This window comes from Budorcas taxicolor, chromosome 19 (genome assembly GCF_023091745.1).
Source record: "Budorcas taxicolor isolate Tak-1 chromosome 19, Takin1.1, whole genome shotgun sequence".
NCBI classification, from domain to species: Eukaryota; Metazoa; Chordata; class Mammalia; order Artiodactyla; family Bovidae; genus Budorcas; species Budorcas taxicolor.
Window position 1 is genome coordinate 32543431 of NC_068928.1, and position 72089 is coordinate 32615519.

At 42.8% G+C, this 72089-nt stretch overlaps 1 protein-coding gene across 1 annotated transcript; it reads right to left on the bottom strand.

The window, feature by feature from the left end:
• Nucleotides 1-19849: 19849 nt before the first annotated feature.
• Nucleotides 19850-44994, bottom strand: TEKT3 (tektin 3). Its single transcript, XM_052658755.1, has 7 exons — nucleotides 44416-44994; nucleotides 40949-41032; nucleotides 35679-35749; nucleotides 31444-31587; nucleotides 29590-29812; nucleotides 27330-27484; nucleotides 19850-20066 (listed from the first exon to the last, which is right to left on the bottom strand). The coding sequence occupies exons 1-7, from the start codon at nucleotides 44992-44994 to the stop codon at nucleotides 19850-19852; spliced, it is 1473 nt and encodes a 490-aa protein (XP_052514715.1).
• Nucleotides 44995-72089: the final 27095 nt, after the last annotated feature.

Genomic DNA, 72089 nt, shown 5'->3' on the forward strand with positions numbered 1-72089 from the left:
TGAACACCCAAATTCCTACCACTTAGAATCTATAATTGCTACCTTTTAACAGCATTTGCTCTATCATATATGTATCCATCTATCAACCCATTTTACTTTTTATTCATTTAAAAGTTAGTTGCAGATGTCAGGTTATTCACTCTTAAGTAATATGACATGAAAACCATTAAATAAAGTGCAATACATGCTGAACATTTTTAAGGTAAGATTTACATATAGTAAAATGTGCATATATCAAGGGCACCACTGATGGAATTTGATGACTGTCTCCACCTGAGTAATACAGCACATTATTGTCAACCCAGAAAATTCCATCAAGCGACTTTCCAGTCAATTCCCAGTCCCCAAGGGCAACCACTGTTGACAACTATTATTTTTGGAACTATTATTCCAAAACAAAACTAAAATAAAATAAAACTATCATTCCAGCTATTATTCTGAATTTCAGTGAGGGAAGCAAAGCTAGAAAAATTGAACATTTTGCTCATAGAATTGAAGTCAAAAAGCCTGGATCTTTCTAACTCCAGAGACCATGTTCTCATCCTGGCTTTGTCCCAAAGCTTCAGCTGAGTGTCTCTAGTGAGGTGGCACTGCCCACCAAGGCCTCTGTGGGACACGCTGATGATTTCTTGAGAGAAAAGTCCACTAGAGGATTTCTTGATGGATATGAGCATCTAGAAGAATTTCAAAAGTTCTGAGAAGTCCTGCAACAAAAAAACATCAAAACAGAACAAAATAGAAACCTGGTTATAGCCTGCTTATTGTTGTTGTTTAGTCACTAAGTCTGACTATTTGCAATCCCATGGACTGTAGCCCGCTGGGTTCCTCTGTCCACTGGCATCTCCAGGTAAGAATAGCAGGGTGGGTGGCCATTTCCTTCTCCAGGGGATCTTCCTGACCTGAGGATCTAACCCACGTCTCCTGTGTTAGCAGGTGGATTCTTCACCACTGAGCCACCGGGAAGCCCATTTATTAGCTGACTTAAACCCTTTTCTCCTATAACAAAACATGCTGTGGTGGTGCTTTGAAATATTCCCCAACACCATCTGAACTCAGTGACAGGTGGGCTGCAGTTTGTAGTGTCTCTACCAGGCATGTTCTGTCCTGCCTTCTGACCCCTGCCCTGCCCCTTCTCCCTGCCTGGAATTCTCTCAGCCTCCATCTCCACTCTGACTTATGCTGGTCCTCCAGTTCTCAGTCTATTACTTTTTGGAAAGTTCCCAAATGCCCTGAAAGGACCGGTTAGGCATGTACCCCCTGTGTTGCAATGGTCCCCCCTGCCAACATCCCCGCAAATAGCACTCCTCTCTGTTGCCTTGGAGATGTCTTTTTATTTGTGTCTTTTTTTACTTATATGTTCTCTGTTTGCTAAATATCCACAGACCCTATGACCACCCAGACACATTTATTTGCTCTTATCTTCTCATTCCATACCTGGGTTAGAAGGAACTGTATCAAGCTGGAAAGTCTCTGGGTCCATAATAATTCCCCAGTTCCCCCTTCAGGGCAGCCAAGAGCTTTGGACAGCCCTCTCCAGGGAGGAAGAAGCCTCAAGTGCTTAGAAAAGACCTTTATCCACTGACCAAACAATGCCCAGCTGTTCCCAGAGGCCAGATCTGTCCTCGAACCTCTCCATTTCCATTTCAGTAGACACCTGGAAGCAGGTGAAAGGACTGTTTAAAGGACCATTGTTTCCTTGCTCTTCTGGTCCCCCAACATCTCCTTCAGGAAAACAATGTATAACATGGGGAGACTGTGTCTTTAAACCAGGCTATAAAACCTACTTAACAGAGAATATAGTTGAAATTCCCTCATGTGGAGGAAACAGGCTTTTGTGCATCAGCCAGGAATGAAACTGTCACTTAAAACTGATTCTATGAGGGAAGATATTTCAAGGACAAACAACCAGCTTATGAACTTTTCTTGCCATGATCACTTTGGGTTGTTTCTGGTCAGAGGGTAAATCCCTACCACCGTCCTTGGCCAGAAACAGAAGCCCCTTTGTTTGGTTTTTGCCCAGTATTTTCCAAACAGGCAAGGGTCTTTCTGAACTTTTGATCTTAGTCACGTGGTCAGTGCATGACTTATCTTCCAAGAATCTGCTCCAAGTCACTCCCTTCAAGAAGCTTCTAACACTTCCTGTCTACCATCACACATTTCATATAGAATAGAGCCTTTCTATTCATGAGGAATACATTCTGAGCATGGGAAAGAACCTATTTTAGTTAACGAGCACCAAAATGCCCACCAGGCTCCTCTGTCCATGGAATTCTCCAGGCAGGAATACTGGAGTGTGGGTAGCCATTTCCTTCTCCAAGGAATCTTCCTGACCCAAGGATCAAACCCACATCTCTTGCATTGCTGGCAGATTCTTTACCTTCAAGCCACCAGGGAAGCCCCAAAATGCCAGTTAGTGTTCACAAAAATAGTTGCTTCCCATTTGGAATTGAATGCTCTTTAGAAGAAGTATGCTACCAAAGACCCAAGCACACAGAGGGCAACCTACAGTCCATCAGTATCAATGGTTACTGTCAACAGTCATGTCCTTAGAGGTCTTTCATTTCTCCTCTTCTCCAGCATCGCCGCTAGAAACTGGATTTTTCTTAAGGTTGTTTCTCACTACACTGAGATAGATTCTTATCAGTCACACTGTGAAGGTAACTATGCCAGTCACCACCACACCCCTCCCTCCAACAAAGTGTCAACTGGTGGTGGAAAGTCAGCTGGTCTCATTAGTTTGGTGACTTGTTCCTGCCCATACATTTCACACTGTGCCCTCAGCCACCCAGGTCACACTGCACCCAAGCAAAATTAAAGTCATTGCATGTATAAATAAACTGGTACATCCAGAGAATGGAATATTATTGAACACACACAATGAGCTATCCAACCTTGAAATGACATGGAGGAGGGTAGCTCAGTTGGTAAAAAATCCACCTGCAATGCAGGAGACCCCAGTTCAATTCTCAGGTCAGGAAGATCCCTTGGAAGAGAGCATGACAACCCACTCTGGTATTCTTGCTTGGAGAATCCCCATGGACAGAGGAGCCTGGTGGGCTACAGTCCATGGGGTTGCAAAGAGTTGGACATGACTGAGCAACTAAGCACAGCAAACTTAAATGCACATGATTAAGTAAAAGAAGCCAATCTGAAAAGTCTGCCTACTGTATGACTCTGACTCCACGACTTTCTATGAAAGGCAAAACCTTGGAGACAGTCAAAAGATCAGCTGTCAGTACTTTGGGGAGCGGTTAGGAATGAATAGTTAATAGCAGTTAGGGCTTCCCATGTGACTCAGACAGTAAAGAATCTGCTTGCAATGCAAGAGACCCAGGTTCAACCCCTAGGTCAGGAAAATCCCCTAGAGAAAGGAATGGCTACCCACTCCAGTATTCTTACTTGGAGAATTCCATGGAGAGAGGAGCCTGGCAGGCTACAGTCCACAAGGCCCCAAACAGTCACTCAGATTGAGTGACTAACATGGACACTAGGAATGAATAAACAAAGTAAAGAAGGTTTCTAGGGCAGTGAAAATATTCTGTATGGTATTGTAATGATGGGTACATGTCATTATACCTTTGTCCAAACCCATACAATGTACAACACCAAATGAATGCTAAAGTAAACTGTGGACTTTGGATGACTATGACGAGTCCTTGTAGATTCATCAACTGTAATAAACATACCATCTGGTGGGGGACATTGATACTGGGGAGGCTGTGTATGTGGGGAGGCGGGTAGAAGCTATATGGGAAATTCCTCTACCTTTTTCTCAATTTTCCTGTAAACTTAAAATTTGTCTTTAAAAATAGTCATTAAACTTAGCTTCACAGTGATAACAGAACAGACTCTGTATGATTTCAATACCTTTAGATCATGAAATTTTTGCACCTTGTTTTATATCTTTGGGTATGTTTCAACATCTCCTAGTTTATAGTCTATGGGAATACGATTAGTATCTTACTGTTGTATGAAAATTGCATAAATCTTAATTATTTTGAATTGGCTTATGGTGCTGTCCAAGTCTAGTATATCCTTTTCTGTATATTCATTCTATTAATTTTTGAGCATTTGATATTAAACTCCAACCAAAAATCTCAAGTTATCTACTTAAAAAATAATTGTAATATGTAGTGGAACTATATATGACTTTGTTCTGTATTTTCCAAGTCTGCTGTAAAGGTGTTATGACACTTTCACAATTTAAATAATAAAAAAGAAAGGGAAAAAAATAGTCATTAAAAAAAATCACTGGATGGCACAGGCCTGTGTCCTTGCTCAGATACTGCTGACACCATGAATACCAAGTCCAGCTGTTGAGAATCTAATTACACTTTATTGCATTTCTTTCTTTTTTTAATTTCCTTATTGATGTTCTCCTTCTAGGCTCTAGTCTTGGAAGGCTGAGACTTGTCTTACCACTCTTCCATTCCTATGGCTAATTTCGTCCCTGGCATAACATAGGCACTTTATTAATATCTGTTGCATGTATGAATGAAGGGGTTGTTGAAAAAACATACAAATCTCCAAACCTCTGTGTTTCACTAGAAATCTGCACATGAAGGTGGGGATCCCCTGTTTATATGCACCACACTTTGACTGTTAAATATTGCTTTGAGTTGCTGTACAACTCATTTATTTATGTTACTTCAAACATTTAAAATTTCCAGCCTCATGGCTCATCAACTATCCTTTCTGTTGCTTGGACTTCGATATGGGTTTAAGGAAAATAGACTTTGGAACAGTAGAATCATAGGATGTCTCAAGAATGCTGGGGCAGTGATGAATGTGTTCTTGGTCTTTATCACTTCAGCATTTATCACCTTTCTCATCATTTTCTGTTTCTTCTTGAAGGCTAATGTGTGCAGGGACTTTGAGAGCTTCCCCACCACAAAGCAGGAACCCTCTTTGCTTTTTAATCTGACTAAAAACCTAGAGCATGTATATAAAGACACACTATTTTTTTTTTTTTTTTGGCCACTCCTTCCAACATGTAAGATCTTAGTTACCCAACCAGGGATTGAACCCGTGCCTCATGCACTGGGATCATGGACTCTTAATCCCTGGGCCACCAAGAAGTCCCAAGACACACTATTATTATCATTGCGCTTAGTCGCTCAGTCGTGTCCAACTCTTTTCAACCCCACAGACTGTAGCCTGCCAAGCTCCTCTGTCCATGGGGATTCTCCAGGCAAGAATACTGGAGCAGGTTGACAAGCCCTCCTCCAGGGGATCTTCCTAACCCAGGAATAGAACCCAGGTCTCCTGAATTGCAGACAAATTCTTAACCATCTGAGCCACCAGGGAATTATTTTATTATTTCCATTTTAAACATGAGGAAATTGGAGTTTTGAGTATAAAGAAACGTCCAAGTCCATTAGAATTGGACTCTCCTGCCACCAGCTCCATCTCAAGCGTCAACTTTCTCCTGGTTCACTTTATCTCCAAGGATAAACACTTCATGGCACTTGGTCTCTCTAACAGTGGATCTGATAACCCTTGACGAGCCGCTGCCTGGAACAGGCTCAGGATTTTATGTGAACTATTTGGAGGCCTCTGATGGAAGGCTGTGTGGTATGAACATTCAGTCATGTTCAAAACATCTGAGGGACTGAGCTATGTTTATCCAGACCTGGCAGTTCTTGTGTTCAGAACTATTTTCCTGGAGCACACTGGAGGGGCTCGCCTTTGCCAGAGAATGTTCCTATAAGGTTTCTCTCGAGTGAAAGGAGAGCATCGTCCCTGCTCTGAGGCCCTCCTAGGGGTGTGGGAACATAGTTTTCATCAGATGCTTAGAGACACCTTGTTCAGTACATGGCCCTCCCAGCGCACATGTGGAAAAGCCACAGCCATACAGATTCACAGCACGTCCACACCGGCTTGCAGACAAGCCCAGGGGTTGTGATGCTGGGTTCTACCGCTCTTTTCTTGACCATAAACTCCAGCCATAGGCCACTTGTGGTCTGAGACCTAACCCAGCTCTCAGCATGTGTGACCACATGACTTCTGAACAAAATGATGGGCTGTGTGGGTGGGGATCCAGCTCTGGACCCTAGGATGCAGGAGGCATCAATTCTTTTCTGAATGGGATGAGCCATTAGTGACCTTAAAAAGCAAGCCATTTCTTACAAGCTGGATGACCTAGTTTTACCTTAGTGTGTGAGTCTGGTTCCTTTTTGCTGTGTTGCAAACTTTATGAATAGTCAAAGCCAGTCTTTATCCAGTAGCCATGTATGGATGTGAGGGTTGGACCCTAAAAAAGGCTGAGCACCAAAGAACTGATGCTTTCTAATTGTGATGCTGAAGAAGACTCTTGAGAGTCTCTTGGATGCAAGGAGATCAAGACTCTCAATTCTAAAGGAAATCAACCCTTAGTGTTCATTGAAAGGACTGATGCTGAAGCTCCAATACTTTGGCCACCTGATGAAAAGAGCCGGCTTATCTGAAAAGACCCTGATGATGGGAAAGATTGAGGGCAGGAGGAGAAGGGGGTGACAGAGGATGAGATGGTTGGATGGCATCACCAACTCAACGGACATGAATTTGAGCAAACTCTGGGAGATAGTGGAGGACAGAGGAGTCTGACATGCTGCAGTCCATGGAGTCACAAAGAGTCAGACACAACTTGGCAACTGGACAACAATAAACTTTACAGAAACTTGCCTTAAATGTTTGCTCTCAGCTGTGTTCTTAGACATCAAAAGAAGTCACTTTCCACCCATTGTGTATCATTTGCCAGGATGGCCCTAACAAAGTACCCCAGAGAAGACAGCCACCTTCTTCCCGTGTCTTCACCTGGTCTGTCTTCTATGTGTGTCAATATCTAGGGTGTCCTCCTCTTATAAGGACCCTAGTCATACTTGATTAAGGCTCACCTATACAGCCTCGTGGTAACTTACCTCTATAAGAATCCTGTCTCTTTATACATCTCATTCTGAGGTCCTGGGGTTAAGACTTGAACATGGGAATTTTAGACAACACACTTCAGCCCATAACACATCCCTACACAGAACAGTGTTGGAGGGCTTGGTAATTAATGAGCAATTCTTCAAAGGGAAGAAAAATTTTAGAGGAGAGAATTGGAGCTTCACTCCTAAACTCCCTTCCCCCCAAAGGAAGAGACTTGGGGTTTCTGGGTTCCTTCCTTTTTTTTTTCGGGGTGACACACATATTCAAACCACAGAAGCCAATGAACGCTAGTGCCTAAGACAAGGAACATCTTTCTCTACTTTTTCATGCTTTGGTTCACAAAAGAATGGACTTTCTCTCTCCTCCTTATAGACAACTTTTAAAGGGAACCTGGCTGACTTTTCTCTACCACTTCCCAGGGTCCTTCCCCCAGGTAAGAATGGGATCACTGACCCATCGAACATGAAATTCATTCATGGCACTGGGGTCACTGGGTTCAGATCACTGCTCATGGGCCCACACTGTGGTATTTTCAGGAGATTATATGTAAGGCCAGCTAGTTATCCTTACTCCTGGGTGAGAGACAGTAGCTGAGGGACTTCCCTGTGGTGGTCCAGTGGTTAAGAACAGACCTTCCAGTGCAGAGGTCATGGATTCAATACCTGGCCAGGGAACTAAGATCCCACATACCTAGGGGGCAACTAAGCCCACACACTGCAACTACTGAGCCCATGTGTCCCAGCGAAAGATCCCATGTGCTGCAACTAAGACCCAAAGCAGCCAAATAAACAAATAAATAAAATAGCATGGGGCAGGGGAGGGGAAAGTCAGTAGCTGATTCAGGAATTTTTGAAGCCGTGCCACTCTCTCTCTCCATTGCCATCTTAGAATGTGGTCCCAGATTTCAATTCTGGCATAAAAGCCAGGAAGTGAGAGACCCCTGTCTTTGATCCCAAGCTCGAGAACCCTCTTCTAATTACCCACACTTTGCATTGGGATATTGGGCTCTGAACTGGTGTACTCAATATGCCATTAAAAAGGGAAGCATACAAATGAAAATGTTTCTCTGTTGTTTAGTGAGACCTGTGTATATAACCAAATAGCAGGAGGAGAGAATGTCCCTCCCAACCTCTTTTCATACCATGATAATTAGAATGTTAAAAGGAGGATTAATTAAAATAATTGGGGTATCTCTTGCAATAAAGGCCAAAAAAAAAAAACAAAACCCATAAGTTGGTTGGAGGTATTGAGAAGGACATTGTCTGATAAAATGGGGGGATCATATTCTCTGAGGAACCACAAGCTTTGAACTTCTCAGATCGTTCTCATTTCCTGAAAATAAAGACAGAAAGTTTTCTACATTATCTGTCTCTAGGGGTACTGAGTGTTGCTTATACTACTTCCACAAGTCAACTTTTACTAAATATATATATCCATCCTGTTCAAGTACATCTACCTAATTCATTTAAGAACTTCGTTTTATTTTCTCTTTAAATTTTTTTTCAAAAATTTGTCTTTTTTTTTGTTGTTGTTATCACTCTGCTGTTTTAAATCCTCAGTTCACAGAAAAGAATCAACAGCTCCAAAGTGGTTTGTTAAGAATAAGAGTATATTGAAAATAGTAATGTAAATACTAGAGCTCAAAATAGCATCATAAATATAAATAGGAAAGAGGATTCCAGTCTAGTTCAACTATAGACTATTAATCTGCATGTGCCAGAGCTGTGATAGGAAAACAGATTTCCTACAAACAACTCCCACTGGAGGGTTGAATGAAAAGTCTGACAAGTGAATTTTTAAACTGGATTTCACTGGATGAAGGAATTTCTTTCTATTTCTGCATTGATTTGTCCTGTTCAGAAACGTCATTAAATAGGAGTATGAAGATTTTTCATCATTTTCCACCAGTGACCTCTTTAATAAACTCATTGGGCAATTTTTTTCTAGAACGACCACAAAATACTGCTTTCCAGTCTTCAGTGGAATCTTTTTCTCTATGAAGTCTAAAACTTCAAAGCCAACATTCAAAGCCTTCTCCAAAGCATCAACAGGTTGGAGTCAAAATATTTTCCCAAAGTTTACAAAACCAGTTTCATAGCCTTTGACACATTTGTGCTCAGAGAGTAAGTCAAATGAGCATGTGGAAATCATTAGGACATTCACGACCCATTTCTAGTTCTCTGCCTCCTGCGTGCCTGACAGCACTGCATCTCCCAGCTGCCTTTGAAGTCAGGCTTCAGTCTGGAAAAAAGGGTGGATAAGCAATTTTCAGAGTTCTCTCTAGCCTGCTGCCAGGACTTGTCCATGTTCCAGCAGTGGCTGTTCCACCACCCTGGATCTCAGAGTACGGATGATGTACAGCAGTCTTCAACTGCCTCTTGCCGGTCACAGACTTTGCTGAGTGAGATCAGGGGCCCACTTGTTACTGCAGCATAACTTAGCTCAACCTGACTGATGTGTAGTGATGGGATTTATTCATCAGCGGACACCAGGAGGATGATGCCCTGTATTAATAACATCTAATGTGAAAGAGCAACATCATGAAGGCTGGTGGTAAGGCTTGTGTTTGTTTTTGGTTTGTGGTTGGATAAAACCCTGGTGTACCAACTTTTGAACTCACTTGAAATACGAGTGACCTATCTTCAAGGAAGAAGAAGCTGACGACTTTTTCTGTTGGAAACTTATAGTACAGAAGAGGTATTTATTTTAGTGAGCAATTATTGTGTGAGTCATAGTGAGGACTGGAAAATGTGCGTTGGGAACACTAGCTAAGTAGGTATGGCGGGAGGAGGAGCTGGTGAAAATAAATGTCAGGATTACCAGTGTGTGTGTTAATCATGACGCAGTAAAGCAGGGAAGACGCTCAAACTGGAAATTTAAATCAAGCGGTGTCCATTCAGCATAGGCCTTTTGACACATGGTGTGAAAGTATCAGCAGGAGGTATAAGATTTTATTCTCTACAATAGACTGTACTGAATAAAAGGCACTCGAATGAGTATTTGAATTTAGGAATGAGCATTTGGATTTTTAAAAAACATTATTTCGTGGCACTGATAATATCTCTTAAGGCCATCTCAGTGATGTCCAGGGCTTTGTACTATATATTTGGAAATTCATGAGGATTTTTCAGGAGATGGACAATTGGTATAAATGAGTAAGTGAGTGATAGTCGCTTAGTCAGGTCCAACTCTTTGCAATCCCAGGGACTACAGCCAGCCAGTCTCCTTTGTCCATGGAATTCTCCAGGCAAGAATACTGGAGTAGGTTGCCATTTCCTTCTCCTGGTATAAATGACTTAATAAAAGAATTTGACTCTTTCCCAATACCTGTTGATTTTTTTTCCATTATCAGAAGAAGAGAGAGATGACATTGTTGGGTAGACAACGTCTTAAAACTGCAACCAAAATGATGTCACAGAATTTGAAAAATTCAAAAACTCAATTCAACCAAAAAGTGCATGAGGAAATGTTCACTGATCCTTCCCAGCTTTTGACTTTCACTTTTATTGTTCTCCTGGATGTTTGAATAGATACAGAGAGTGTATACTTTCATGATACTTAAAAATCTATAGTCATCTAGAATTTATACTAGTTTATCTTACTAAATTACAATCTAAATTAATTTTTTTGGCAAATTGCTATTTATTGAATGATCCATCCTCCCTCCTACTATTATAGAGCACTGATTTTATTAGATCCACATATATAAGGGCATGATTTTTGACTCTGTCTCAGTGATCTGTCTGCCTATCTTAGCTTTAATTACTATAATTTTAAAATGCCACTTCTATAATAATAAGCAAGAATAGCTGAAAGATTTTTAAGGACATTTAGAGAAGTCTTACCTTACAGTAACTTTAAAATTGTTATCAAGTAAGTCATCTCTTTAGAAGATAATATATGCAATCTGACTCCTCCAGTGTGTTTGATTTCTTCCTCTCTTCATTGGCTTCTTTCTCTATACTTGCAAACGTGAACAACATTTTCTTATCTTGAAGAAACTTGCACTATCTTGTGTTTTTCTGGATGTTGCATTCCTGCTTTGTCCCCAGCACCTCTGGACATCTTCTGGGTGTGGGAGAAAGGAGCCCTTAATGGGATAAAACCTCAACACGTGGTTTTCCTAGAAGCTCTCCCATCTTTCCATTCTACCACAAGTGTATCCTTCCTTCTTCCTCAGGACCTTCCACTGAAAAGTTCATCAGAAGCTTCTCTGGCCTCTTGCTGCCAATAGCTCAAATCAAAATCTCTCAGCCTGGCACTCAGGACCACCAGAGGAAGGGCACAAACTTACTTTGCAGCATCCATACCCACTGCCACCCTAGTTAACATTTGGGCTAAAAGGGTCTGGGTTTCAGTAGCTGTGTGATCTGGGGCCCTTAGCCTCACTCCCTACAAACCCTGAAGTCCACCAGGGAGTGGCTTAGCCAGTGGGATTTTGAGTGTGTCAGGCAGTGAGGAACCTGCGGGATTCGGAGCCCCGTCTTGGGCACACATGCAGAACACAGCCCATCTCGTACAGCGGTAGTGGCAACACCTCTAGACTCCTGGAGGTAAACACTGGGACCCTTCCTTTTTCTTCTGTATTCTTAGAGGTCACCAAGTGGTTCTCTTTCTCATTGCTCACCCTTTTTTGACCCAGTGAAACTATTTTATTTCTTGGCATCCCCACAATTACCCTTAATAGGTGCTCTATAAATCTTTGCAAATAAATAGAGACCACATGGTCACAACACAGAGGAAAGATCCCTGAGAGTCAGAAGGTCTGAGCTTCATCTGGATTTGTCCTCTTCCAACCCTGTGGCACTGAACCACTAAATAGGTTTCCTGAGTTCCAGTGCCCTAAATTTTCATTTCAAGTGGTGTTAATTTTCTGTGTTTAGGGGTCACGTGTGGCTAGTGGCTACTCTTTTGGACAGAGAAGACATAGGACATTTCCATCATTGCAGAAACCTCTCCTGGACGGTGCTGAGAGTTAATGCAGCACAAGAAGATGCTGTGGCTGGCAGACATGTCATAAGGTAATCTTTATGGGAAATGTCTGGAATAGAAGCTTCACGGACAGCAGAAACACGGCTGCATTGAATGGAAGAGATGGTCAGTTGTCTGTGAGAGGCACTCCAGGGCTTCAGAGGAATTACATTAGTGGAGATTCAGACAAGCAACTGAGAAACCTCACCGGAACCATCTGGGAGTCATCTGAGCTCACTGAATCATAGGGAGGAAGAGGGGAAAGTGGCCCCACCTCATGTGAGAGTCTGCAGCATTAAACTCAAGCTACAGGGCAGCTCCCCCAAAGTATTGTGAGGCTTCAAATGGGAAGGTGTTCAGATCTTTAAGCTTCTTAATCGATTTAAGAAATTGAGCATGATGAACGCAAGGAAGTAATTACTGGCCTTAAACAGAAATGTTTTGGTGAAGTAACAGAAATGGAAGCCTGATCGCAGGAGGCAGAGTGAATGGACACAGCCTATCATGAAAAGACTCTTCACAAATGCAATGAATTCTCTGGCTGCAATATCTAATCTCAGAACCAAGGTCCTAAGCCTGCATTCTAGCTGTAACAACTACTGGGGGAAAAAAATCCTAAAAGATGCCTAAAAATAAAAATCGAATTGATAGAAAGAAGGCCAACATCTTCAGAAGCATAACATCTTACATTCTGAAGCACTGTGCTTCAGGATACGAAGAACAGAAAAGTTGGAAGGAAGTTCTGGGAAGAAATCAGATTTATTCCTCTTATAATCTGAAACATAATAACAGTACCTTTTATTTGTATGGTACTTTAGAGTTCAAAAATGGCTTTTAATACATCTTTCTCTGAGTTAAAAAAAAAAAAAGAAAAAGAAATTGAGCTTGAGTTGAAGAGGCAAAAACATGGTGTTTAGCCCAGAGAAAAGAAGACTGGGAGGACACATATAAGAGGTGATACCTTTCCCATCTCAGAAATGTCCTGTTAACCTGTTAACCCTCTGTTCAATTCTCAGGATCCTCTTCAAAAGAGTCCTATAATGTGTTACTTTTAAGAACACCCCTTGGCCAGGTTTTGTTGTACCAGATATACTATAAGTTTCTAAATGGCAGTAACCATGACACCACTCCCCTCCAGTCTTCACATCACAACCAGAGCATCCTTCAGGAATTGAGACAATGACCCTCCTTGAGTCACACCCTCCAATGGCTACACATCACAAGTAGGATCAAGATCAGACTCCCACAGCCAGGACCACCTATGAAAATGCAGGGCTCCTTGTTCAAAAATTATTAAGAATTTCAAGATGGTAACAGCAGAGCACTGGCCCAAGCATGAGCTCCCCTGAGTCCAGGGCCTCAAGTGGCTGTGCAGGTCTCATGCCCATGAAGCCAGCCCTGCCCATTTCTAACTCCCTTATGTTAGTGTTGCCACTCAGTCATGTCTGACTCTGTGACCCCATGGACTATAGCCCACCAGGCTCCTCTGTCCCTGGGATTCTCTCGGCAAGAATACTGGAGTGGGTTGCCATGCCCTTCTCCAGGGCTTCTTCCTGATCCAGGGATCAAACCCGGGTCTCCTGCATTGCAGGAAGATTGTTTACTGTCTGAGTCACCACAGAAGCCCTGTAATGTCCAGGGTCTTTGAAAATGCACTTCTCTGTACCACTGTGGGCTCTTCCACCCCCAGCACATTACACATTGATTCTGTCCCTTTCAGATAGTTGCTTAAATGTCAGAATTTCAAGACAGCCTCCCAAGGTTCAATCCCTCTCATAAATTGTCATAATTAGCTTAGTTCTTCGTTAAGAACTAAGGGTTCTTAATTCTTAAATTTGATTGAGTTGCCTGTCAATTTCACTGGGCTGTCACCTCCATGAGGGCAAAGACCATGTCAGTCTTGTTCACTCTTATTTCCAGAGCTCAATAAGCACAAACACATGGAAGGAACTCAGTAGAAATCTATTGATTCAGTGAATGAATAAAGAATGAATTGCAAATAACCCACATATTTTCTTTCTTTCTTTTTTTTTTGCAGGTGCAATGTGCCACTTACTGAGAGATCTGCAGCTTCACTATCGAACTTTCACTATTGATTTCTAACATAATTCCACAGTGATAAGAGAACAGACTCTATGTTTTCAATACCTTTAGACTATGAAGTTTTTGCACCTTGTTTCTCTTCTTGAACAGTAAACACATCTCAAAACTTCTCTATGAAGGTAATTACTCATCTGACCAACCAGAACTCAAATGACTCTTGAAATTCTCCCAAGGTAGCTCTGCATCAGTAGGTTTGAGGTTTTTGTTGACTCCTCATTTCTAAATTTCATAATTAAGAGCCCTTTCTACATTCCCTAACACTGCTATTCCACACTGCTTAGTACCCATTTTATTAATACATTCCTGTGTATCCTCAGCTCCTTGCAAACAAAGAAAAATGTGTCCTTAGCTAAGGGTCTTAAAATCCTCAAGATAAGATGAACAGAAACCAAACCAAGGTGAGAAAGGGAGGGACCTACTTTTAAATTCTCTTTCCTGTCTAGAGGAAGTTAGCTATTTCTGTTGCTATAACTCCAGCTCAGAAGACAGTCCAAAATGCACACATACGGGAAAGAACCTATTTTAGTTAACTAGCACTAAAATGCCGGTAAGTGTCACAAAACACAATCGTTTTCCATTTGCAACTGAACACTCTTGAGGAAAAACATGCTGTCAAAGACACAGGCACATGGAGGGCAGTTCTACAGTCCATCAGTATCAATGGCTATTGCCAACAAGATGCTAGAAGAGCTTGATTCCTAGAACTGAGTACCTTCTGTTAAGCTGTTTGAGATTTTTTTTCTTCTATCTGCAAAACAGTATACACTCAGATATGGTCCTTAAATTCTATTTAAAGATATACTCAAAGAAGTTTAGATCTAGGACTTTGCAATACTTCAGCAAAATTAATTCATTGATATTGATGAGATTGATTGCTCAAAATATTATATCCTCATGAATATCTGTTGGGAAAAATAATATGTCAGTCTTAAAATAATTTTCTTTAAAACACCACAAGCTTTGATAATGTCTAATTTATTCTAAACAGTCAGAGTTCCCTCCTCACTCTGCCATGGTGTCCCTGGAGCTGCTTTTTGGTCTTGATGAGCTCTTTAGGAACTCTTTGCTAAAAGGAAAGAGTTGGCAGCAGAAAGGGTCTTCTGTTAGCTTCCAGCAAAATGAGTAAACAGCAGGGTCCCCAGGGAACCAGCCATCAGTCACAAAACAGAACCCTTCTGATGCCGGAAGAGAAAGATCTGGGCTGAGGGAGAAGTCAGAACTGGTAGAGCAGTGGCTGCAGAATCTGTGCTGCCACTTCTTCATCCTGGGCTCTTGCAGGTTAGACTCCCCTTCCGACGTCTAGATTCTTACCTGTGTGAACACACACGTGGCCCCAGAATCCTTCTCAACATTCTGAGTAAGCACAACTATGGTCTAGAGCTGGTCTTCCAGACCAGATAGACTTCCCACCCTTGGAGAAGAGATGAAGTATTGTCTCTTTTCCTCATGAATGAATGCATGAAGGTATAGGGTTCAGGAAATACCATCGTGGCACCCTGCCTAGAACGCTGGTGTGGGTAATCTTGACAACGGTGGGTCCAGCACCACTGGGACCAGCTGAAGGGCCAGGGCTAGAGGAGTGGACACCAACAAGGTCAAAGGGGACACATCAATGAGAACCATTCCACCTCCTCCTGCACTGGGTCAGCCCTGCACACAAAAGGAAGGACTCCAGCCCCGTTTTCAGGGCAAAACAAAAATTACAACTGAGCACCAGACCCCACATCAGCTATTTACAGCATGAACTCAAGACTCAAAAATGCCTGGCGAGGTGTTTATGACAACACTCTCCAGGGACGTAAAAGGAAATTACTAAAATTATAGGTGACTTGGCTATTTAGGGGCAGTTACACACATTTCTAAATTGGAATGATGCTTGGCTGGGTGGAAGCCTTCAACATTCCACAGCCCTTCTTAAAGCCACATAATATTAAAGACAGTTTGAGCCTGAGTACACGAGGCCAGATCACGTGTTATTTGCAGACCTGGGATTCTTACACAAGATCACGCTCTGTGAGTCTTGGCTGTTCATGGGTCCTTGTGTTTGAATATTTGCCCTGGTGAAGTAGTTGTGACATTTAGACCAGAAACCAAATGTTTATTTGTGGAATTTTGCCTTGCCCACACTTTACCAAAATAACAAGAAAACTAGCCTTTTCCTATGTCTGAACTGCGTCTTCTTCCCATCACATTCTTGTAATCCTGGGAACATATGTTTAAGTAAAAGGACTCCACATTCACACATTCCTCAAAAAAATACAACAAATTATAATTCATGGAAAAAGTAGGCAAGACTTTTCCTGAAACATACAAGAAATGAGACATGTGGAATTTATGTTTTTTCTCACCATTGTCTAAAAATGATGACCACCAACACTTGATTGCTCTAATTGCTAAGTGTTTGGTGGCACTTATATATCTTTGTTTCCATTAGAAGCAAAAGGAGAATGACGAAACCTACAATTTGATGTCTAAAATGATATACTGGGACTACGAAAATAACACTAGCACAACCTTATCATGTTTATGTCAATTCTACTAGCATTTTGAGATGTTTTGTGAGGTTGACTAAACCAAGAATTGCTGGGAAAAAAACTTTAGGAAACAGAGAGAGAGAGAGAGAGGAATAGACTTGGGGTTATTAGACAGCGGTTAGGACAGAGCAAAAAGAACTCAGGCAGAAAAAGATGCTATTGAGAGAGAGAGAGAGGTAAGCATGCAAGATGCAAGTAGTGAGAAACAGGAGAGAAGAGGCTTCCTTCCCCCACCCCCACCCCCAGTAATTTCATCTTTCCATTTTAGAGTTTCGAGAACAACGGATTCAAAGCTAGCATGCTCTCTACATCATCTCAAATTGAATTCCAGATGGTTAAGTGAAACTTAAGAAGTCACGAACTGAATTAGAAGAAATTATAAGTAAATAATCCTGTGGTGAGAAAGAGCTTTCCTGGTGTAATTCCAAAGAAATAAATCATAATGGAGACATCTACACAGTTCACCCTCTGAACATTAAACACTATAAGCAAAATGTAAACACAAGTGGCATATAAAGAATATATGTTCTGTGTATGTATGGCTGAGTCTCTTTGCTGTTCACCTGAAACTACCACAACATTGTTAATCACCTATATTCCAATACAAAATTAAAAGTTTACAGTTTTTTTTAAAAAGACTATATATTCTTGGGAATTCTCTGCTGGTCCAGTGATTAGGACTCAGCGTTTTCACTACCTGTGACCCAGGTTCTAAGATCCTACAAACCGCGGAGCAAGTGCAGCCAAAAAAAAAAGAATATATGTTCAGTACGTAGGATGAAAATGTGTGTCACATGATATACAGGGAACTCTTAAAAACAAATGAAGAAAAGATAAATCCTTGGGGGAAACAGGCAAGTAACAAGAACAAGCAATTGACCAAAAAAAGTCAAGGACCCAGTAAACAATGTCCTACCTCATGATTTTCCAAGGATGAGATGTGAAAGCAATAGGACCACTTTTCTGTGATGGGAAAGACACAGAAAGTCAGGCCCTCTCACGGGCTGGTGGTAGGGATGCTAAGTAACACATTCTCTCAGGAACGCCATTTGACAAAATTCCGTAAAAGCCTTTCCCAATGTGCGCCTGAGTTCTGATGTAACAATTAAATATCTAGGAACTTATCTTCAGGAAAAGATTAAAGATGTTTGCATCTTTGCAGACATTTCACTAACAAGATTCAGTCATGGCTACATTTTTATAAAGAAAAGTTCCTTTTATAAAGACGAATTTCCTGGAGGTCCAGTGGTTTAGGACTCCATGCTTTCACTGCCAAGGGCACAGGTTCAATCCCATTCCTAGTCAGGGAACTAAGATCCCACAAGCTGCACAGTGGAATGAAAAGAGAAAAAAAAATATTTATCAAAAAATAAATTAAAAAAGAAGAGTCAGCCACAATAAAAATATCCAATAATGGGGGATGGGACATAAAGCATTCTGAAAACTCAAGACAATGGAATATTAAAAAGCCATCAAAATGATGCTGTGGAAAGGGATTAAATGACATGGAAAGAGTATACATTTTCAAGTGGAAAAAGCATAAATGAGTTGAGGTGAGCAAGGCTCTGGGGATGCAGTCAGTCACAAAAGTTTCAGCTTTATAAGGGCTCCTTTATTTGGAATTCCATCTCTGAATGGAAAATGTGCACAAAATCACAGAAATAAAATATATGTATATTGAAGCATCTAGTTAGTTTAGAAGTAATTGGAGATTTTTATTTTCCTCTTTTGCTCATTTGTATTTTCTCTTTTTTATCAAAGTATAGTTGACTTACAGAATTATATTAGATTCAGGTGTATGACAGTGATTCAATACTTTTACAGATTATAATCCCTTTAAAGTTACTACAACATAAAGGCTGTATTTCCCTATGCTTATGTATTTTATACATAAAAGTTTGTACCTCTTAATCCCCTACCCTTCTCTTGCTCCTCCCCCTGCCTTTGCCCACTTGTAACCACTAGTTTATTCTCTGAGTCTGTTTCTGTTTTATTAATTTCATTGTTTGTCTTATTTTTCAGATTCCACATATAAGTGATAACATAGTGAAATAAATCAGCCATAGAAAGGTAAATATTGTTATCCCTTGTCTGTATTTTCTGACATTTCCACAAGTGGTATTTATTGTTTTTACAGACACTGAGCCAAGGTTTTAAAAAATGATGCTGTGTATTAACAGCTAATGACAGAAACCCATTTGAATAAGAAAATGAGATTACCAATCAGCAGCATCATCCAAAATGTTATTAATCATGTATTTAAATATAAGCATTACATATTATACATATTTGTAAATAAACATTGCATATTACCTATATATGCAAATAAATTTTATATGTACATATATTATAATAGAAAAAGGACTGGAAACATGTACCATAAAATGCTAAGAACCTTCAGTGATTATTTCTGGGTGTTGTGAAAATAAGCAATTTTCAGGGGTTCTGTGTGTGTGTTTCCCCTATTTTCCACAATAGTTGTTCAGCAAATGTTTTTCATTTGTAATAAACAAAAAGTTTTTTAAAAATATACACAACCCCTGAGATAAGGTGGGACCTCCTACAATGGAAGTGATGTCCCATTTACTGGTTCATCCAGCATCAGCACCTTTTGGTCATCTTTTTTGGACCCTCTGCACTCACAGGTGAGGTGAACACGTCCTGCTGATTCATTGCAGCACGTTTGGCGTTTCTCCCCTCTTGGTTTCCACGGCCATCTCTCTAATTCAAGACTCTCCTTCCCCAGTCATGGCTTTCACAAGGACACGTCCTCACCCAGAGATGTCCACTGTTCCCCCAACCAACATGGAATTGAAACCCTCCCCCAACATTTCCAGGCCTCTCACCCATCCTATTTCTTCATACACACCCTCCATTAGGAATCACAGCCAAACTGTCTCCTTACTATTGTCCAAACGCACTCTGTTTTTCCAGCTTCCTTTTTGCTCCAAGAACCCGGAAAATCACCTTCCCAGAAACCTTTCTCCTTCTCTCAAAACCCACCTGCCAGGACAGGATCTCTGTCCCCAGGGCCTCAGAGTAAATACACTTCTCCTTTCCAGCCCATTCATGTTACACAGAATAACAGGAATAATAGAAACAAATGTTCTTACCTAGTCTGTTACATTGTATTTCTCTAGCCCAGAAGCCTAGTAAATCATAGAGGATGAAGGTTTGGATGCAAAGAAAGGGTTCTCCAAGACAGGACCCCAGTACGTGTCTATAAATACGATCCTTTAATAAGTGAACAGATCATCCCTTGCTTAAGTGCGGGCGCAGGGCCCTGGTCCCGCCTGGTGCCGGGAGCGCCACGTCTGGTCCGGGGAGAGCGCCTAGCAGAAGCCCACCAGGCGCAGGGTGCTGGGGAAGCTTCTGCGCATGCTCATGCACTTGTCCTGGTCGATGTACAGGGAATTGGCCTTGACTGCCAGGTCATGCTCCAGCGTGGCCTTAGTGTGGGCCAGCGACTGCAGCGTGTCCTCCGCGTCCCTCAGGCGCTGCTGCAGGGTCTGGATGGTGTCGTCCACCTCGTACACCTCGTTCACCAGCCTGAGTGGGGAAGAGGCGCCCGTTAGGTTAGCAGAGGTCAGGCCGGTCATTGCTCCACCTGGGGCGCGTGTGCTTACTGCATTCCCACCAGTCACCCCAACCTCAGAACTACTTCACTTCGCACGGGAAACAGTATCGGTGTGCAGTTGCATGAGACCAGGAGCATTCCTGTGGTCCATGCTGTTGCTGCTGCTGCTGCTAAGTCGCTTCAGTCGTGTCCGACTCTGTACGACCCCATAGACGGCAGCCCATCAGGCTCCCCCCGTCCCTGGGATTCTCCAGGCAAGAGTACTGGAGTGGGTTGCCATTTCCTTCTCCAATGCATGAAAGTGAAAAGTGAAAGTGAAGTCGCATAACCAGATCCAAAAGGCTGGGGGACACCATCAAGTTTTCATGTTCGCATTGGTCATACACACACACTACTATATTTTTTTTTAAAGGCCAACTTTTAAACATTTGAATTTCTTTTAAATAATAAAGATTTGGGGAAATCGAAACAGCTTAATTTTCATACATTGACATAAAAATGGTTTGCACAGTTAGGAAGAGGGGGACACCCAATTGTATTTAGTGGCTAGAATTCAGTCCAATCTGTTAACTATGGGGGAGGGGTTAGTTAATGGGGCACTTCTCCAACTGTGATGCCCCTCCCCCCACCAATGCCCCAGAGTTCCAGAGTAAACACCGAAATGTCAAAAACCCAAGAGAACATGGAAACGACAGTGCATGAAATCAGCTACACGAGCCACGAAACAAGTTGCAGTTCTGCTTGTGCTGCTGATGAAAAACATGAAACATTCTCCTTAAGACTGAAAGGAAAAAAGGCATGATTTTATATTAAAAACAAAAAACTAGCATCTCCCTTTCAAATTATTTTAATCCATATTGTTTTCATTTTCATTTCTTTAATTATCAGTGAACCTTTCTTCAATGTCTATTGGGCATTTGCAATTCTGCAAAAACAATTTGGCAAATGTTTTCCCTAATTCGTTTTTGACTTTTAATCAGCTTATGATATTTTTGTTAAAAGTTAAGATTTCAATTTTAAGTAAGCTGTCTTTCTTTGTCTTTGTGATTTCTTCTATTGTGTTTATATTTAGAAGCCTTTTCTCTCCCCAAAGAACAATTAAGCAAGGACTCCTTTACAGTCTGATCTGGCCAATAATATCCAAAGGATATGACCACATGGTCAATCAAGAGAAAGAATATGAAACAGGTTACAAAATGACAATAATAATGATAATTTATTGACTGCATGCACGCTCAGTCACTCAATTGTGTCTGACTCTGTGACTCCATGAACTGAGCCCACCAGGCTCCTCTGTCCATGGAATTTTTCAGGCAAGAATACTGGAGTGGGTTGCCATTTCCTCCTCCAGGGGATCTTCCCAACCCAGGGATCAAACCCAAGTCTCTTGTGTCTCCTGAATTGGCAGACGGATTCTTTACCACTGAGCCACCTGGGAAGCCAGTGAAAACACCAACTCCAAATTCATCAAATTTTGACCAGCGATTGAAAGCTAAAGTTTTCCTTATTTGGAGGTTCATTTTATCAGGAGACTGGAGTTTATGAAATTAACTAAAATGTACCATAATCTAAAGAGAAGAGTGACAGTGAACAAATAGGGATGGGGACATCTCTGGAGCTAGAAAATTATCTCATGATCACAGAAAAATATTTAGGCCACGTTTAAATCATTATACCAAGGCTCCACAGAACTTTGCAACTGAAAAATAAATGTGACAGGTCATCAAGCCAAGCTTCCTTGTTTTATAGTTGAAGAAACTAAACCCCAGGGACTGATGAACTGCCCTCCCTGCAGGCACACATTCATGTTTATACACCGCATGGTCATCCAGGAAGATGGAAGGAAATCAGGGGCCTTGACAACCATAATAAAGAACTGGGTCCCATTTCCTGCCTGACCCACTCAGCATCCAGAAGCCCAGAGCAGGGAAGTTGGCCTCTGCACTCTCTCTTACTCATGAATTTGAACAAAGTGAAGAGTTTGACATCGAAGGATAAAGGAATGATTTCTTCATTGTGTTAACTTGTGTTGAATAATATTATGTGAGAACAAGAAGAAATAACATCAATGTCTGATGATAACAGACACCACAGCTGGATGATGGGGTACTACACAGCCATACCTTTTATAAAAGAATTTGTTCTTGCCTTGGGATTCCCTGGTGGCTCAGTGGGTAAAAAATCAGATTGTAATGCAGGAGACCTGCGTTCTACCCCTGGGTCGGGAAGATTCCCTGGAGGAGGGCATGGCAACCCTTGTCTAGAAACCTGTGGACAGAGGAGACTGTCGGGCTACAGTCCATGGGGTCCCAAAGAGTGGGACAAACCTGAAGTGACTGAGCATGCGTGCATATGGGGAGAGAGACTCAGAATATAACGTTGGTTGAAAACATTAACCTATTTGGAAGCCTCCTGCAGCCAGCCCAAGGTTGGGGGGCACTGCAAAGCACCCCCAAAAGGCTCATGGAGGCAACGACAAGCTCATGTGCACACCCACACCATGACTTCATCTCAGAACCTGACCTGTTTTCTTATGTTGCAGTGGGGGAGGGGAGGAATTAAACTTTTGTGCCAAAGTTTCCTTTGGTCTAAAATCAGTAAACGCAGCATCTGAGAACGGAGCTAAAAGCATTTGTTGTTGTTAAGGTCAAGTTGGATTCTAAAAGTTAAGTTTCTTTTTTGAAGATCCCAGGGTTTACGATACCACTAGCAAAGAAACAGGTCTTCAGAGAGACTGTTGGATAGGGCTGGTGGCAGGATTTACGAGGGCCCGTTGTTTATAATCACACCGGCCTGCTTCTCGTCTCACATCCTTCACTGAACTGTTCTCACTGCTTCAAAAGGAACTCTGAACCCGAAGGTAGGGATGGAGCAGGATTATATGAGTCTTTACTCCTCCAAGCCAAATATGTTAGTCTAGTGGGAAATTTATCTGTGAGAGATCTTCTGAAGAAAGACACATTAAAATATCAATTTCTTAAAAGGAATACAATTTCTTAAAAAGATACTTAGAATGCAGGCAGCTAGCATCCTTGTTTTCCTATTGCTGTGTGAAGGCAGCACAAGGTATTACGCCTCCCTCAACTTGCGCCATTACAAATACATTTTTCCTCCTCTTTCAAGGCCACGTTCCCCTCTCAGTTTCCTTATTTTTTTGGCAGATGGCAGAGAGCCATTCCGCTGGAAACACTTCTTCTGGGGGAAATCACAGAACTGAAAAACAGTTTGCATTCAAATACAAATAAAACTACCATCGTTTGAAAAAAAAAACAACAAGATGAAGTACAGCAGAGCCTGGTCTGGCCTGCCACCAAGGATGCCAAGAATGTTTAGAATTGCTCTTGAAAGAACCCATTTAGAAAAACTTCAAATGCAAAGCAAAGTCTTGAAATGAAAACAGCATTTCTTCTCTGTCCCCACTCCCCTGAGTTCACGGTTCTTATGTTTTCTTCACCCAGACAGCCAAAGGCTGCTTTCAGAATGCTCGAAGAGAGAGAAAAATAATCCCCTCCCTCAATAATCATCCTCAATTCCACAGTTGTTCCTCTAGGACCATATTTTTGGCAACGATATTTTAACAAGAAATCTTTATGGAAACAAAAGCAGGTTTTGTCCTGAAGTTGGTAAAGGAGCAGAGGAAATAGACACACGGCACGGTCGCCAGGAAGTAAAGGAAAAAAAACAAAAAAAGCAAATTCTGTTCAGCCAGGAAGGGGGAGAAAAGAGGAAAATGCACTCAGCATCTTAGAAGTGGCTGTAAACACCGTACTGTCTGATAACTGCAAAGTCAAATTTGACCATGACCCAAAACCCTTCCAGAAAGCAACCCTGTGCTGGTCTGATGGCAGCCTGGACAATTTCTCTCTCCCTGCCTCTACTTTCGATGACTTTGCAGAAATTGTCGGAGCATGAAACTGCAGCTCAGCTTTTCCTAATAATATTTGCATAAAACCACTATTCATGATCTAATCTAACTGGCCAAATGGGTGTGACCCCACTCACTACCAGGTTCCTGTAATAAACAGACACTTCTGACTGGCTGCCTCCGGAGTAGAGACCCACTTATCCTCCGAGATGGGCTGTGTGTGAGTAGCGGTTCTGCAGAACCCACTTGGAGAAAGGGGGCCTGGGTGGGTGGCCTCCTCCAAGGGATTGCCGGACGACAGCTCCACTGAGAGAAACTCAGCTGCCGCGGGAGATGAAAGCCAGTGGCATGTGGTCTGGAGCCTGTCTCTCAGTATCCAACACAGACAACATGCGTGCTGCCCGTGGAGGGGGCTCTGCAGCGATGCTTCCTCTGTGAGCCTCAGGTTCATCTTCTTCTCCGAGAGCCAGATATAGCCAGTGCTCGGCTAAGCCATCCCACGGTGCATCCAGAAGCCAGAGGAGGTCAGGCCCAGGACTGGGGGTGCCAGGGGCCCCACCCAGTGAAAGAGAAGCAGAAGTAAATCGCCAGGTTGGCTGAACAGAGCTCAGGAGCAGACAGGCAAGGATTCTAAGTATCCTTCCAGCAGGTGCCAGCCAGGCCACATCACTCAGCTCACGTCTGCCTCAGTTTCCCTATGTATAAGGTGAAGATCACGCAGGAGGTAAAGTGCGCGGGACAGCGCCCAGCACAGAATAAGATCAATAAATGACAATGGCCCTGCTGATTGTCGGGCTTCCCTGGTGGCTCACACAGTAAAGTACCTGCCTGCAATGCAGGAGACCCGGGTTCAATCCCTGGGTCAAGAAGATCCCCTGGAGAAAGAAATGGCAACTCACTCAAGTATTCTTGTCTGGAGAATTCCATGGACAGAGGAGCCTTGTGGGCTACAGTCCAGGGGGTTGCAAAAAGTCGCACTTGACTGGGTGATTAACCCTTTCATGGTGATTGTCAGCATCACCACCTTCATCATCTTCATCATTTCCAGCCTCACAAAGACTCCCCCCACCACCACCATTGGACATATGTATACCTACGGCTGATTCACACTGATGTTTGACAGAAAACAACAAAATTCTATAAAGCAATTATCCTTCAATTAAAAAATAAATTTAAAAAGACCCGCCCCCTTTCCTTCCCTCCGGGGAACACAGAGCCTCAGCCCCTTGCTTGTTCCCTGGGTAAGAGCTCAGAGTCCTTTCGTCCCTAGATAGAAGGGAACTCTATCATGGAACAGGGCAGACGACAAGGCCAGTGGCCTATCCCCTCTGCACAAGTTCAAGTGCTGCCCCATCTCTCCTCCAGTTGCTATAAATTTGACTTGCTTCTACGCAAATTGTTTCAAGACCTAAGCAGAGCCATGATGAAGTCCAGAAAGAGGCAGACTGGCTGGTACTGAGAAATTAGAAATGAAGCCAGAATGTGGGTGAGGGTGGCCAAGTCCACATGAGGCCATCTAAAAGGAATCTTCCAGGTTAAAATGATAAGAATAAAATACACCTAGTGTCCGGGCACATGTGGGAGATGTTTGATGAAGGCCAGCTGCTTTCAATTTCTACTGAGAACAAGAACAAACTGAAATGAGCCGAGATGAGCTGTTGGGGTTTAGGGAATCCTAAGGATGCTCTGCGGAGAAGGCGATGTCTTGCCTGGAAAATCCTATGGATGGAAAAGCCTATGGGTGGAAAAGCCTGGTAGGCTGCAGTCCATGGGGTCACAAAGAGTTGGACACGACTGAGCGATTCACTTTCACTTTTCATTTTCATGCACTGGAGAAGGAAATGGCAACCCACTCCAGTATTCTTGCCTGGAGAATCCCAGGGACGGCAGAGCCTGGTGGGCTGCCATCTATGGGGTTGCACAGAGTTGGACACGACTGAGGCAACTTAGCAGCAGCAGCAGCAAGGATGCTCTGACAGAGAAGGCAGTGGTGACCCACTCCAGTACTCTTGCCTGGAAAATCCCATGGGTGGAGGAGCCTGGTAGGCTGCAGTCCATGGGATCGCTAAGAGTCGGACACGACTGAGCGACTTCACTTTCACCCTTCACTTTCGTGCATTGGAGAAGGACATGGCAACCCACTCCAGTGTTCTTGCCTCGAGAATCCCAGGGACAGAGGAGCCTGGTGGGCTGCCGTCTATGGGGTCGCACAGAGTCAGACACGACTGAAGCGACTTAGCAGCAGCAGCAGCAAGGATGCTCTAAAGGACCAGAGCAGGTATTAGCTGCCCAAAGAGGTGAAAGAGGGCAGCGGTGAGAGCTGACAGATGGAGCCTGGGGAGCTGGTGCCCAAAGTCCCTTTTCTGATGAGTTTGGGGGACTGAGAAGCTCACAGTGGCCAACCTCTGAGCTACTTCCAAGACAGGAATCTGGAAACCCCAGAGACTCCAGGGAGGTGTAAAGGAACCCAGTGCCTCCTCCATCTGCTGAAGGAGGCTAAATGTTTGTTAACACTTTTCTCGTATGTAGTGTTGATGTCATTTCCTTTTTTCTCTAAACTTGGTAAAATATACATAACACAGAACTTACCATCCCAGCTCTTAAGTTCGTGGCATTAGTACCATCACAATCTTGTGCATCCATCACCATCTTCTACACCTGGAGAACTTATCATCCCAAGCTGCAAATACTAACACCATTACTGACACTTTAAAGAAGGCTCCTGTCAAAGCTATGGTCTTTCAAGTAATCATGTATGGGTATGAGTTGGACCATAAAGAGGGCTAGACACTGAAGAATGGATGCTTTTGAATTGTGGTATTGTAGAGGACTCTTGAGAGTCCCTTGGACTGCAAAGAGATCAAATCAGTCAATCCTAAGGGAAATCAACCTTGAATACTCATTGGAAGGACTGATACTGAAGCTGAACCTCCAACATTTTGGCCACCTGATGTAAACAGCCGACTCACTGGAAAATATCCTGATGCTGGGAAACACTGAAGGCAAAAGGAGAAGAGAGTGGCAGAGGACGAGCTGGTTGGATAGCATCACCAATTCAATGGACATGAACTTGAAACCTCCAGAAGATGGTGAGGGACAGGGATGCTGGCCATGCTGCAGTTCATGGGGTCACAGAAAGTCGGACACGATTTAGTGACTGAACGACAATGACAACAAAAAAGGCTGCAGCACCAAGACCATCACTAGTTTCCCCCACATCCCCGAGCTGGCAGACACGCCTTTGAAAGGAGCTCAGAGCTGCAGGCAGGCTGGGGGCTTCCCCAGAGGAGCCCAAGCAGACCCAGGAGGCACCACCCCCTCATCACCATGACCCCAGCCTGGTCCTCCCCACCTCTTGCCACCCACTCACCGCAGCTGAGCCATGTCTCTGCACAGTTCTATGTTTGGTCTCCTGGTCCGCTCGTCCAGACGGGTCTGAGCCACCTTCAGGAAGGCAGACTTCTCCACGATGGCCTTCTTGATGGATTCGATACTCATCTCTGTCTGGAAAATCTCCTGCAGGGTCTGTACCAGGGGAAGCAAATGCCCGAGGCTTTGGTGCTGAGCCACCAACAACCTGCTTCCCACCCTGTGCATCTGGGACCCAGACTCGTCCTCTGCTGGGAACAGGGGTTCTCTGGGGGCCTCCTCCTTTCAGCGCCATCTGAGACCTGTGGTGGGAAGTAAGACACCTGCTCGCACCCTCCGGAGAGCATCCTCCAGACGTGGCGTGTGAACACTGACACCACAGAAATGGGCAAATGCTGCAAACTCGAGCTCGCTGTCCTCCTTTCCCCAGATCACCGGCTGTTAGACATTGACTAGTGCACATCTGTACATGACCCAGAGAAAAGCGGGGCCAGGAACTTTGAGGGCACCCACTTCCCTCCCAAGTTTGTGTGCCCTTAAGTCTTTATCTTCCTGCTGTCTCTTCTCACTAATCTTAAAGAGGTTTTCCTGCCAGTGGAGGATTTGCCTTGAAGCAAGTCAAGGTCAAGCTCTGGGGTGTCTCCATGGAAGGGAGAAGCACTGGCGGTCTGGTAAGCCTGAATTTATATTCATTTTGCCTTAGAAAAGGTTGCCCCAGTTACATAAACCTGAATCCCTCCCACCCTGGGAAGCCCTTGAACAGGTAACGAAGTGAAAATGAGGTCATTAGGGTTGGTCCTAATCTAGTCCGACTGGTGTCCTTATAAAAAGAAGAGCCTGAGACAGACACGCATGCAGGGGAGACCACGTGATGATCCTGGAGAGGGTGCCCATCTACAAGTCTAGGAAAGAGGACTTAGAAGAAACCAACCCTACTGATGACTTGACCTCAGACTTCAGCCTCCCAGACTGAGAAAATAAATGTCTGTTGTTTAAGCCGCCCTGTCTGAGTGCTCTGTTAAGGGAGTCTGAGCAAACTTAATACAGCGGTAAATAAAAATTTGTTGAACAAAGGGACTCCATCATGTCACTTTCTAAAACATCTTTGGATGGTCTCTCACTGGCCAGGGGACCCTGCCTTTAGATGACCTCTCATTCCCCTTTAGATGCCCAGGGAATCGTAACCCTTCCCATCAATGAGATCCACGGTCTGGCTCCACCTAGCTTTCCAAGCTTCTCTTTCAGGACACACACTGTCCATGCCAGCCAGACCAGGCTCTTTACAGACCTGACTCAACCCCTGATCTTCCCCCTCTCGAGGCTTTGTTCATGATGCCGCCCCACCCAAATGTTCGCTTCTTCCTCCAAACCCCAAAAACAATTTCTTTATTGGCTATTTGGCAACCACAACTTGTAATTTTCTATTGTTTTTAATTGTGTGTGAGCTTTTCAAGTGATACACACCTCTCTACAAATATAAGCTTCCTAGAACAAAAACCTTTCACCCATCTCTCTGCCCTTCACCAAAGTAGAAACTGTCTGGCCCAAATGTTTGTGGCCCAAAGAATTCACCATGAGAAGGGAAGGTGAATTCTTACAGCCTGGGAAGAATGGTGCCCTCAATCAAATAGTACCTCCTTAGAGAAACACACGCGACAGTGTAAGGTTCTTAAAAAGAGAAACAGAAAACTCTATGCAGCATAATCCACAGAAATAATAAGAGCTCCAAGCCCGATACTAAGTAATACAAGAGCTCCTTTTTTATCTTGAAACCCACGAATTCTGCCTAAATCCTTCATTTTATTGTCCTTATAAAACAAAAGCACTTTAAAAAGTTCAATATCAGAAACATCTTGAACCACCTAATAGTTTCCTGTGTTTGGTTTTATATTCCAGAAAAAAAAAGGGGGCTGCAATAATTTAACAGAAAACATCCCTACCATATGTTCTAATAATTAATTCACTTTCTAGTTACATACAGTAATTCATTAAACTTTAATAATATTTTTGTAACTGGTAAATAATAGGAGCCTTTCTCAATATAGTGCATTCTTTGTGTTCCCCAAACCAGCGGATTCCAATTTCATGCTGACACCTGGCTACCTGGCTAACATAAATGGTGTGCTTCCTACTGGTTCTCATTTTCTTTAGTCTGTATGGCCAGAAGTTGTGTGCCGTATGGTGGAGATCTGTGGTCCCAGGGCCCCTGCCCTATCTTCACCAGATCAGCCGTGGGGCCCAATCCCCAGTGCCGGGCTTACCTTTGCCAGGTGAGTCTGAATCTTATTTTTTGCATCCGCGGTTTCAGCAATGCGGTTGGTGAAAGCCAAGTTCGCCTTGTTGAACTGATTCCACATCTCATTGGCCGTCACCACCAGGACGTTTTGGATGTCGTCTCTCAGTTTCGCAGAGGCGGCTCGCTCACTCTGGGAGCGAAGAATGTTGTCGTCGGTAAATTTGGCCCAGGACTCGGGCACTGAGACCCTGAAGAGAAAGGAAACAGATCCAGACAACGGAAACAATGATGAATCAGCCTAGACGGTCTGCAGGCAACCGTCCATCCGGCGAAGGAAAAAAAATAAAAGCCAAAACCAAATCGCTTGATTCTGGTTTTATTGCATGAAGTGTAAACATCAGAGCAAAGCGCCTTTTAAACCTGTCTTAACTGCTCCTTGTTTCACTGCTTACTCTGGAAAGCCACAGTATATACTAAGTTCACTACCAATGTAGGGGGAGAAAGGATTGCTGAAGGGTGTGAGTATGTCCATTCATTAGAAAAGTGTCTCACCAGCCCCATAAGTGTTACGAAAAACTATTCAACCTAAGGACTAATCAAAGAAGTACTACTGAAAACAGCTTACTAATAACCCTTTGTCAGAACAGCAAAGAGCTAAGAGAGCGATTATTTTGCAGTGAGCATGTTTAGAAACAGATTCGCTCATATCCTGCAGGTATATGCTTAAGCCGCTCAGTTGTGTCAGACTCTTTGCAACGCCATGGACTGTAGCCCGCCAGGCTCCTCTGTCCTATTTCCCAGGCAAGAATACTTGAGTGGGTTTGCCATTTCTCCTCCAGAGGATCTGCCTGACTCAGGGGTTGATCCTGCATCTCCTGCACTGGCAGGCATTCTTTACTGTCTAAGCCACCAGGGAAGCCCTATCCTGCAGGTAGGAATGTTGAATTGCTACAGGCCTGGTGGAGAGCAATGTGAACTGAGTCTCTCAAATGTCATAACCCAGAAATTCCACTTCTAATTGACAATGTAACATTACCTCAGTTTCCAATGTGCAATATAATGATTTGATTTATGGATATATTGCAAAATGCCCACCACAGTAAGTCTAACTAACATCCAGCATCACACAGTTACAATTCTTTTACTTAGGATGAGAATTTTTAAGATCTCTTCCTGGTGGCTCAGACAGAAAAGAATCTGCCTGCAATGCAGGAGACCCAGGTTCAATCCATGGATCAGGAAGATCCCCTGAAGGAGGGCATGGCAACCCACTCCAGTATTCTTGCCTGGAGAATTCCATGGACAGAGGTGCCTGGCAGGCTACAGTCCATGGGGTCACAAGAGTCAGATAGAACTGAGTGATTGAGCACACACACAAAGAAAGGTAACACAGGGTTATCAAGAGGCAGAGAGACAGGTCCTCTCATAGAGAAAAGACCACCCATCCCAGATCACATCCAGGGGCCTGGCAAAGAAACCACGGACAGGGCAAGTCTAACAAAGAGTGGAAATAAATTATTCAACGTTCAGCTGTTTTTCAGCTTGTATTCCTATCACCCCACCCCCCATTCAGGGCATCTAATATACTGGTAACATTTTATTTTCTTTATGCTTAATTGTGTTGTCTAGCTTTTCTGCCTCAAGCAGGTGCTGTTTTCATAGTTAGGATTATAAACAACAAATAATTCTTTTACAAAAGATCACAGGATACAAGTGACCACAGCACACGTGAGCTTACTGAAGACCTGTCCATAGCAGGTGAGTCCTACCTTTCTGCGTCTTCCCATGACTTCCAACTTACCTGTACGCTGCATCCTTCAGAAGGCAGAGAGAATGAATTCAGGGGCGCGGAAGCCACAGGCAGCCTGCGCCTACTTACGTGGCATCCACCCTCTCCACTCCACGGAAGTAGCTGACGCCGTCCGACGTGTTTCGCAGATGGTGGCATTTATCGTCGATCCTGTAAGCCGACTGCTTGTCACTCAGGTCCTTCTCCAGCTCGTGCTGGGCAGCTCTGTTGGCTCTAAAAGGCAGAATGAGACAGAGCTTCAGGCTTAGGAAACAAGTTCACACAAGGAAGTGTGACTGCCCTTCTGGGTGGGGAACCACCCCTACCCGCTCCCTACCCCCATCCCCACACCCACTCCCTCCCATGACCTCCCATGAAAGTCTGCTCCTTCACACAGTGTCCAACTTCTCCATGAAAAGGAGCTTCCCCTGCAACCCAGACGTCCATCTATCCAATGGATAGAGTTGTGGTACATGTATGTGGTGGAATATGACTCCATGAAAAGGAATGAATTTGAGTCAGTTAAACTGAGGTGGATGAACCCAAAGTCTGTTATGCAGAGTGAAGTAAGTCAGAGAGAGAAAAACAAATATTGTATATTAAGGCATATATATGGAATCTAGAAAAAATGGTACCAATGAACCTATTTGCAGGGCAGGAATAGAGATACAGATGTACAGAACAGACCTGTGGACAAAGCAAGAGGAGGAGAGAGGATGGGACGAATTGAAAGAGCAGCATCAAAACGTTCATTACCATATGTCAAATAGCTAGCTAGAGGGAAGCTGCTGCACAGGACAGGGAGCTCTGTGACAACCTAGAGAGGTGGGAATGGCTGGGAGGTGGGAGGGAGGTTCAAGAGAGAGGGGATGTATGTATACCTATGGCTGATTCACATTACTGTATGGCAGAAACCAACACAACACTGTAAAGAAATTATCCTCCAATTAAAAAAAAAAGGAGCTTCCCCTGGAGATGTCCATACATATGAGTGATGAGAACGCTGTCCAGACTTTCCCTGCTATGGGCAGAAGATGTGTGGACACACAGAACTGGGTATCTGCAGCCCCTCAGGCTGGCCCCCATCTTCCTAACACACAAACCGCCCCAGACAGGACACTGGGTTGGAGCAATCTGTCCACATCTGTGCTTCCCTTGCCTTCTTCCTTTTCCTCTTCTACATCCTAACCCCTTTCCCTTCTATTCCCAGAGAGCAATCCCCTGTGAAGTTATTAGGAATTCAGAGTCAGCCTCCTTCCATCTGTAAATGACCTCAGTTTGTGGTCACCCCAGGTCTGAGAGGTTTGCCAGGAGATAGAAACCAAGAGTCAAAATGAACCTCCCTGGCAGGAGCCAGTGTGCAGAAAGAGACCAGGAATTGCAGTACCCGTGCTCGTGCCCCAGCGGCCATCCTCCTGGGAAGGAGGAGCCCTTGGGGAGCTCTGAGATGCTATAATCACAGCGTGCCTACTCAGCACGCAGGAAGCAAAATGGACAAAGCAAAGGGCTCCTCCCTAGAGGAGCATACACCCTACTTCAAGGCAACAGGCAGTCCCCATAAGGAATAGGCAAATCCTGCGGCTTGTTAGCAGAACAATTCAGAAAACAAAGCAGGCAAAGGGGGCCAGGAATGTGAGTGATGATTTTAAACAGGATAGTCAGGGTAGGACTCCTAGAGGAGGTGGTGCTTGACCCAAGACTTGCAGAGGGAGAACCAGACCAGACAAAGCCTTACTGGCCATTGGAGGGAGTCAGGTTTTTCTCTTAGATGGAATGAGAGACCACTGACTTGCATTCTTACAGGACCATTCTGATGTGGGGTTGACAACAGACTTTAGGGGACAGAGAGGTCCCACTAGCAGACACGTGCAGTTACCCAGGTGAGACACAGTGGCAGCTTAGACCAACAGGGCGGGGCTAAAGGAGGTGAGAAAAGGCTTAGATTCTGGAGATGCTTTAAAGATAAAACCAGGGGAATCTCCTAGGAGATCAGACATCGGTGAAACAATAAAATGAAACCTGATGTTGAGTTACTGGAATAGCAGGAAGCCATCAGTGGAGGTGGGCGAAATTGAGAGCGGGCGGGGGAGAAGAACACAGAAGGTCTTGCTTAATGTCTGAGTGTCTATTCAGCATCCAAGTGGAGATACAGAGTGGGTTGTTGGAACTGGGGAGAAAGTTCTGGGCTAGAGTAAAAATTGAGGAGGCAATCACATAAATCACATATAGACAGCACCTGAAAGAAGCAAAGAACTGCATGATCCTAGTCATTTCTGAATTCTGGTCTCAGCACAGAAAAGCCACCCAGGAAAACCTGCGTGGGACTGAACCAGTTGATTTCTAACCTGGCCTGTGGCTTTGGGTACTTCACCGGACCTGTCAGAGCTCTTAATTTTGTGGTCTGTAAAGTAGAAATGAGGGTAGCAGCATGCAGGTCGTCTGCATTTTGTGAGTTCTAAGTCAGTGCATCCGTGGACACAGGATGAGAGAAGAGGGAGCTGCCTTCCTGCTGCTTCCCGAGTCCAGTCTCTCGCCTCAGGCTACTGGGATGAATCTCTGGGACTCGAAGACCTTCCTCATCTGTCGTCTGGGACCAAGCTGCTCCACAGGCTTCCTCTCTCGGGCTGACGCTCTTGACCTCCTCTGACCTGACTTCAGAACCTCCTTAGGAAGGTCTTCTCTCCATCCACCACGCCAGCACCCAAGACAGGAGAGATCTATGCTGCCATGTTGGTTCCTAATGAGACTCCATTCTCAGCTGAGATCCTCACTGGTCTCATTGTTTCTTCCTTCATTATTCCTCCGAAGACAAGTAGAGCTGAAACCCCTCTCCCATTGCCTCTACTAGACCAAGTCCAGTAACCATGTTAGGGATTCCAGCCCCCATCTCCTAGATGGAGAAACCATCCCAGGAAATTAGGTGGTCATTTTGGCCACTGTGTATTAAAGAGCCGAGGATATGGAAGATGGGTGGCAGATTTTAGACTATGGAAAACAATGAAGATTAGGAACTGGGCCAGAAGAAAACAGAACAATCATTGGAAACACACTGAACTGATTCTGCAATTCCCAAGGAGCAGGAACCAGAAATTAATATCACAGCTGCTGCGTCTTGCATTTATAGCTTAAGTGAACTGTCCACTTACTTAACCAAGCCATGGGCAGTCAGCCATCCACAACCAGTCCTTAGCTATTTCTGAATTTAAAAAGCCCTTTCAATCACAGCTTGAGAGACACCTTAGCCATCTGAACCTGACTGACCTTCACAGCATCCATCCTGAAGGTCAGCAGACTGAGAAAAACCACCACTTTCAGAGCACCTGTTCCCTTGGCTACATCACACATTACTGCTGACAACATCAGTACAGGCAGAAGCATCGTTCCCTTTGTGTGACATACTCCACAATACTTCTTTCCCTGGCCATCACCAAATGCATGTTGATCTTTCTAGTCCTTTTAGCTGGTACTTTTTCTATGCTGACAGTTGTTATCATGGCTTTGAACCCTCCTTTGACTATTCTTTGCCCTCAACCTCCACTATAAATATTAAGTACCCTAGTATCTACTATAGAGTCAGACAGAGGAGCCTGGTGGGCTACAGTCCATGCGGTTGCAAAGAGTTGGACCCGACTGAGCGACTGAACTGAACTGAACTACCTACTATTGCCAAGAGAAGAATAATTTGTATTTGGTGAGAGAGGAGGATGGGTGAATGATTGCAATGCCACGGATGTAGTGAATGCAGAGATGTCATCACAGCACCAACAACTATCTACCAGGGTTGCCAGGAGACCACAGAAGGCTGAGTTTTTAGGAGGAGCAGAGTAAATATAAAAGTGAAAGTGAACGTAGTTCTCAGTCGGGTCTGACTGTGTGTGACCCCATGGACTATAGCCTGCCAGGCTCCTCCATCCATGGAATTCTCCAGGCAAGAATACTCGAGTGGGTAGCCAGTGCCTTCTCCAGGGGTAAATATAAAAGTGTCACAATTCATCACTTTTCCAGCTGTTGATCTGAACATGTACAAGTCAATCTCTTATCAAAAAATAAAGTCTTTTGAGTTAAAAGAAACCTTGGTCATACCTCAATTTAGGACAAAAATCCTTTCTAAACCATTGCAAAAAAATATTTCTTAAAATAAAAATGTGAAGTAAATATCCCAAGTATTCATCTTAACCTCTAAATAAAAACATACATGTGCATATGGATGTGTGTCCATGTATAACAAATCCTTACATAAGAAGTTAAGAGAAACCTGATTGGGAGGCATGGAAATATAGCTTCATGATAGATTTTTAGTTGTATAGAGAAGTTAAAGTTCTTACGCCAGTTGGGCAATGGCCTTGTCCAAATACAGCTTCATCCTTTCTTGACAACACAGAATAATATCAACTTCCTACTCAATTGAAAGAAAAGGAACATTAATGTTTTGATTATTGAACATAATGTTCAAAGTCAACAATGTAACAAAACAGCAATGAGGAAAACCCTGTTACTGGGAGAATTGTGACATAAAATAAGAAAATAATTTGATACCCCCTTATTTACCTATATGCCCCTATGACATTTCTGTCTCAATAGTAGACTGAAATTCATCCTTTACAGGGCTATAGGGAAATTATATTATGGAACAAGTTGGGACATGGGTAAAATTTTAGGAGTTTTATCTTTTATTGCTGATCTTTAATTAAATCAATGGATCAATTAATCAAATTCTGGTGATGCACAGGTTGAATTCAATGCATGGCTTCTTCTGTACTAAGTACTCTTCCAAGAAAAGCAAATCTGGGAGGGAAAAGGATAGCCTAAAAGGCAGTTCTCTCTGAAAGTGCATGTGACTTTCAAATAACCCAGTTTTATGTTCCAGACAGAGCCCAACCTCCACCCTGGGAGGCCAGCCCTCCCCTCATCCAGCCTCTTGCCCTCAGCCCAGCTCCTATACTGGTATAAAAAGCTGCACTATCCACACCATCTGCTTGGCCACACACGTGGTACTTTGATGCTGCTAGAATGTATACACTGTTGACATATGTTGTAGCAGAGATTGTTTCAATATTTACTTCCCTTTGAATTTCATATTCACATATCAGAACCCTAAATAGCACCAAGAAGATGTTTTTTTTTCAAGAAGACATTTAAGAAGTGCACATAAGCACTGTTGCCAGTTTTTCAAGTGAAAAATGATCATACCATCCTATTGAACAATGAACTCCTGAACACTCTCCTGTGACATAAAACAATACTGTGATAAACAACCTCAAAAATATTTAGACACCACTAATGAGGATGCCTTTTTTCAAGGTTTTGACAAGTGCAGCCAAGCTGCCCTTCAGAAAAGTTATCCCCAGTTATTAATCTAACAATGAATGAAGGTGAATTTCCTCACCTCGCACACCCAGGGGACACTATGATTGCTCTCAATCTTTGCCAACATGCAAGCCCCCACATAAAAGCACACTTGTCCAGATTTGCATTTTAATATTATGACTATGTATTTGTTCATGATTTGACTTTCTTCTTTTGTGAACCACCTGTTCATGTGCTTGTACACCTTTTCTGTTATGTTTTTCTTATTTATAAATATTCTTATATTTAGAATTCAATCTTTTCCCATTATATGTCATAAGTATAACATATGTGTCATAAAATATTTTTTTACCAGTTTGGTTCTTGCCTTTGTATTTTGCGTGTGGTGTTTTTGATACAGACATTTATGATTTCTATGGTGTTAAACTCTTAAAAGTTCCCCCTTTGGGTTTCTGCTTTCATTAATTTGATTTTAAAGTCCTCTTCTCTTCAATGTTAATTATTACTCAACCGTATAATCCTCTTATTCTTTCATTGCTTAATTGAACATAAAAATATTATGCCTAGAGCTTATTTCAGTGATAAGCCTCCTGCCTGATCCTCTGATACTCTGAATGATTGGAGTAAATGAAAACCTAAATTCCCACAACATGTGACCAAGTTCCCCCACTCTTACAGGCAGCAAGGATTTCTCACGTGTTCTCATCGTAGGTTGTGCGTGTCTTTGATTTTTAGTACTATTCAGGCTTCATCTTTCTCTCTGGCTTGGTGTGTGTGTGTATAGCTAGTTCACAGAGGTGTTGACAAAGGATGCATGGAATACTGCTTAGAAAACACCACTTAAAACCCCAAATCTCAGTGAGCTTTTATGCTATGTGTACACAATGCACACAGAGGGAATTCCTGGAACTTCAAGCGGAAAAAAAACTACATTTAATGAGACACTTGCTATGAGATCCTTCAGCAGTATTTTTCACATCTGAATTTAAATAATGTCATATGGTGAACGTCATGGTTGAAGGTAGAAGGCTTCGTGGGGATAGGGAATGCCTGAAACCAAAGACTTTTGGAACCTGTTCCCCAATGCTAACGCCTACTAATCCATACTCATACATGGGCCTCCAGGAAATGCTCCCAATGGAAGCAAATGCAGGTCGAATGCCTTATCCCCTCAACTGCCCATGAAAAGAACGTTTACAGAAGATGGTGGACACAGACAGAGGGCAGAAGTATGAGAAGAGCCCAAATGTAATAGCTACCAGATCAATAGCTACCGCCCAACACCCAGGGAAGCAGAGATCATGGCAGGAAACCCAAGAACAGCATACTAGGAGCCTGGCAAGTGGGCCCACTCCCTCTGGATCCTGAACTTGGGGAGGAACAATAAACCCCATGAATAAAAGGGTCACGGTGACTGCTCTGCATTTCTCAGAGTCTCAGTGATCAGAGTGAATATGTTGTGGCTTAAGATGGAAAGAGAACAAGAAGATGCATCCAGGCATTTGAAGAATCTCAAACAAATCCTACTTTGAGCAGGTGAAACCTTTGCGAGGCATCTCGTTATGGTTCTCCTCTTGGGAGCTATATAGTCTTGGGATGGGGCGAGGGGTTGGGGGATAGAATAGAGACTTCACAGCCTTTGGCTTCCCCTCACCTCAAGCAAAACCCCGCCTTGCTGCCTCACACTCCTGGGTCTTGGGTGGGATAGTGGTGAAAGACATTTTGGCATCAGTTAGCCCAGCTCCAAGGCTGGTTTGCAGATGCTGGGACCAAAGGCAAGTTATAAACTAAGGGAGATAACACTTACCTCTCTAGGCTGCAGGGTAGATAATTACATGCCTTGCAGGTGAAAAGTTCTCAATAAGGCGTGGACCTTACAACATGACATGGGTCATAGAGCATGATTTAGAACTTGATCCTCACGCACAATGTGGGCTCCGCCCTATTCTCAGCTGAGGGACATCGGCCAGGTCACAAGAACCCTGAATGCTGACCCCACGTGTGGCCGTATGCTGACTCAGCTACACCCTGAACTGTGGACATACAGTCATTTCTGGGACCTCACTGTTAAACCCAGACCCTGCTTCTAGCGGAATGTCACTCTGTGTATCCACGTTAACTGAGCCTTTTTAAGTTTGGGGAAAGTAGGTCATCTAACACACTCTTAACAGACAGAAGAGGTTACTAAAATCAAACTTTAAAAATCAAACTGTAAGTCCAATTGTATCTGGAATCTGGATGATGGCAAATGTCACCTATAGGAGAGGACACTCCATTTCTTTGTGGGGTTGGTTTTGTTTTGGGTTTTATTTTTGTTGTTGGGGGTTTTGTTTTGTGGAATCTTAGTTCCCCAATCAGGAATCAAACCCATGCCCCCTGCAGTGGAAGTATGGAGTCCTAACCACTGGACCACCACGGTTTCTATATACAGTGTTTTGTAATGATGATACTCTCAAATTCTCACGTATCCTTGAGTTTGGGGTGCAGAAGGTGTTTCCTTAGAGATCTGCATTCTCAGTATTTGCTCCTCCATCACTTGAAGTTGACCCATCACCTGGTTAGTTGTGAGGAGGCTGTAGTCCCCCAACCTATTTAGAGGCGGAAATCCTAGATAGGGAAGGCATGTCTTGCTACTGGCGGTGAGAACCCAGCCAGACATTCTTTCCATGCTGGCATCAAGGTTCTGTTCAAAACTGTCTCAGAGCAGAATCCTCCTGGGACACAGTCACAGAACCAGTAACAGGCCCCTCAATAGGAAGGGAAGGCAGAAGGCATCAGGGTCCAAGAACAGTTCATTTTCAGGCTTCATGAATGGGAATGAAAAAATGAGTTATCCACGGACATATGTTTGGCACTTGGGAATGCAGAATGAATGCTTAATAGAGTATACAAGCTGAAAAACAGAAACGGGGAAGAGTACCAGGTACATAAGAGCTGAAACGTTTCAGGAATGGCACAGACCTTGTGAGAGAGAGCCTAGGAGGTAAGGTCAGAGAATGGAGAACAAAACCATCTTTAGTTGGTGGAAGGTGGAAGAGAGCCTAATGGGAGGACCAGCACCATACATCAGATATAACTATAAGCTTCTGGATGGCAATTTCGCTGCATGTCAAAAGCTCTACAAATGCATGTACCCTTTGATAAATCAATTAGATTTTCAAAAATGTATTCTAAGGAAATAATCAGAAATACATACAGTTATTAATACCGTGCCTGTATGAGGGCAAGGGCCACTTGGAAATCTCTGCACCTTTCCTTCTATTTGGCTGTGAACCTAAAAATGCTCTAAAACATTGTCTTAAAAAGTAGCACTGCCTTTCCAAATCTACATTTAAGAATAAACACCATTGAGCGTGTATCCCACCAAATAAAGCACTGTTCAAATTCATAGATATAGTATAATTCTAATCTTGAAGATGTTTGTCTTCAGATTGGATGTCATCTATCTATGTGTGATTAAGAAAAAAACCAAAACACTCTAAAATGAATAGTTATTCCTAACTGAACTTTGAGTGATTATCTTTTCTTTTTTATCTTCTTTATCTATGTTTATATGTATTGCATTTTTCAAATTCCCTCAGGAAATATCTATTACTTTTATAACCTCCCCAAAATATATCTTTATAGAAAAATAACACACTCCTACTATATAGCACAGGGAACTATATTCAATATCTTGTAAAAAAAATAATAGAAAAGAATATGAAAATGAATATATACATGTGTATATTTTATACACACACACACACTCAAATATGAATCACTCTGCTGTATACCAGAAGCTAACAAAGTGAAAGTTGCTTAGTCGTATCCGACTCTTTGCAACCCCATGGACTATATAGTACATGGAATTCTCCAGGCCAGAAATACTGGAGTGGGTAGCCTTCCCCTCCTCCAGGGCATCTTCCCAACCCAGAGACTGAACCCAGGTCTCCCGCATTGCAGGCAGATTCTTTACCAGCTGAGCCACAAGGGAAGCATAAGAATACTGGAATGGGTAGCCTATCCCTTCTCCAGGGGATCTTCTCAACCCAGGAGGCTAACCAGGGTCCTGTGCATTGCAGGTGGATTCTTCACCAACTGAGTTATCAAGGAAGCCCATTGTAAATCAACTACATTTCAATAAAAAAAATTAAATGTATTTTTTTCTAAATGCTATAAATATCTGATACTACAACTCCCTACTTATGTGTCTTTATATAACATCATTTTTGTTTCTATACATTAAATGGTAAATGCACATTTGCAACTAAGTTTCTTGTTATTGAAGGATTTGCCCCATATTTACCGTCAGCAGCTCTTTTTCCACTTCATCATGAACTAGATCAATTCCCATTCTCTTCTCTCGATGAAACAGACATTCTCGGGCTACCTACAGACACAGAAATAATGGGAAACACTAATACAAACGGACTAAAATCAGTGACTAGCACCTCTAATAACCTTTACTGACAAGTCAATAAAGACTCCCAATACCAACTTTTCAAGCCATTTTGTTGGAAACCAAACAAGAAACTCACTGTGACAACTAAATGAATCCCTACTGCTAGTGAAAAGGTAAAGAGTTTGAAAAATTACTGATTTGGAAAGTTGACAAAATGAAGCAGATGGTGTCCTACTTAATCCCCACAGATCATATGAGAAAATTATTTGGCATTAATTCCTTCTAGAGAATAGTTCCTTCTAGTTATAGTTCACTATAACCCAAATCATAGTCTTCAAAATATTATTTCTAAATATTTTCTACTGAGAAGTGAGAGGAATAAACAAGTGATTATTTAAAGACACCAAAACATTTGTGTAGCCAAAAATCCAGGTGGTTATTAAGTACCATTTATTGCTTTCCTAATTATAAAAATAATACAAATCCTTAATCATTAAATTTAAAACAAGAGGGAAGTTGAAAATTTTATTCATACTCTTATCACCATTGTGTTTGTTTTTAACAAAACAGAAGTTATAATGCCCTCATAATTTTACATTTTAGGATTGATATTAAATAGTAGACCTGAAATAGTCTTTGAGACAAAGTATGTTAATGACTTCAATAGAAAATAGCTTAGGTAGCCAACAACTAAATTATGTATGAAAGAATATTATGTGTTAAAATACTGTTTTTCAAAGAGTATTTCATGATGTGGGATGACTGTATAGTGTTAAAATTTTTTAAAGCATAAAACATAATAGTATGTACACCATGCTAAGTCACTTCAGTCATGCCCAACTCTGTGCGACCCCATAGACAGCAGCCCACCAGGCTCCCCTGTCCCTGGGATTCTCCAGGCAAGAACACTGGAGTGGGTTGCCATTTCCTTCTCCAATGGATGAAAGAGAAAAGTGAAAGTGAAGTCACTCAGTCTGGATATAATATCATTGAACAAAATCTTGGAGTGAATCTCTAATTTTTTAATAGCACAATGTATACTTACTAGAAGATTAATTAATGGGTTGAAGGAAACTCTTATTTCAATGTGTATTACAAAATTGCTTTCCAGCAAGTTTCTACTCATCCGTAGTCTACTAACAATATACAGAGTATCTGTCTTCTGCATTTTTGCTGACCCTATACATTATCAGTTTTCATTTCTGCAAATTTGAATGAGCCTAAGAAGTTTACTTCATGCCTTAGCTTGCATTTGTTTCAGCTTGCATGTTTATCATTGAGTTTTAATATTTTTTCTTACATACAGTGGACCATCGGTACCTCCTCTTTTGAGATGTATCTGTCATGTGACTAATTCTCATTTTAATTAGGGTCTTCTGCTACTGTGCTGGTTGTAAATGTGTAAACACACAAGATTTCTGGACCAAAAAAACTGCAGAAAAGAAATTTAAATTATACCCATCTTATGGGAATCAGTCATCACCGAAAGGAATGGTAAGGGAAGAAATTTAATCTCCTCTGGAATTAAGTAAAAGTGGCTACCATTTTAAGGGTTCATTAAAGTGAGAGTGGCGAGGGATGTAAAACAGACCAGAAATCCTCAAAATGATCCAGAGCTCAGAGAAAGTACGGAAGGACTTCTGATCCCCAAAAAACAATTCAGGATAAGTTCATTTAAAACAATCTCATTAATGTCCTATAGACCTTTCTCAGCGTTTCTGCGGTTCTGTGTATTTGTGTGCACTTGTGTTCAGTGGGGAGGAGGCACAATGAGAAGTTACAGTGTGGGGGCAGGTCTCCAGCAAACGCTCCAACCCACTAGACTTCCAGCTCCTCAACACTCTAATCTCTTCTACTACAGATGCCATAAAATAAGACCTACTGGAAATGCTTATCACTTGGAAAATGAGTTACACAAACATGGAGTAAAATGGTGTTAGCCACACACATACAACTTCTCAAATAATTTGCCATTTGCACATCTTCAAAGACAGAATGTTTTCTGTCAATGGTAGTGGATAGAATGGGGTCAGGGTAAGTGGCAGGGGGTTGTGGGGGGGGGGGGAGGGGAGCAACATACACTCAGAGAGTTAGTGGCAACTGGATCTCCACTCAGAAGCCTAATCAGAGGCCAGTAGCCAGATGAAAGGCTGCCTCCAAGACCACAACTGGCTCAACCTTCATCCCATTTCTCTATTTAATCAAACTCATTCCATCTCCTAAGATCATCTCATTTGATCATTTCACTGTGCCCCAAAGTGGAACCACCACATGCACACAGAAGGCGTTTCATGACATAGAATAAAAGAACAGCTTATCTTTTTCCTTTCAAACAACATTTACGTTACACCAGGGACAGCAATGACCAAGCAGCCTATTTAAGAGATGGGAAAATGGCATTTTCACCATAAAATACTGTGTGTCCTAAGAATGTCGCTTTTTCATACTGTTCATGGGGTTCTCACGGCAAGAATACTGAAGTGGTTTGCCATTCCCTTCTCCAGTGGACCACGTTCTGTCAGAACTCTCCACCATGAATGGTGGGAGAGCTGGACTACATGTATGTATGGATGGATGTGAGATACAGTAATGTATGGATGGGAGAGTTGGACTATAAACAAAGCTGAGCACCAAAGAATTGACGCTTTGAAACTGTGGTGTTTGAGAAGACTCTTGAGAGTCCCTTGGATGGCAAGGAGATCAAACCAGTCCATCTTAAAGGAAATCAGTCCTGAGTATTCATTGGAAGGACTGATGCTGAAGCTGAAACTCCAATACTTTGGCCACCTGTTGCGAAGAACTGACTCATTGGAAAAGACCCTGATGCTGGAAAGATTGAAGCGGGGAGGAGAAGAGGATGACAGAGGATGAGATGGTTGGATGGCATCACCGACTCGGTGGACTTGTGTTTGAACAAGCTCCAGGAGTTGGTGATAGACAGGGAAGCCTACCATGCTGCAGTCCACGTGGTCACAAAGAGCTGGACACAACTGAGCGACTGAACTGAAGAATGTTGCTTTAATTAGCCTATGTGCAGAATTTTCTCCTTTTTTTTTTTTTTTTTGGCTGTGCCACTGGGCCTGCAGGAGATCTTTGTTCTCCAACCATGGATTTTACCAGTGACCTCAGCAGTGAAAACACAGAGTCCTAACTACTGGACCACCAGAGAATTCCCAAATTCTTTCTACTTAAATGGCTGTTCTGAAAAATGTGTGAAAAATAGCAGTGGTTTTATCATCAATGAAACCTGTTACAGATATATTGATAGGGGCTTGGCACCTACAGGTTAAGTGGAATATACTGCAATAGATAAATGATCTTGACAATTCAATGACTGGGTTATAATCCTGTTAATAAAGTCTTATATTTACCTGAAGAGGGGCTTCTGTCTCCATCAAAGCCCTCTCCAATCTTTTCTTAATGTCAGTTAGTTCATTTGTCTCTCCAATCATTGCATCCAACTCATGAATGATTTCAGATTTCCAAAACCCTATGTCGTTGACTCGTTCTCCCAAATTTTGGGTGGAGTCTGCCTGGGTTTTTCTTGTTTGCTGGTATTTGTCCTGAATCAAGCGAGATGTGTCCACCCTTAGCCTCTCTGAATTGTGTCGGGAAGTGTTGGACTCTTGAAAGTTGGTTAGGTTGGACCTGTACCAATCATCAGGCGTATACCTGGTGAAGAGGGTGGTTCTGTTGGAAACAAAAGGTAGCATGGTGCTCTCGGACACCCTCTGAGATCTGGTGCAGTACGGGTCCAAGGTTGGCCAGTTGGAGGCTGCTTTGTAGTATGTGCTTGGTCTCCAAGGCAGGCTCAGGCTATGGGTCAAATTGTAGTGGGGGAAGCGATCCCTGTAGCTTGAAGCCATGGTACTGACGGCTGGTAGGAAGTTGGCTGGTGTTGGTCTAGGGTGGGCATAAGTTGCCGTTAAGGTAGAACCTAGAAGCTCCATGATGCTCAAACACTATTTGTAAATCTCTCCTGTTTAAAAGAGGTCAGGGGGAAGGCAAAAATAGATAGTCACATAAACTAACCTAGGCAAAAACTTACACATAAAAGGTCACATCTGGCTTAATATACATAGCAGTGATAACGCATTAGATATTCCTTTTAATTTGATGTCCACCTTCACTAGTGATAACATACCCCAATTTTTTTTGATCTCTGTATCTCTAGACTGTATTCAAATCACATTTTTTATAGACTGGCCATTTGAGTTTTTGAAATATTTGTTTTAATTATGAGAAGTAACATTGTCTTGTAACAAGTTCAAATCAAGAGCCTGAACCATGCTTTTTAACAGGTTGGGTTCAAATCTTGGCTGAGCTCTTTACTAGCTGTGACACGTTGTACAAATGATTTAACCTCTCAGTGCCTCATCTCTAAACTGGAAATAATAATAGCAATCACTACTTTGGATTGCTATAAGCAATATTAGCAGCAAGGGGTTACTTAGTATTCCCCTGCCCCAGGCCCCATCGAGCTTTCTAAATAAACATGCAATCAGAGTAGCAATGGCAAGTATGCAAACACAGTTCAAGGAAGTACCCTGATACCCTTTTCCTGGCAACTTACCACCGCCAACATACACAGACATGTAACTCAGCCCCTGCAGGGCTATGAGGATTGAGGAGGACGAGGCTGAGTGTTTGGAATACTTAGCACAGTTCCGGGCACAAAGTAAATGCTCAATAAATGTTAACTTTAAAAATTACTAGTGTAGAGGAATAAACAAAGTAAAAGATGAATATCCATTCTTTCCCATCAAAAAACTACTCCTCAGAAGTATACATTTTGAATAGTTCATTAATAGTTTTATCTTTCCAGATTTCTTTTCTTATACTAACACATAGACTATTTTAAAATCTATATACATTTCCCTAACAGACATACGCATAGGGCTTTTTAATACAAAAACTGAATTATCGTAATCATTATATGTATCATTCCAATAACATGCATTTTTAAAAATAAACGTATTTTGGATCTCTCTCCTTATTAAAACATATAGATGCACTTCATCCTTTTGGGGGGCTTCCCAGGGGGTACCAGTGGTAAAGAACCCATCTGCCAATGCAGGAGATGTAAGAGACACAGGTTCGATCCTTAGATTGAAAAGATCCCCTGGAGGAGGGCATGGCAGTGCACTCCAGTATTCTTGCCTGGAGGATCCCATGGTCAGAGGAACCTGGAGGGCTACAGTCCATAGGGTCGCAAAGAGTAGGACACAACTGAAGCGACTTAGCACAACCTTTTTACCAGCTGAAAAGTAGTCTATTGTCTAGAATTTGAGGTCACTGTCAGTCCACAAAGCCAAGGATGCCATAGATTATGACATACATTTCAGCATCTAAATGTTATTCTACTCGGGGGTTAACGTCTATGGACTCATTTACTGAAAATAAAAAATAATATCAGATCCGATTTTGTAGTCTGCTCAAAAAAAAAAAAAACAAACAAAACAAAAACAAGTTCAACAATTCTTTAAATAGCTGTTTTGACACCATTGGTACCCAAACCACAAAATGATCTATTTGTCGAACTGTAGCTAAATCAAAATCCACTGAGACCACATGTGATGAAACAGCTGCCTGCCGCCACAGGTGGTGTCCCCCACGACACTAGCTTCCTACTTCTCCCCTCCCTCAGCCCCCAAATGCCTTATACTGGCCAAGCTTAGGTTACAACAGAAAAAACAAAAGCCTTAACAACCACTTTCCATTGTGAATCTCTGAAACCCACTGCTTTTTGAAAAAGCAAATTCAAAGTAACTTGAGACCGTAGGGTCCTTATGGCTACCTTTAGTTTCAACCTCTTTCTCCAGTCCCATATAGAAATAAATTGGTCAGTTTTCTTTGAGCCAGAAGCTTCAAGCAAGACTAGACTACTCTTGATTGGCTTTTTTTAATTACTGACAACAATGAATCTGAAAGTTAATGTCACACTTGGTTCTTCAACCATGGAATTCCAGGTGTAGAATTACTATATGTATTTAATCAACACCTATGATGTTGCATCTTCAGGCATTCCAATCCATGTTTGTCAAATATTGAACCATGAGTCATCCACTCCAAAGGGTGATATGTAAAAGGCTGAGGTTCACAAGCCAGAAAAGACCTATGAATCAAGAAAATCCATATGGCTTATAAAAGCATCCAGTAATATTTTTAAATTAGAGATGGGATATAATTTAAAACCTGGAATCTGAAGTATGAACTCAGTTGTTTAAAAAGTTCCCAGATATAGAGCTCCTCACATATGGCAGTAAGTATCACAGGAGAGACAATATTCTCTATCCCATACTCCAATATTCTATATTCTAACTCCAGTAGGCCATTTTATCAGTCATGACTGGGCCCAATTGCTCAGTCGTGTCTGACTTTTTGTGACCCCATGAACTGTGGCCTGACAGGCTCCTCTGCCCACGGAATTTTCCAGGCAAGAATACTGGTGTGGGTTGCTATTTCCTATTCCAGGGAATTCCTGACTCCAGGGCTCAAACCCATGACTCTTGTGTCTCCCACATTGACAGGTGGATTCTTTACCACTCTACCACCTGGGAAACCCTATAAGTCATTTGCTGCTGCTGCTGCTGCTAAGTCGCTTCAGTTGTGTCTGACTCTGTGCAACCCCACAGAGGGCAGCCCGCCAGGCTCCCCGTCCCTGGGATTCTCCAGGCAAGAATACTGAAGTGAGTTGCCATTTCCTTCTCCAATGCATGGAAGTGAAAAGTAAAAGTGAAGTTGCTCAGTCGTGTCGGACTCTTAGCAACCCCATGGACTGCAGCCCACCAGGCTCCTCCATCCATGGGATTTTCCAGGCAAGAATACTGGAGTGGGGTGCCATTGCCTTCTCCGAAAAGAGGATTACTCAGTCTTAAAAAGGAATAAAGTATGATCCATGCAATGACATGCATGAACCTTTAAAACATTATGCTTATTGTAAGAAGCCAGACACAAACAAACAAACAAACACCACATACTGTATGATTCCATTTATATCAAATGCCCAGAATAGACAAACCTATTGAAACAGAAAGTATAGGTTAGTTTTTGCCAGGGGACTGGGAAGAGAGATTCAAATAGGGAGTGACTGTTAAACAGATACAGGTTTTTTGTAAGGTGATAAAAATGTTCAGGAATTAGATAGTTGCAACAGCTATATAATCTTATGAATATACTAATAAAACCCATGAAATTGTACACTTTAAAAGAATCAATTTTATGGTATGTGAATCTCAATTTTAAAATGCAAAAAAATAAAGTTAAAAAGATCTTTCCCCATTTCCGTGCATTAATATCATACATGAATCCACATACCTTGCCAATAGTTTCAGTGTGGTGGTGTGTACATATCTGAAGTCTGCTAACCCAATGTTGTCGCAAGACAACAGCATGGTAATTTTTTTCCCCACACTGGCCAAGAAAATTAAGAATGTCATGGCCCCTAAAATACTTAACTCAAAATAGATTTCTGCCTTCAACCAGGATAGAGCAATAAAAAGTAGACTTAGCCTCTTCCAACTAAAAAACCAGACAAAATATATGCAGCAACTGTTTTCAGGCAGCATAGGACTCCAATCCCTGAGAGAAGAGAAACAAATACGGTGAGCCCTCTGATCACCTGGAGGCAATTTCCAGACCATGGGGAAAACAGATGAAAACCAAACACAGCCTGGAAGTTCTGACCTCAATTTGTGAGTTTAGGAAGAGGTCAGAATTTGGAAAAGTCTGAGACAGCTGGAAGTTGTGATGCAGGATTCTGGAATAAAATGATTTATGCAGAAACAGAGCTCCATAAATCTATGTAGGGTCCACTTGAGTCTTTGTTGAGTAATAGACTGTACAGACATCAAGAGACATTCCACAGACCTTAGCAAAGAACGATGGCAGTGTTGTTAGCTGAACAATTCCTAGAGCCAGAGAAAGCACAGAGACATTTTGAACCCAGACCAGCTGGAGTAGAGACCTATTAGTAATCACCTGGAGCATTCGGTGGAGACCCCAGAGAGGTCACACATTAGAATGGGACTGACCTAGCTCTAGAATGAAGGTACTAAAGACTCTAGCAAAGCTTGAATACAGTCCTCAAAGAACTGAAGCTAACCCACAAGTAAAGTGCCTGACAACAACAAGATGCTGAAACATAATATCACAATGTCCAGCACCCAATCAAAAACATCCAGACATGCCAAGAAGCAGAAAAATGTGACCCATAAATAGGAGAAAAATCAGTCAACAGAAGCAGGCATGAGAATGGAGGAGATGTGATGGAGATAGAAAACTATGCACGAGTTTTTAAAGAAAGACGAGAAGGTAATAGAGATATGGAAGACTTAAAACAGAACCAAATGAAACTTTAAGGATAATGTGAAACAGACCACCAGTCCAGGTTTGACGTGTGAGACAGGGTGCTCAGGGCTGGTGCACTGGGATGACCCAGAGGGATGGGATGGGGAGGGAGGTGGGGGGGGGGGGGGTGTTCAGGATGGGGAACACATGTCCACCTGTGGCTGATTCATGTCAATGTATGACAAAAACCACTACAATACTGTAAAGTAATTAGCATCCAATTAAAGTAAATAAAATTTTAAAAAAAGAAACTTTAAGGATAAAACATACAATATATATTTTTACAATTTCACTGGATTGGGTTAATTGAAGAACAGACACCAGAGAAGCAAAGATTAGTGAGCTTAAATCTAACCAAATCAAATCACAGAGTTTTTTAATTAACTAAAAAAAATGAAAAGGGGCTCAGTAAACTACAGTATAATATCAAGCGGTCTAACATCATGTACTCAGAATGTCATATTAGGAGGAGAGGAGGCAAAATATCTAAAGAAATAATGGCAGCAAATTTCCCAAATTTGGTGAAAACTATGAACCCCTAGGTCTAAGGAGCTCCACACACTCCAAAAGGATAAGTACAAGCCTGTGTGTGTGTGCACACACACCACCACTACGATCACCTCCTCAAGGCTCACCTTAATAAAAGTACTGAAAGTCCACAAGAAAGAGAAAAATTTTAAATCAGAGGAAAAAACACGTTAGGTAGGCAAGAAAAAAAATAAGTGAAGAATTCTTCTCGAAGCTCCACAAGCCAGAAGACCATCAAACAACCTCTTTAAAGGACTGGAAGAAACTGTAATCCTAGAATTCTATTCCAGTGAAAGTATCCTTCAAAGATGAAGTTGAAAATAAAAGTTTTTCTTAATAAAATAGCAAAAGCCAAGAAAATTCAGCAGCAGCAGAACTGCAGTAAGAGACTTGGTAAAGGAAATTCTTCAGGCAAAAGGAGATTATACCAGATGGAAACTTGAATCTGCCCAAAGGAATGAAGTGTCAGAAATGTTAAGTATGTGTGCTAATAGAAAAAAAAAAAAAAAAAACCCTTTTCTAACTTTTAAATTTCTTTAGAAGATGGTTGTTTAAAGTAAAAATAATAAAAAATGTACTGTGAAGTTTATTATAAAAAAACAAAAGTTGTATGATAACAATAGCACAAATGATGGGAGAGCTGAAATGGAAAAGTACTACTGTAAGGTCTTATGATTACATGGAATAATGTTATTTAAACATATACTGCAATAAGTCAAAAATGCATACTGTAAACTTTAGAGCAGCAGTTCTCAAAACATGATCCAGGAAACCATAGGCTTGCCTCAGACCTCCTCTGGGGTGACAAGGTCAAAATTATTTTTATAGAAAACACCCAGATGCAATTTCCCTTTTTCATTCTTGTTCTCACAAACGTACACTAGAAGTTTCCAGAGGTGACATTATATGTGCTATCACGACAGACAATACAGAAATAGATATGAGCGCCAGATAAGAGAAATTTTAGAACTTAACCAAAAATGTAAAACACCACCACTCTTCTCACTCAATTTGTTTCAGAAAACATGGTTTTTCCATGGAAAGTGTTATTTATGCTACTAAGAGACTTTCGTCGTTATTTTTCAAAGAGTTAGTATTTTTAATTTCTCAATTTTAATTTCTAATAAGTATCAACAGTGTAATTAAAGCTCTACAGGATATGTTCTCTCTGACCATATCAGAGTTGAACTAGAAATCAATAGTAGAAAGGTATTTGGAAAATCTTCAGAAAGTAGGGAACTAAACAACACACTTCTAAATACCCTTTGGGTCAATGAAGAAATCACACAGGAAATTAGAAAATATTTTGAACTGAATGAGAATAAAAAACAGACCATATCCAATTTATGAAATGCAGCTAAGTGTATTTTGAGTGAGGCTTTTAGCTTTAAACGCTTATACTAGAAAATAATGAGCTAAAATCAATGATCTACACTTTCACTGTAATGGCTAGCAAAAAAAAAAAAAAAAGAAAGCAAAGTAAACCCAAAGTAGAAGTAATAAAAAGTCAATGAAATAGAAAATGAACAAATTTTTGGAAAGCAATGAAATCTTAACAGTAAAATTGATAAACCTCTTGCAAGACTGATCCAGATTTTAAAAAGGAGAAGACAAAGTACTACCAGAAATGAAAGAGGGAATACTACGAAAGACCTTGCAAACATTAGAAGTTAATAAGGTGCTATTACTAACAACCTATGCCAAGGAATTTGACAACAGAGAGGAAACAGGCACAATTCTTTAAAAACACAACCAACCAAAATTAACTGGAAGAAAAAGGTAACCTGAATAGCTGTATAGGAATTAAAGAAATTGAATATGTAACTTAAAATCTTTCTTCAAAAAAAACTTCAGGCCCAGATGGGTCCAATGATAAATTTTAACCAAGTTTTAAGGAATAATATCAGTTTTTAAAAGCCCATCACTTACTTGGGTGATATGCCTTTCACAATATTTAAATTATTTTCTAAATTCTAACTCACCCTCTTCCCAAGAGGCCATGAGCAGCACATACTAAGATCATTAACTGATGCTATAAATATCTCATATTTGCAAGCAAACTAAACAAATTCTTTGGGAAGATGACTGAAAATAGCTGTGGAAAAATTCGTCCCCTAACTCATGCAATTGTTTTTTATTTTTTGCTTTTACTCATGACCAAAAGGCATTTTAAGAAATAAGACCTGTTACAAAGTCAAATACAGTATTTCACTGTATTCATTGAAGGTGGGGTCAATAGTTATTTACATACTGGAAAAATGCTATAATAGTCTTCTATAAATATTAACATGCTAAAATATAATTAATCACACAGAGATTGTAAATCCGGGAAAGCTCTATTTAAAACCCAAAAAGTGGCCTCAAGTTGGAGAAAAACATTAGCACATTTGGGCAAGGCTTTAAGATCATAAATACTTTAATGTATAAAAACCTATAAATTATAGTCTACAGAAGGCATGACAAGGACAGAAAGTTTCCATGAATTGTTTCACACCTTGCCTCAAATCACTGGCCAGCACAGGCTTGAAAGAATCACACAAAACCTCTGTTCCTTTGGCCATATGTATTTAATTACAATTTCAAGCTGAAACAGAAATAAAACACTGCCCTTAACACATTAATAAGGACCAGACTTGAAGAAATTATATCATATTTCAATGTTTAAGTAATTTCTCCCTATGCATATATTAAATAAGAATGCAGGAAAAGTTTAATAACTCTTTCTTCTAAAATAAACGCTTGATAAGAAACTCTTCATTGCTCGTGAGAGTATAAATCACTACACATTGAAAAACTACGTATGGGGCAGTATCTACTAAAGTGGAAAATGCACATTCTCTAAAAACCAAAATTCAATGTATATTATATGTACACACACAAATACAAAAACCCAAGTTTGTATACAATTAGAATGTACAAGAATATGCTTCTAGTAGTTTTTAAAAGGGAAAAGCCTGAAAGTCCATCGACAAGAGTACACATGCGTAATTTGTGGTAAATTCATGCCAGAGTTATCACACAACAGTTAAAAGCAATGACCTAGAGCATGCATAGAATGGTATCATTATGTAACTGTTCAAAAGGACGCTATATATTGGTTTCTGGATAAATATCTAAGGAGTAAAAGTATAAAAATATGCAGAATATAAATAAACATTATATTCTGGTAGGTGGGGAAGGAGAAAAAGGACCTGAAATTCCCAAGGGACACATATGCGGCCTCTTCCCTGTCTGTAACAGCTGTTTGGTTTTTTGTTTTATTTTTTTAAACAAGGCATACATGCATGCTTGAACACTTTATTTTGTGAAATATTTTCTTTTAAAAAGAAAAAGATTTTATCAAAACATTTGGCCTATAAGTCAAACAATTTGCTTGCTTTTTCCACAATAGCCAAATGAGTAATTTTACCCATTCCTAAAATGTTTATTTACCTACACCTACACAAGAATCCAGGGAGAAAAAAGGGACTTGGTGTAAACTGTCAAAATACAAGTGAGCACGTCATAGCCAGAGCTAAACAGAAAAGGCCATGAACAGTGAGCAACTGCCATGATATGAATTTCAGCACCTCTTTGACAGGCCAGGTGACTGCTTGTCCAGCCCTCCTCTTGGCTGCATTCTGAAGACCTGGGTAAGGAATCCGGGAGAAGAAGGACCAAGGTTGGGCACCTGATACTATACTTAGGGCCTGAGGTTCTGACGCCCCCTTCCTGGTTCTGCATTTAGAAATAACTTCTCAATCCTTGAAAAGCATCAGATATATGCATTAGGAAGGCTTGGGGGACTGGGTAAGGGTGCCTATGGGTTTGTATAGCTTTTATTTGGAAGGGTGGGAGGAGAGAAGTGAAGATGGACGGGGAGGTGAGAATTCCAGGGTTTCCAAGACCTCACCCCGAATTCGGAGGCCAGACGTTGGAGTCCGAATCGGGGCAGGGGCGCTGTAGGGGTCGTCCCAGCGGCAGTCAGGAGCCCACGGGACCACTCACCTGTCAGGGGTGCCAGGCGAGGGGCAGGGAAGCGGGCGGTGAGCGGGAGGGGTCGCAGTGGGAGGGGTCGCAGCCCCACTACCTACAACCCCGCTGAGGCTCGGAGGACCGGCCTGCCCTGGCCCCGCCTATCCCGCCTGTGACGTCAGCGCACACGGACCACTCAACGGCCGCCGCTGCGGGCACGCCGAGGCAGCCGATTGGCCGGTGGAGAGAGAGAGGCGGGTGGTGGGAGCTGGAGGGAGGAGGCAAACCCAGCGGGCTGGTGACGGTTGCCATGGACGCTCTGACGCGTAGTAACCGCGGCTCCCGGGAGACCTAGAGGTGGGAGGGGTGAAGGGGTGAGGGATTCCCCGGCAGATGTTGGTGGTCCATTCTAGGAATGCTGACAAGCACCCACATTTCCACCTCTGCTTCGCTCCATGAAGGGATTATCCAGCAAGCTTTCCGCACTTCCTCACTCTCAGGAAATGATTTGGAGCTTCTGTAAACAGGAGTCCTCGCTGTTTGGATAGGTCTGGGCCACGTGTCTTACCTACATCAGTGTTCATCCATGCACCTTCCATTACATGCTCAAGCTTGGAAAAGTTCATTGACTTAGGCAAGGACAAACCAAGTCTAGGCTCCCAGACCCTTACCAGCGCCCTACCAGCGTCATCCTATTTTCCCATATTCAGTTCAGTTCAGTTCAGTTCAGTTGCTCAATTGTGTCCGACCCTTTGCGAAATATCAATAACCTCAGATATGCAGATGACACCACCCTTACGGCAGAAAGTGAAGAGGAGCTAAAAAGCCTCTTGATGAAAGTAAAAGAGAGTGAAAAAGTTGCCTTAAAGCTCAACATTCAGAAAACGAAGATCATGGCATCCGGTCCCATCACTCCATGGGAAATAGATGGAGAAACAGTGGAAACAGTGTCAGATTTTATTTTGTTGGGCTCCAAAATCACTGCAGATGGTGATTGCAGCCATGAAATTAAAAGACACTTACTCCTTGGAAGAAAAGTTATGACCGACCTAGATAGCATATTCAAAAGCAGAGACATTACTTTGCAGACTAAGGTCCGTCTAGTCAAGGCTATGGTTATTCCAGTAGTCATGTATGGATGTGAGAGTTGGACTGTGAAGAAAGCTGATCGCTGAAGAATTGATGCTTTTGAACTGTGGTGTTGGAGAAGACTCTTGAGAGTCCCTTGGACTGCAAGGAGATCCAACCAGTCCATTCTGAAGGAGATCAACCCTGGGATTTCTTTGGAAGGAATGATGCTAAAGCTGAAACTCCAGTACTTTGGCCACCTCATGGGAAGAGTTGACTCATTGGAAAAGACTTTGATGCTGGGAGGGATTGGGGGCAGGAGCAGAAGGGGACGACAGAGGATGAGATGGCTGGATGGCATCACTGACTCTATGGACGTGAGTCTGAGTGAACTCCGGGAGTTGGTGATGGACAGGGAGGCCTGGCGTGCTGAAATTCATGGGATCACAAAGAGTCGGACACGACTGAGCAACTGAACTGAACTGAACTGACTGAACGGCAGAACACCAGGCCTCCCTGTCCATCACCAACTCCCGGAGTACACCCAAACCCATGTCCATTGAGTCAGTGATGCCATCCAACCATCTCATCCCCTGCCGTCCCCTTCTCCTCCTTCCCTCAATCTTTCCCAGCATCAGGGTCTTTTCCTTCCCATATTCCTTACCAGCAACTCTTCCTATATCTGGCATAAAAAAAAATTACCCTGAGCTACCCTTTACACTGGGCTTCCCTTGTGGCTCAACTGGTAAAGAATCTGCCTGCAATGTGGGAGACTTGTGTTCCATCCCTGGGTTGGAAAGATCCCCTGGAGAAGGCTACGCACTCCAAAGGCTACCCACTCCAAAATTCTGGCCTGGAGAATTCCATAGACTATATAGTCCATGGGGTCGCAAAGAGTCAGACATGACTAAATGACTTTTACTTCACCCTTTTTACTGGGACTTCCCCGGTGGCTCAGTGATCAAGAATCCACCTGCCAGTGCAGGACACACAGGAGACTCAGGTTCGATCCCTGGGTCAGGAAGATCCCCCAAAGCAAAAAATGGCAACCTACTTCAGTATTCTTGCCTGGAGAATCCCATGGACAGAGGAGCCTCAGTTCATGTCAGCTCAGTTGCCAGGCCTCTCTGTCCATCACCAACTCTCAGAGTTTACTCAGGCTCATGTACCTTGAGGTCGTGATGCCATCCAACCATCCCTCTGTCATCTCCTTCTCCTCTTGCCTTCAATCTTTCCCAGCATCAGGGTCTTTTCAAATGAGTCAGTTCTTCACATCAGGTGCCCAAAGTATTGGAGTTTCAACTTCAGCATCAGTCCTTCCAATGAATATTCAGGATTGATTTCCTTTAGGATGGACTTGTTGGATCTCCTTGCAGTCCAGGGAACTCTCAAGAGTCTTCTCCAACACCACAGTTCAAAAGCATCATTTCTTTGGTGCTCAGTTTTCTTTATAGTCCAACTCTCACATCCATATATGATCACTGGAAAAACCATAGCTTTGACTAGATGGACCTTTGTTGGCAAGGCAATGTCTCTGCTTTTTAATATGCTGTCTAGGTTGGTCATAACTTTTCTTCCAAGGAGCAAGCGTCTTTTCATTTCATGGCTGCAGCCACTATCTGCAGTGATTTTGGAGGCCAAAAAATATAGTCTGTCACTGTTTCCACTGTTTTCCCATCTATTTGCCCTGAAGTGTTGGGACTGGATGCCATGATCTTACTTTTCTGACTGTTGAGCTTTAAGCTGACTTTTTCACTCTCCTCTTTCATCAAGAGGCTCTTCAGTTCTTCTTCGCTTTCTGCCATAAAGGGTGGTGTCATCTGCATATCTGAAGTTATTGATATTTCTCCCGGCAATCTTGATTCCAACCTGTGTTTCATCCAGCCCAGCATTTCTCATGATGTACTCTGCATAGAAGTTAAATAAGCAGGGTGACAATATACAGCCTTGACATACTCCTTTCCCTATTGAGAACCAGTCTGTTGTTCCATGTCCAATTCTAACTGTTGTTTCCTGACCTGCATACATATTTTTCAAAAGGCAGGTCAGGTGGTCTGATAGTCCCATCTCTTTAAGAATTTTCCACAGTTTATTGCGATCTACACAGTCAAAGGCTTTGGCATAGTCAATAATGCAGAAGCAGATGCTTCTCTGGAACTCTCTAGCTTTTTCAATAATCCAGAGGAGGTTGGCAATTTGATGTCTGGTTCCTCTGCCTTTTCTAAATCCAGCTTGAACATCTGGAAGTTCATGGTTCAAGTACTATTAAAGCCTGGCTTGGATAATTTTGAGCATTACTTTACTACTGTGTGAGATGAATGCAATTGTGCGGTAGTTTGAGCATTCTTTGGCATTGCCTTTCTTTAGGATTGGAAAGAAAACTGACCTTTTCCAGTCCTGTGGCCACTGCTGACTTTTCCAAATTTGCTGACATACTGAGTGCAGCACTTTCACAGCATCATCTTTCAGGATTTGAAATAGCTCATCTGGAATTCCATCACCTCCGCTAGCTTTGTTCGTAGCAATGCTCCCTAAGGTCCACTGGACTGCACATTCCAGGATGTCTGGTTCTAGGTCAATGATCACACCATTGTGATTATCTGGGTCATGAAGATCTTTTTTATATAGTTCTTCTGTGTATTCTTGTCACCTCTTCTTAATATCTTCTGCTTCCATTAGCTCCATACCATTTCTGTTCTTTATTGTGCCCATCTATGCATGAAATATTTCCTTGGTATCTCTAATTTTCTTGAAGAGATCTCTAGTCTTTCCCATTCTATTGTTTTCCTCTATTTCTTTGCACTGATCATTGAAGAAGGCTTTCTTATCTCTCTTTGTTATTCTTTGGAACTCTGCATTCAAATGGGTATATCTTTCCTTTTCTCCTTTGCAGAGGAGCCTGGCAGGCTACATGGTATCACAGAGTTGGATATGACTGGGCACACAAGCACCCTTTCTATTGCTTTTCCCATGCACAGTGTGTTGCATTTTGTACTAATCTTCAGAATTCTGGATGGGCCTTTCTGATGCCTCAGGCTGTGGATGAAGTCATCACCACCAGCCAAAAGGCCTGCAGCAGTTGTGAAACAGACTTAGTGAAGTCACTCAGTCGTGTCCGACTCTTTGCTACCTCGTGGACTGTAGCCTACCAAGCTCCTCCATCCATGGGATTCTCCAGGCAAGACTACTGGAGTGGGTTGCCATTTCCTTCTCCAGGGGATCTTCCCGACCCAGGGATCAAACCCGGGTCTCCCGAATTGGAGGCAGACGCTTTAACCTCTGAGCCAAAACTGCCTGCAGACTCATTCGAGATGGTACTCAACCTTTGTGACTTCACACGACATAATGCCCAATATCATTGCTAACTGAATATTAAAATCAGTCAATGTCTGATTTTAAAATAAATAGGAAAAATGATAGCAGATTTGGTCTTTTACATGATAGTTTGAGTCACTAAAATTTAAAACTGCCTAATTATTGATCAACTCTGATCTCCACAGAAATAACTGGATGATTTCTTAAAATAACTTCGAAACCTTCCCTCCAAAAAATTGTTCCGTGATTATCAAGTCTTTGCCAGAATTAAGAGGTTAGTTATCTCACTCTTTAGTTTTATTTTACAATAGACACCTTCTAACTGCTTATTTTTCTCTGTTTATAAAGAGAATAAACCTAAACAACCTGCATTCTGTAATTCAGTCTCACTCTTCTCAGCAGCTCCAAAAACTCGGGGATGTATCTGTTTCTTTTCATCCCTGTGTCTACAGCATGTGGCTTAGTCCAACCACACAGGAGGTGTTTTGTTTTGTTTTTTTGTTTAAGTGAAAGGATGTATGTGGTGATTAACAATAGGAGATCATCAAAGGTATGGAGGAGAAGCAATAAAGCAGATTGTGCCTGTTTTTAACTTTGCTCAAGGAACACACTGCTTGAGGCCCTCTCTACCTCTGAGTTCCTTATCTGCTATGTTTCATCCCCTCAGCCCCATAACCACCTAGCCTCCTCGCCTGTCTCTCTGGGGCTTCCCATCACTCAACCCATTACTCTTTCTCAAAGATGCTATCAGCCAGAGACATCCCTGGAGGTCCAGTGGTTAAAATTCCACACTTCTACTGCTTGGGAGTTAGGGGAACTGAGATCCTGCCTGCCACACGGCAAGGCCAAAAAAATTTTTTTTAATTTTTTAATTTAAAAAAGATGCTATCAGCCCGTTCCTAGCTCTACTTCACCATCAGAAACAACATGTGGTCCCTCCATCTTCACTCCTGGATCCCCACCATTGTCTCCACACCCTTGGCTGGCTTGCCCTTGGCTTGCTCCTCTGTTCCTCCTCTCAAACCCTGAGGTGTGCATTGCTTTAGATTTGCTGCTACTGGACATCAGTGCCATTCCTGTTTGGTCTAAGATCTGATGCTATTTGAAATCTGTTGACTCAGTTTTCCCTAATTCATGAAGGACTATTGTCCTAAAACTCCCATTTCACCCCTGTTTGCCCAAGACTTGTGGTAAATGAAAAGCTTAGCCTCCATCTCTGTGAAGGCCTGTTCATCACTCTCCATACCTCACTCTTCTCTCACTCACACCCTCATCATTAGAGAAAAGTGAAAGTGTTTGTCACTCAGTCATATCTGACTCTTTGCAATCCCATGGGCTACAGCCCACCAGGCTCCTCCATCCACAGAATTCTACAGGCAAGAATACTGGAATGGGTCGCCATGCCCTCCTCCAGGGGATCTTCCCAACCCAGGGATTAAACCTGAGTCTCCAGCATTGCAGGCAGATTCTTTACCATCTGAGCCCCCAAGGAAGCCCTCATCCAATGAGAAAGATTTTTCACAGAAGCACACTGCCTCCCTCCACTCAGATGTCTGAAATATTTCCAGCATCTTTCACTTCTCTTCCACCCTCAGGACCTTCCCTTCCACCTTCCAACACAACCCAACCATGGCTGGTACTGAATTAAGCCCCTGGGCGTTCCTGCTTCTCTGAGTTACTGACCTATACTGCCCTTCCTTGCCTTGTCAAATCCTTAGATAAATGATCTTTGTGCATGGCCTCTACATGGATTCCTGCCTGATCTCACAACTATCCCAGTCTCCATGGGCTCAAGGTCCATGTTTAGTGGTCAGAATCTGTGTCTACATCCCTAGTCCAGTAGTCCAGTCTGATTTGACACACTGCATGCAGGAAAGCCAGCTGTCACAACCCTCCACTGGAACTTTCCTGGACTGTGAGCTCCTTAATCTATAATCGGGTATGGGATCCCGGTGGCCTTCATGAACAGAATATAACACTAATATTTACAGAAAAGCACTTTATGGAGGGTTTATTGGCAACTTGAGTGTGTGATGCATTCACTGAGAATTTTATCTTCTTACAAGAACAGAAAGGTAATAGCAGTTGTCACTGTTATGTTTTGCTTATGTTACTAGGTTATCTATAGGGGTGTGTTTTACCATCAGCTTTTTTCACTGAATGACTGTTTTCAATGACATGAAATTGCAGGGCACACCTTGTTGGGAATATTTCCAGAGAGCCAAGGTACACTGACTCCATCAAGTTTAGATAGCATATTCTTGCTCCCTTGCTTAGCAAGTGAGGAACTGTGTCCTAGAGGCTAAGTGACATGCCCAGGGTCACATTTTTGCGTTGCTTTAGGATCAAGTAGAAAACAGTGGATGCCACAGGTCCCTCACTCATTATGTTCCCATCCTCTGTGATCTCACTGTTGTATGTTTTCACATATTGCCTTCCCCATCAGACAATGTCCCTATTCTTCAATGGTTTCTTAGTCACAGGAACCATTTTGAAGCGCTCCCTCTGTGCCAGCTTCATACACATCCTGTATGACCTTCATCATACCCCCATAAAATTGATGATATGATCCCCCTTTGGCAGGGACTTACCAAGGTTAAATCAGTTGACCAAGGTCACATTAGCCAAGAGGTCTTAGAGTCTAATCTAGGTCTGTCTGACTCCAAACCCCACAGTCTTTCCTCTACATCCAATGGAAATATTCCTTCTCGTATATTCTCTACATTCCTTCTCGTATATTCTCCTTTCTAGCCTCAGCACACCATCAAGTTTGGTGTGTGTGTGTGTGTGCGTCCGCGCATGCACACATGCATGCACTCAAGCGTGTCCAACTCTTTGCAGCCCCATGGACTATATATAGCCCACCGGGCTCCTGTCCATTGGATTTCCCAGGTAAGAATACTGGAGTGGGTTGCCATTTCCTTCTCCAGAGGATCTTCCTAACCCATGGATCAAACTCACCTCTCTTGTGTCTCCTGCATTGGCAGAGAGATTCTTTACCACTGCGTGTCTCTTGAGAGAATGAATGAGCACTTGGAAAAAGAAGGACCAGCTTCTCTCCCCTACTCTTACTGATGATGTGATCTTGGGCAAACCCCGAAAACACCCCAGGTCTATTGTATCTCTCCATAGAATGGGGCTAATGATGCCTCAGGGGCCTAAAAGGAAGAGTATTAATACTGTGCTCTGTTGAAACTCTTCCCAGAAAATAGATTGAAATTCAGATGCTCACTTACAAGTGGTTCTGGAAAAGCTAAGGGTACTTAGCTCATCTAAAGGGAATGGCAACCACTCCAACAAGGCAGTTGGACTGCCTCCCCAACTCCCTGAAAGAAATGAAACTCGAGGGATAAGCAACCCAGACTGGAGTTATCAGGGGACGTGCATTATAGAGTATTAATCAGCAGCTGAGATGGCTAGACAGTTTATTTATCTCCGTAACCCAAAGTCTTATATGATCTGGGACACCTCTGAAATTCAAAGTTCCATTTAGAAGGTCCTGGTATTTATTGGCAGGCCAACATCATCAATTAATCATCATCAACAACAAAGATGACTCATTTTAAGTGCCATAGGGGAAGTCCTGGCGATCTAAAGAAGAGACAAAGACACAAACAGGACAGTTGGGGTCGGGGGGGAACTTTCCATTTAAAGTTGTTCAAAGTCATACAGTGGTAAAAGTTAGGTTATCAATATACTTCATGCTATGTAAGAACAAGCAGAGAACTATATCAAGGCTACTCAAAAGATCTGACATTTTAAGAGCTGAAGCCATTTTGTAATATTCTTGCAAAGATTCTGCAGAGACTGTATTATTTTTTAAATGTGACTGTTACAAGCAAAGAGACTAATAGGTCTGAGCAGGCTGGTTTTTAAGCAGCGATACACCATTTTTCATCTAGATGACACTTTATCAGTTAAGAAAAATCAGCTTCTAAGTAAGTTCATTTGTATCATTTTTTTTTAGATTCCACATATAAGGGATGTCATAACACTATTTCTCTATCTGACTTACTTCACTCAGTATGACATTCTCTAGGTCCGTATGACATCCTTTATGTGTGGACTCTAAAGAGACATGATACAAATAAACTTATTCACAAAACAGAAACAGACTCACAGACTTTGAAAGGAGCTTATGGTTGCCAAGAGTATGGATGGGGGGATGGGATACTTAGGGTGTTTGGGATGGACATGTACCCACTGCTATACTTAAATGGATAACCAACAAGGACCTACCATATAACACAGGGAACTCTGCTCAATGTTATGTGGCAGCCTGGATGGGAAGGGAGTTCAGAGAATGGATACATGTATATGTATGGCTGAGTCCCTTCACCATTCAACTGAAACTATCACAACATTGTTTGTTAATTGGCTATACCAAAAAAAAAGATAAAAAGTTAAAAAAAAAAAAGAAAGAAAAATTAGCTTCTGAACTCAGCTACCACTGAAAGGTTTTAAACTTTAGTGAAAGCGATAGAACATGTCAAACAGAGACAGTCAGTGTCTCGAATTTACTGGACCAAGATCATGCAAGCTATCAGAGTGTTTTTTACCACTGGACATGCAAGCCAGTGAACTAGGTAACTGACAGTAGTTTGGTTTATACTGGCTCACAAGATCCCATTGGTAAGTTCTCAGGAATTCTGTAAGCCTGTTGTTTTATAGTCATTATTAAAAACTAAATTATTTCAATGTACAATTAAATAAATTGTATTGAGACAATGGCAACAAATACTCAAAACATCACTTTCTAATTCTTTCACAGCACTGTACTATTTTTCATCCTCTTGAGTTTATTTTCTCTCTCACTCTTTTTTTTTTTTTTTTTTTTCTGGCTGCTCCACACAGCTTGTAGAATATTAGTTCCCCAACCAAGGATTGAACCTGGACCCTCAGCACTGAAAGTTCCAGGTCCTAACCACTGGACCACCAGGGAAATCCCCTCTTGAGTTTATTTTCATCTGTTGCCTTGTTATGGTATAAAATCAATACATAATGACAATATCCATTCCCATTTTTAAGTTCAGTGATATCACATTGGTAAATTGGAATTGACCATGATGGAGTATTTAAACCATGAAAATCATTAAAAGCTATAAATCAAGGATTGGTTTATTGTTTTCTTGATTGTGTAGACTCAAGAACGTCATAAAGAAAATGCTACAATACTGATGAAACTTAAGAAAAGTCTTGTGTGTGTAGCCCTACATTGCGACAAACAAACAAAAAAGAAGCTACATTCTTCTTACTGAAGGCAAACATCCGATTCAGCAAAGAAGCAGTTCATTTTATTAAGTGAAATTTCGGGATACATCTCCAGTTTTGTCTCATTCATTAACATAAAGGAAAATATCGATCAACGGTCAAGTTGAAACTCTTGTTCATTGTTGCAGGATTGGCTAGAGATAGAAGAGTGTAGCAAAAATCAATAAAAGTGTGTGGTGAAAATCAGTTGGCTATGTGGAATTTACAGTCCAGAGCCCTATGATTTTTGTGATTATTTATAACTTGTATGTTATTAATATCTATCTTTGTATAGTAAATGTGTAGTAAACTTATGTGTTTATATATACAGACATTTTCCCAAGAGAGCCAGCTGTTAAATGTTTACATCAGTGGAATTGGGCCCCTGTGCTTATCCTTAAAGAGATTATCATCTGGCAGGACCCAGGCAAAACCCCTGTGGTGCAGGCTCCAGGGTGGTGAGAAGTGTTACAAAGGAATTCAATCTGGAGTTCTGACAGGGCAAAGCAGCGGTCATCCAGGGACTCATGGAAGATTGGTTCACAGGTTACATGGAAAATCATGTAGCTCTTTAGACTGAAACTGTGTAGAAATAAAAATGGAGTTGGATATACATAGATATGCTGTATGTGTATGAGATATTTGAAATGGCATTTCACATGACTTAATGAGAAAGTTAACTTATTTTTGTTGATGTGACTGAAAATATTTTATCGCTCATTTGTAAACTAGAACTAGGCAGAGTGTGGTTGGTGGTGATTGTGGTCTGCCTGGTGTTGGCGTTTGTCTGATTTCTGTCCACTTCAGTCAATTGCTTCTGCTGAGGTCACGCTGTGGACAAAGTTACTAGAAAACTGAAGGTGCCTGCTGCGACCTGCTCCTAGTTTCCACTTGGGTTTGTTGTTGTTATAGTCAGGCCATAGAGGAAAGACTTTTCAGCTGATGGAATCAGCCATGACCTCAGAGCCTGGGGAACAAAGCCTCTCCAGAGAGCTATTTGGGAGGCTGTAGAGGTGCTATTGGTGCTCCGATCCCCCCAACCTCGGACCCTTTGACCATTCTCGAGTGCTGGTGTCTGGTGGGCTTTCTCTCCAGCAGTGGACCTTACCTCTCCCTGAAGAAGGATCTCCAGAATCTAGCTTGCCTGCACCAGAAAAGATGGGAAGCCACGCATCAGGCCAGCCCTTAACCAAAGACCAAGTTCAAGAGTGGAACGCGCCCAGCTGAGACAGCGCTGAGATGTGACATGTGCCGTCCCCAGGGCTCCCCTGTAGGTTTGAACCAGAGTCACCCCCCATGCCCCACCACCAGGGACTTTCCCTGCCATCACACTCCTGCTTCTCCTGACTTTCCTTCCAGACCCACTGCTTTGTTTTCTCCACCAGCTTTTCCACAGGAACATCCTCTGATCTATCACTTTCACATGAATCCTCAGAGGAACTCGAGCTAAGACAATGGCCACGTTCCGCATCACGTGGTCCTCACCTCCACCTAGCACCCACGGCCACAGCTGACTGGCCACAGGTGGGCACAGGTGGCCTGTCTGCAGTTTGGCCAGCACGCTGAGGAGCTGTCACCCAGGCTGCTCTAAGCAGATCTGCTCTCTTAGGAAGTCTGATCTTGAGTCATCGAGAGAGTAGCCTAGTCATCACGTTCGATGTTGCAAAACTCTGGTCGAGAATCACACGCTTGGCCTGCCTGGGAGCCACCAGATACCCTGTCATTGGAACCTTATTGTCTCCTCGGTGACTTCCCAGTTTGCAAACAATCTTCCATTTCCAAGAGATTTCTTACTTCTCCACATCCCCTGCTTCATATCCTGCTGGTAATCATTGTCTCTATTTCTCAAAGAGCCTAAAACACAAGCAAGGAGTCACTTCTGGTAGACCCAATTTCCTGGTCAAATTCTTAGGGAAAGGGTCCTGAAAACTACCGTGGAGGCTGTAATGATTCAGCAGAAGCAACGTGAGGTCGAATTAGTATTCATATTACTCAAGTAGTGAAGATGGAAGGAAACTGTATGCAATATTGAAAAGCTGGAAGAGGCAGATGAAGTTATAAAGCAATACACACAGTGGTTACCTGCACAGGGCTGGTACTGGGTCACCTGCCACCCGGCCTGACACCACCCGGGAGTCTCCAGTGACCTCTTCGCCAACACTGCTGCCAGGGCCGCAGTGCAGGCAGAGGCTGTGCTGGAGGAGAGGGCCCTGGATCAAGACGCCATTTTTATTTTAATTTTAATTCATTGTGTAACACTAATATCACAGTATGTAATAATAATATTACAATGTCATTATGACGTAACAACATCACATTATGTAATAATAATATCATTGGGAAAGACGGGTGCTAGGAAAGATTGAAGACAGGACGAGAAGGGGACAACAAAGGATGAAATGGTTGCATAGTATCATAGATTCAATGGACATGAGTTTGAGCAAACTCCAGGAAACGGTGAAGGACCGGGAAGGCTGGTGTGCTGTAGTCCATGGAGTTGCAAAGAGTCGGACAAGACAGAGATGGAACGACAACAATAATAACATCACAGTCTGTTTTACATGCTAAATGTATGAGAATGTATGAAATAGAAATGGTAGGAAAAACATAAATGTGGGTCAGGAACATGAATTTTTTTTCCCAAACCAGGGGCCAAAGGAAGGTGTGTCACCTGCAAGGCACAAAGAGGAGGCAGAGAAGGCGACAGGACAGCGTGTGTTTGTCCCTGAGTCTACTCCAGGAAGGAGCTGAGGCAAGCCCTCTGCCCTGGTCCAGAGCTGGGGGTTTAGTTTGGTCAGTGGGAGATGCTGGCTTGAGAGAAAAAAAGCCATCTAGTTACCTACACAGAGCTGGTCCCCTGGTGACCACAAGTTGGTTTTGCCACAAAAGAAATTGGGGTGAAGCAGAAGTAGAAGAAGCAGCTGGCTCCCCTTTATCTTCTATGCCCCTTCTCTCCCGAGGTGAGGCTCTCAACATAAGGAGGAGAGAAATCGCGAAAAGAAAGAACGGGAAGGCTACAAACCAGCTGCTACTGCTACTGCTAAGCCGCTTCAGTCGTGTCCGACTCTGTGCGACCCCATAGACGGCAGCCCATGAGGCTCCCCCGTCCCTGGGATTCTCCAGGCAAGAACACTGGAGTGGGTTGCCACTTCCTTCTCCAATGCATGAAAGTGAAAAGTGAAAGTGAAGTCGCTCAGTCGTGTCCGACTCTTAGCAACCCCATAGACTGCGGCTCACCAGGCTCCTCCATCCATGGGATTTTCCAGGCAAGAGTGCTGGAGTGGGGTGCCATTGTCTTCTCCACTACAAACCAGGAAACCCTATAAATCAGGGATGCTGCAGCCTTTGGCTTGGGGGTGCTTTTTGAGTCTTTGGCTGCCTTTTGCTCAAGAAAGTATGTGAGTTCTAGGGATCAGTGGAGACTGAGGCTCATTGTCCAGGCTTGCTCCAGGTTTGCCCTCTAACTAGATTTAAAAGGGAACTTCTGACCTAACCTGGCTCACCAGGGCCCCCAAAGAGGCAGGAGCTCAGGGCAGACATCTTTGTTCAGAAATGGAGTTTGAACCATTCTCAGGGTAGCCTGTCAGGTGAGGTGCAGAGAAGAGAGATGCCAGCTGCAACCCTCCATATCGAAGATGGTAGACCAGCCCTCTGCAGACAAGGAGGATCTGTGCTCACCTGGAATCAACATCAGCTCCTCCACGCCCACCCCACACTTCCCCGGAATGCTCATAAAAATACTAACTGCTTCGCATAGGCCAATAATTAGCTCACCAGTCACAGCACAGGGACGCTGTGGCTCTGGGAGAACATTCCCCAGTGAGGAACAGGCCACATCGGAACTTCCCTGAGAGCTCTTAGAATGCAGATTTCAGTACCTCATCCGCAGAGGACCTGATTCAGTAAGTCTAGGGTGGGGCCTGGAAATCCAGGCAAACTTTGTAACAAAGAAGGGCTTTACTTAGATTTGAGCAGCCATACCAGATCTTACGTTTGTTCAGATAGCCCTTTCTTTAATCTTTATAAAAATATTTGGGGATTCTTAAAGATGAAGAAGGCACCACCCATGGCTCATCCCGTGAAGGGACGCAACTCTGCAGAGGCCCCGCTGTCAACAGCGGTGGTTCCCTTATGACATGCTTGGTGGGTCAGCACCCGGCACACAGGCAGGGTGCCTCCTTCAGCAGCCAGGTCAAGGTCGGGCCCCTGGCCTCCAGCCTTGGCCAGCTCCCACTGTGTAACTGCAGAATACACATTTTCCTTTTCTCTTTGAGCCTTGATGTAGAAAGGGCTGGGTAACGCTTCTCAGGACTCCTGTCTGCCAGGCATCCCTAAAGATCACAGCATCACCTGCAGCGACTGCCTGCATCCCCTCCTGGTACCTGCCCCAGCCAGGAGCTGCGTGCTCCAGCAGTAGAAGAACCATGAAAAAGGTCTTTCTGTCTGATGTGGGCACATGATGTGTTGGAAAGGATGTGGGCTCAGTGATGAGACAGACTCAAGCTGCAGGTTTGTTTCTGCCTCTTCTGGTCCAAGATGATGAACATGCCACTTAAATCTCACTGGTTTCAACTACACCTTCTCAAGTGCACATGGAACGTTCTCCTGGATTGACTCCACACTCAGCCACAAGGCAAGCCTTGGTACAATTAAAGAAAATTGAAATTCATATTAAACATCTTTTCTGATCACAATACCATGAGATTAGAAATAAACTCTAAAAAACACAAACCCGTGGCAGCTAAACAATATGCAACTCAACAACCATGGGATCACTGAAGAAATCAAAGAGAAAATAAAAGAATACCTAGAAGCAAACAAAAACGAAAGCACAACAGTCCACAACTTCTGGGATGCAGTAAACCTCACTGGTTTCCTGTCTGCAACGTTGGGATAGTCATCCCAACTCCCCAGCTTCTTACTCGGGTTCACTGAGAACACAGGTGGAACAGTCCCGGCCTCCCAGCCACAGAACCCACTCATTCCTGTGGAACAAGAGAAGGGTACCTGGGGGGCGGGTTTGGAAACCTACACAGCCCCAGGCGGCTATTTTCTCCCGCTGGAAAGGAAGCCTCTCAGGACAGAACCGCAACAGGACAGTGTGTAATTACAGGTGGCTGTAACTCAGCCACAACCTGGGACGGTTCACCAGCCCTTCCTGAAAATGACCAAGGGCTTCTTGAAAGGTGACAACTATTTTTAAATAACGAGACTGGGGAGGTGGGACTTTTATTTTTCCTCTCCTCTCAGCTTAAGGTAGATGGGCTCAAAATCTAATTTAGATCAGGGTTTATTATGAATCCTGGGGCTAATTTTTTTACAATTTTTTCCCCTAGTTTTCCCCTAGAGTTCCTATGCTTTTCAAGCACAAGCCTAGAAATAATTATGGAAATGGATTCCCTGATTCCTGACACACCCACTCAGGAGTCTCTCTCCCTGGAGTCTCTGTGGGATCCAGGAAGCAATGATAGAGGATGGAGGCAGGTGAGGACACCCCCACTCCAAGGATGAGGCACAGAAGAACAGAGCCGAGGGGGGCACAGGAAAGAGTCTTAGCTGGGTCTGGGGCATTGTCTTAGACGTAGCCCAGTTTTCTTCTCCAGCCCCGTGGAGAGCACCAGAACTCTGGAGGTACTGGAATCCTTTCCAAGGGGCAGGTAGGCCCTCCAACCATTTCAGGCCTTCCACTACTGTATGTGTTCATTTCTACAGCCTACCCAGCCTCAGGGAGAAGGGTTCGGAAACCCTCCTCCTGGCTCCCCATCTCTATCACAAACAGTCTTTTCTCTGACTTTCAGGAGTGTGTTGCCTTGGGTGTAAAACATCCCAGGATGTCCAACTGCAGGACACTTCAGAGACTTGTTAACAGGTTCAGAAAGTGCATCACTCTGATAATTAGGTAGTGAATTCTGTTGCCAGTTCAGGGGTTTCCAATCAGTTTCCTACAAAATGGAAAGAAGACTCACTCATCAGATAATTTTGGTGATAGATGATCTTGTTATTTTCGACACATGACTCAGAAGCTGTCCTATTTCCAGTTGTGCTGTGCTTAGTCGCTCAATTGTGTCCAACTCTCTATGACCCCATGGACTGCAGCCCACCGGGCTCCTCTGTTCATGAGATTCTCCAGGCAAGAATACCGGAAGGGGTCACCATGCCCTCCTCCAGGGGATCTTCCCAAACCAGGGAATGAACCCAGGTCTCCTGCATTGCAGACCGATTCTTCACCAGCTGAGCCATCTAGTAGCATTCACATAAGAATACTCTTCCATAAATTGAAGGAGAAAGAAAAATAACATACGATATCACTTACACGTGGAATATAAACTAGGACACACACAAGAATAAATAATATACAATAAAATAGGACACAAATGAACTTATCTGTGAAAGAGAAACAGACACACAGACAGAGCACAGACTTGCAGTTGCCAAGGGAGAGGGATGGACTGGGAGTTTGGGATTAACAGATGCAAACTAGTGTATATAGGATGCATAAACAACAAGGTCCTACTGTATGGCACAGGAGACTATATTGAATATCCTGAGATAGACCATAATGGAAAAGAATATTAAAAAAAAGAATGCATATATATGTATAACTGAATCGCTATGCTGTACAGCAGAAACTAACACAATATTGTAAATGAACTCTACTTCAATAAACTTTTTTTAAAAAGGAATATTCCTTCCACCGCTATCTGTATGAACAAGGTTTCTCAATATCAACTGCTCAAAAAATGAGGCATTGGCACAGAACTGACATTGAAAACAAGCCCAGTTTAGCAGTAAGAGTTGCATTAATCTAATCATGAATGTATGTTGTTTTGATTCATAGTTTGACTAAAAAGCACCACAATATTTAAGAATGTGTTTGGGGGCTTAAATACTAGCCAGCAGTGAATGAAACGGCTCAAGCCAGTGTAAGATCTCAAGAAAGATGATAATGGGGCCATTTGTCCTTGGCAGTTCTGTCCACAATCGTCACACTTGTATAGACCACCCCGAATTCAGCATTGATGGCTACTCACCCAAAGGAAGGAAGCGCAGACTTTCAGAACTAGAGAACATGACAAGTGGCTTTGTTTTTACTTCTTATTCTAGTATCAATGTTCTGTTCCACAGGAAGTGAAAAGTGTACATGCTTGCACATTTTTTCTGGAAAAAGTTCATCCCTGACCTCTTCCTCTTGCTCTGCAAAACAAAGACTGCTGGAAATCTAAGGAAACTCAATTGATTTGCCATTCAGTCTCATCTCTTTACAAGCAAGGAAACTAATGGGGAGTCCAGGGAGTTTGGGTGAGTTGCCAGTCACACCATTGGAAGATTCTGGACCAGGGCACAGGTGCTCTGACCCCAGCCAAGGAAGAGCGTGTCCCAGCCCGAGTCAACACGGGTTTCTCGGAGCACTGTGAGCTTCACTCTGCACAGCTGACATCCTGAGGCTTTTAGTTTTCATTTACCTTTTTCCCTCTATTAAATATTCTGTTTCCTGGCTCCTTTGTTTATTTCCATGTCTGGCTTTCTCTCTCACTTTAGTGGAATAAATCCTTACAGTTTCTGACGTGAAGCTCCATGGTCAGCAAAATGTGTGATTGCCTTTTCCCCCTGAAAATGTCATATTTTTTCCTCACACTTGAGTCCAGTTCATCTCAGTAGTAAATACTAGGCTGAAAATAATTTTCCCTCAGAATTTTGTCCTGGACTGTCCAGGGCTGCATGATACCATTTTGATTCCTAAGCCTTTTTGTTCGTGACCTGGTTTCCCTCTTGGAACTTTCAGTGTCTTTTAAAAATCCCTATTGTTCTGAAATTTCAGAAAGGTAGATTTCTTAGGCATTTTTTTTTAAAGAATCCTACAACCTACTTTTTAAAAATAATTTCATTTACTTGTTTGTATTTGGCTGCACTGGGTCTTGGTTGCTGCGTGGACTTTCCTCTAGTTTCAGCAGTCGGGGGCTACTCTCTAGTTGCAGTGCGGGGGCTTCCCACTGAAGTGGCTTCTCTTGTTGCAGAGCATGGCCTCAAGGGTACACGGGCTTTAGCACCTGTGACTTGTGGGCTCCGTCATTGCATCTCCCGGGCTCTAGAGCACAGGTGCCATAGTTGTGGCACACGGGCTTAGTTGCTCCGTAGCATGTGGGATCTACCCAGATCAGAGCTCAAACCAGAGACTCCTGCACTGGCAGACGGACTCTTCACCAGTGACCCACCAAGGAAGCCCCTTGACCTGCTGACCCACAAGGGGCTTGTTATTTGTTTGTTTTGTTTTATTTGTCATGAGGATGATGCTGGACACTTGGCTGGTTACCATGTGGACTCTCCCATCCTTCTCTTCCAGAAAACCTTCTTGCACTATTCTTTGATAATTTTCTTTCTTCCACTTCCTCCAGAACTAATATTAGATGACTTTATTTCCCTTAAATTGATCCTCTAATGTTCCCATCATTTCTCTCCAGTTTTCTATTACTTAGTCATTTACCTTTTATGTTCTGGAAGATTTCCTCAATTATATCCCCCAGACTTCCTGTTCCATTTGTTTTGCTCCAAAACTTTTAATTTCCAAGAGCCCTTTAACATG

What these genes read in the sequence shown, in the direction of transcription:
- TEKT3 (XM_052658755.1), bottom strand. Translation starts at nt 44,994, where the DNA reads ATGGAGCTTCTAGGTTCTACCTTAACGGCAACTTATGCCCACCCTAGA. An exon ending in TGGAAAAAGAGCTGCTGACG is followed by an intron (nt 35,750 to 40,948) that starts GTAAATATGGGG and finishes TCAATTGAGTAG; the next exon opens with GAAGTTGATATTATTCTGTG. An exon ending in GTGGAGAGGGTGGATGCCAC is followed by an intron (nt 29,813 to 31,443) that starts GTAAGTAGGCGC and finishes CTTTCTCTTCAG; the next exon opens with GGTCTCAGTGCCCGAGTCCT.